Source organism: Etheostoma spectabile, unplaced genomic scaffold, assembly GCF_008692095.1.
Source record: "Etheostoma spectabile isolate EspeVRDwgs_2016 unplaced genomic scaffold, UIUC_Espe_1.0 scaffold00018482, whole genome shotgun sequence".
NCBI lineage: Eukaryota > Metazoa > Chordata > Actinopteri > Perciformes > Percidae > Etheostoma > Etheostoma spectabile.
In genome coordinates, this window is record NW_022604279.1 from 37,159 (window position 1) to 109,247 (window position 72,089).

Here is a 72,089-nt window from a genome sequence, read left to right on the forward strand (position 1 = left end):
TTTCTCTTCCAGGATCTTAGGGGGGCTCCGTAGAAAAAGTCGCTTATTTGGGCTTGTTTTCACAGGCCTGGTTGCGTATTTGTCTCGCAAGATCTGGCAACACTGGAGGAGAGTCGCCTTCAAGCAAAAATACTATTACTGGAAGACCAGTTGTTTCTGGCCACAGCAGTTTTTGATGGTAAGTGTTTGGGTGTAGTTGTGGTGTGCCTGTTGTTTCATTTAAAACTGTGGTCTTATGGTTGATAGTATTTGTTAAACTGAAGTAAAAGTTACCATCTTACACTTAAACTAATGTTACCAGTAGTAGTTCAGGAAGTTGAACATGAATAAATATTGTTATGATATTCATTATAAAATGTAATTGTCCTTCTGTGTAACACTGTTTACAATGTTGCATGTGTAGATTGTGATTTTGGACAGTAATATGGTATTTGTCATCATATAATGGTTTCTTGACTTATTAAAATAATTATTGTGAGGTGCATTTACAATGAATGTGTTTTTATCTTTGGTTGCAGATGACATGGAGGAAGATCCTGAGATTGCAGGATCGTCAACCGCTGTCCCACAGACGGGAGAGGGGAATGAGGAGTTAGACAGCAGTAAAATGGAAAGGAATGGAGCGGTCCACAATGATGAGGGGGATGAGGGAGATGAGGGAGATGAGGAAATTGAAGTAGAGTAATAAAAAATAGTTTATTTTATTTAGTTGTTTTTATTTTATTTAAAAATTATTTTGGTGTTATTCTCATTATTTAGACAAAAAGGTTGTGTGTATTGTTAATAATTGTTGTTTTATATTAGTAGTGTTTTATTATAGTAGTTTCATATTTATATTTATAATGTATGATAGATGTAAATATTTTACAGATTAACATGGTCATTGTTTATTATCGGTGGGGGTTCATTTTGTATATTTGTTGAGGAAGAACTATTTAAAATAAATGGTTTTGTTAAAAATGTTACTGTGTGTTAAGAACTCTGTACCACAGATGTTAATATGTGTTATATTATTTGACTATGAAAACTACATTGTGGTGTTTGGTATGGTAGGTGGATTAATGCATAATGCATATAGTGTAGTGGATTTATAACAATTGTGTTAATTATACAAATAGGTTTTAATGAATCAGTGGAGTTATGCTGATGATTGCTGTTCTAGAGCATTAGTTTGTTTCAGAGTTTAGATTATATATATATATATATATATATATATATATATATATATATATATATATATATATAATGGATCGTATCTATAAATATCAACAATTTCAGAGATTAAAGGCTATTAACTGATAAACATTAGGAAAAGTGGAATATATTATATGGTTCATCTTTAAGGTTTAGTGAGCTGGTGTTTTAGTTTTCCTAACCAGAAAGGGATTAGTATTTGGGATTCACTTTTATTTTTCAGGGGAATGGAACACAGACTGGCCTTCGTTCACATGCAATATGACCTTTTCATGACCTATTATAAAAAGACATTAATAGTAGGAAGTATGGTGGCATAGTGGTTTTTACGTGTCATTTAACACTTCACCATTAAAACAATACCGTATTTAAAATTTTAGCAAAACTCTGATATTTATATATATATATATATATATATATAATATATATATATATATATATATATATATATATATATGGTGCAAAGGCTCCTATAGTTAAACCACCAGTCATTTTAGCAGCGTATAACATACCTCAGTCAAAGTCGACAGAAACCATTTACAACTATGAAAAGCGGATTTGGTCTTCTCTACACCTTTCCAACCAACACAACTCTAGTCTCGGTGGAAATAAAGACATACTTTACTCATTTAATTGTGAAAATATGTTGGCTCTGTACACGCAAAAAATACAGTTTTTTAAATGGAGTCTGGTTGGTTAAGCGCTAGCTACGTTGTAGCTGTTCAGAAATGTTAACCTTGCCTAAAAACGTGAGCTTCATTCTATTATCAAGATAGGCCGATGTTGTGTTTGCTGCTTAGTCTTCAACAACTCAAAGATTAGTCTTTGTTTCCTTCTGAGTGCAATAATAGTGTTAGCCAACGTTAGCTAGTTACTTATATTCCATCACGTTTTAGTAGCTAAAGAAAGTAAAGCAAGATATCCATTTTGCGTGTACAGGTCGTGAAAATAACTTCAGGATTATTATAAAGATTGATATAACAATCTTGTTTTGCTTTAGCAGCCTATGATTTATCGGTCTACATGGCGATGTAAACAATAAACAAAGCGTTGCTTCCTAGACACTTTGACAACGTTGAGAATTATGGTTAGTGTAGTTTTTCTCTGTAAGATTGCGGTAAAGCTATGTTTTTGAAAAACTAATTTGATGTCATACAGAATTCTACAAAAGCAATTAATTTAATTTAGCAACGATGTAACCCATGGTTATTTTAATGATTTCAAAATTATGTTTGATGATTCAAATCATTATTTCATTTCCATTTTTCCCGGAAATGGAGTGACGTCATGACGGGGATGTTAAAAGGCCGAGCCTCAGCTGGATCCTTGCCAGTTGTTTTGAAGCACGATGGTGTATTCCGACGTGGCTTTGGCAATAAAGTAAAGAGTGTTTTATCAAATTAGTGGATTTGGAACAATTCTCATTTTCTATGAGTTGACTACTTGCAAGGTAAGTTTACTTTGAATGTATATTTCTGGTTATGGAAAATCACTTCACGTTACCTATGGCCAGCTAATGTGAGCTTCTATTGTTAACGTTCGCTATCTATAGAATGTTTTAATTCTGTCCCTTTGTATATATTAAGTCTTAATTATGCATAGAATATAATCATCGTGAAATTATCCTGCTGATGTTAGGACGGTAGTTGTTTTGATAAATGTTGCGATTTGTCTTTTGAGCTTAGTGTGTCGGTGCTATTAGCTACGGTGGCCGACGGGGGCAAACGCTCTGCAACTTCAGAAAACACAGACAAATAGACAGAACACAAGCAAATTAAGAATAACTTCATTAATTTGACAAAACGTATGCGCAGCATTTAGCAAATTCTCTGCAAATACACACAACCAACTACACAAATACGCTGCAAATACAGAAGTGATACAAAAAGAAAAGCGGCTGCAAGAAAAATGGAATGGAAGTTCTCCAGACCTCTGGGGGGTAAGTTTGACCCCACGGAGAGAGAGAGACAGAGAGAGAGAACTCTGGCAGAATATGCTGAATGCTGCACATGTGTTGTCAAATTATTGAAGTTGTTTTCTTACCAGAAAAGACAGCTACATATTGAAAATACGCATCATGTTTCTGTCTTGTGTTAAAAATAAGTGTCTTTGATGATTATTAATGTATAACCTTATTACTTTACCATATCATAAAAAGGCATAGAATATAAATATTTTCATCTGTTTTTGTCCGTCAAATCTCATTTCAGATATCGCACACTCTATAATAAGTCCAGAAAGTGGAGTTTGTATGCCATAAAAGAGGAAAAGGACTACCATTACATAAAGATATTCAGAGGGCGATTGTAAGGAAACGGGTGTCATCAGGACGTGGACTCCTTCGACTTACAACCATGAGACCAAATTCCCCGTCAGCATGGTGTGCCAGCTCCCACCACACAGGAGCTACTGGAGACCCAAGTCAGCAGGGGCCAAGGTGAGAAGTAAATGTTTTGTATCAAACCATCACTGCTACCCGTTACCTTCCAAACGAAAACTGGAAATTTAATTTAAAAAAGCCAGGCCACGTTTGGCAAGGTGGAATTCCATTTTTGATTTTTAAACATATGTTTTCTTCCCCCTCAGGCAAGGCAAGGCAAGGCAGCTTTATTTGTATAGCACATTTCAGCAACAAGGCAATTCAAAGTGCTTTACACAAAATCAGTTGAACAGATAAAACACAAGTAAAAACAGTTAAAAATCACAAGCATTAAAAACCGGTAAAACACATGAATAGACAGTTAAAAACAAAGAGAAACATAAAACACAAGAATAAAATTTACAGTGCAGCATAAGAAATTTAAAGAAATGATTAGTCATTTAAAGAAAGGCAGCATCAAATAGAAAGGTCTTCAGCCTTGATTTAAAAGAACTGAGAGTAGCAGCGGATCTACAGGTTTCTGGGAGTTTATTCCAGATATGAGGAGCATAGAAACTGAAAGCTGCTTCACCCTGTTTAGTTCTGACTCTGGGGACAGAAAGCAGACCTGTCCCAGATGACCTGAGAGGTCTGGGTGGTTCATAGTGTAGTAGCAGATCAGCAATATATTTTGGACCTAAACCGTTAAGTGATTTATAAACTAGCAAGAGTACTTTGAAATCAATTCTTTGAGACACAGGAAGCCAGTGTAAAGACTTCAGAACTGGAGTGATGTGATCCAGTCTCTTGGTCTTAGTGAGGACTCGAGCAGCAGCGTTCTGAATCAGCTGCAGCTGTCTGATTGATTTTTTAGGGAGACCTGTAAAGACCCCGTTACAGTAGTCAAGTCTACTGAAGATAAAGGCATGGACAAGTTTTTCCAAATCCTGTTGACACATAAGTCCTTTAACCCTTGATATATTCTTAAGGTGATAGTAGGCTGACTTTGTAATTGTCTTAATGTGGCTGTTAAAGTTCAGGTCTGAGTCCATGACTACACCAAGATTTCTGGCTTTGTCTGTTGTTTTTAACATTGTTGTTTGAAGCTGAGCGCAGACTTTTAATCGTTCCTCTCTTGCTCCAAAAACAACCACCTCAGTTTTTCCTTCATTTAATTTCAGAAAGTTCTGGCACATCCAGCCGTTAATTTGTTCGATGCACTTAGTCAGTTTTTGTATTGGACTATAGTCCCCTGGCGATAAGGTTATGTAAATTTGTGTGTCGTCCGCATAACTATGGTAACTTATTTTGTTTTTCTCCATAATCTGAGCCAGTGGAAGCATGTAGATGTTAAACAGAAGAGGCCCCAGAATGGAGCCTTGCGGAACTCCGCACGTCATATTTGTACGCTCAGATGCATAATTACCTATAGACACAAAGTAATCCCTATTCTTTAGGTAGGATTCAAACCAGTTTAGTACTGAGCCAGAAAGGCCAACGCAGTTTTCCAATCGGTCTAGTAGTATATCGTGGTCGACCGTGTCAAATGCAGCACTGAGATCAAGTAATACTAAGATTGAAATTTTGCCATTATCTGTGTTAAGGTGGATGTCATTAAAGACTTTGACAAGAGCCGTTTCAGTGCTGTGGTGTGGTCGGAAACCCGACTGAAAGGTATCAAAACTGTTGCTTAGTGACAAGAAATGGTTGAGTTGTTGAAAGACTACTTTTTCAATGATTTTACTTAAAAACGGAAGGTTTGATATTGGCCTATAGTTGCTCATTAGTGACTTGTCTAGGTTGTTCTTTTTTAAGAGTGGCTTGATTACTGCAGTTTTCAGGGCCTGTGGAAAGATACCTGAAAGAAGAGATGTGTTCACAATCTGTAGAAGATCAGAAGTCAAACAATTGGAAACATTTTTTCAGGATGTAATTTGTAAATCAAAATGTCTGACACAAATTCTTTATGCTCCTTCAACAGGTCAGACATGGCCCCAGGCATAAAGGCACGTGAAGGAATTCTCTTTCAGTCCAAATCTAAATGTTCACGTATTTCCTTGTGCAGGAGTACTTTGCAAAAAAAAAAAAAAAAAAAAAACTTATATTACCCATATGCAAAATAAAATATTTCTAAGATGTTGTTATTCCTTGGCTTAGTGAGCTCTCTCAACATTGCATGACTAGTATTACGCACAGCACACAGCAGCTATAAGTGGATGGGTTGCAGCTGGGAGCAGGTGAATCAGCTTGGCAGCAATCAGGAGTCGGGAGAGTGACGTGTATCTCACTTTTATTATGTGAGGGCTCTTCACCTGACCTCAATAAAATAGCATCTGTGAGAATAAACCTTCTGACTTTCACTCTGAATAATGAAGATCCACAGGTGAATATGGCCTGGTATTATCACAACAACATCAAATGCTATTTTACTGATTCACTAATTTCAAACATAACTGGTGTCTGCAGAGATTCGGTTAGTTGACATGTTTAGTCCTCCACAGGGAAATCATATGGCAGCTGCCTCACCCCTCAACAGGCCAGGAAAAAGTGTGCTAATTTAAAGAGAAAATAACATGTAAGATATTATTATTGTGAAGAGATCAGTTCACTTGTAAAGTATGTAAAGGGTCTGTTGTGTTAGGCCTTACCATGCATGACATGTCTAGTGGTTTCAGTGTGTCTACACGTTAACTATAAATCCCTACGTTTATATTTCCCAGGAGTTTAAGTCTACCCACTGGGACGGGGACAGGTGGGGGGGGGCACTACAGCAATCAAGTCACCACAGCTATTTCTAGCACCAAGGTCCCACAAACTACCACAGTGCATGGCCGTGCACATAAATTAATTACTGAAGATTTTAGCAAAACTGTATGAAGGTCTGGCAAAAAACAACAAAGAAGGGAAGAAGCCTGGGCCAACCCACAAATAGCCCATCAGACCCAGCACCCCCATAAAACTACACTGCCAGACCCCTGTCCTCTAAAGAAATAAAGCCACCAGAAAGAACAGTGCAAACACCCTGGAGCAAGGACTGCTTCAATCTGACTGTGAGAGATCTCTGGCTCCCAGCTTTCCTTATGTACAGGAGGCGGGGCCACCCACTAATGGCTCACTCAGGAACACCTGAGATAGGCAGAGAGGGAGGAGAAGAACAAGGGGAGAGCATAACACTGCACACTAGAAAATGCTAACAACGGTTTGATGTGGCAGAGCTGCTTTAATTGATAATACCATGTCTCACCTGTGGATCTTCATTATTCAGAGTGAATGTCTTAAGGTTTATTTTCACAGATGCCATTTTATTGAAGTCAGGTGAAGAGCCCTCACATAAAAGTGAGATCCAGCTTGAGGTAATAAATACAGCTGCAACCCATCCACTAATCAACTCTGCACCATAGCAACCACTCTCTGCTGGCCACATCCTCGGCTCAGCTTAGTCACTTGAACTATGCGTTCATGTTTATGTCTTGTGTATTTTGCTTCTAACCTGCTTTAAATATACCGCACAGGCCAAAAGTTTGGAACCACCTTCTCATTCAATCCCTTTTCTTTATATTCATAACTATTTACATTGTAGATTATCACTGAAGGCATCAAAACTATGAATGAACAAATGTGTGAAATAACTGAAAACATGTCTTATATTCTAGTTTCTTAGCCAATAGATCACAATTGCATCCTCATCAGCTAGCTCAAAAACCAAAGGAGTAGCCATTGATGTCAAATGGAATCTCACACTAAAAGGATTGTCCTCTTGGTCAGGTGATACAGGCAGGATTGGGATCTCTACAACAGAATATGGTGTCAGAAAAATTGCATTTGTGGCAGTTAACGCATCTACCAGGAACCAGGATCAGGCTACAAATGCTCTGAAATCTTATAGATAATTGGTGTACAGTTAATCTCACCTGTAAGGACTATTCCTTTTTCTCAGGTAAACATAAATCCTTTTCCAGGATCGATCTCCTTTGTCCTCTTGAAGCTGAGTTCCCCAGATTAGACTCACTGTTACAAACAAATTTACTGACCGGGTAGCTTTAGAACTCCTCATCCATAGAGCAAGACAGCGCTATTACTTTCAGAGTGCGAGACATAGTCCTCTTCTCGCTATGAGATTAAGATCTAGTGATTATTTTGCAGACATTCCTGCTATTAAATTTTCAGATGGTAATATTAAGACTAACCCTGTCAAAATAAATAAATGCTTTCAATAGGTTTGTAACGATACACCAAACTTTGATTTGATTCGGTTCACGATTTTTTACAAAATTCGATGCAAACCTTGATTCTTTTTTTTTTTTTTTTGAGGCATTGTTTTGTCACTAATTCATTGAAAGATTCTATTGTACTTTAAAATACTGTTTCCAAAATCATATCAGTTGTTAACTCTAACTAAATGAGACATAAGACCAAGAATATTGGTAACAATTCCCCTCCCACGCTGTATGGGGAATGAAGAGGAAAAGTTCTTTGGTGCCTACTGTAAAAGTGCTGGTTGACAAGTAGCTAATGCTAATGCTAATGTTATTGTTGGTGCGTAACGTAAGATTACGACACCGTCCAACACGCTCATTTATTTTTAGTATGATTGTTTTGACCGTGGTTAAAGACTCTGGGCTAGCTAAACCACAAATTCATCAGTAGGCTAACATTGACCGTATAGATAGATGACTAATCTACTGGTAATTTAGCTTGTTAGCAAACCTCTGTATTCTACCTCAGTCTCCTGGCGCTGCGAGGCTTCAGTCGGGATGAGAGCTGATAACAGCCGGTCCGCAGACACATCTATTCCACCGTCAGCCCCCGGCCAGCTAGCAACCATTCACTATCATTACAGCCCCGGCCGGGGGACACCTCCACAATCAAACCCCAGCCAGCTAGCGAGCAACCATCCTGGTTAGCACTTAACTACGGTGCTAAGGACGCTAACGGCAGTTTACAGAACCATCGGGAAACAGACCCAGACACCTGAGTCTAACAGCAGCCACCCGTAACGTTACACCTCCGTTAGCGTTACCGGTGCCCCCTCTTTTGCTTTTAGCCGTCTGTTCAGTTTGCTAGATTTACCAGACAAAAACAGGAACAAGGCACCAAAAGGACTTCTAGTTTACTACAATATTTGTGTTAAAATGTAAGGAGTGGAAGTAAAAAGTCGCCACAAAATTAAAAAGTAAAAATATCAGAAAAATCTACTTCAGTACAGTAACAAAGTATTTGTACTTTGTTACTTCCCATCTCTCTTCCCATTTATTTATTTATTTATTATTATTCTGTGCATTTTTCTGCTGATACTATGGATCACCTGGCAACTTAAAAGAAGAGAAAAAGAGAAGTTGATTCTTCACTGCGATCGGGAGAGAGCGCCCCCACAATCCCTTTTGTGGAGAAAAATTGAATTACTCCATACTTTCATTTGGATTGTGGAGCGAACAGAAGTAAGTAAGGTTGTCTAGGTATTACATTTTTAACAAATGTTATTTTTTTTCTTTGTGGTGTTAAACAAATGACTTAGCATTTGCTGGTGTAGTTGCAGACTTTCAGAAAGACCATTATAGACAGCCTAAAGGCCTATATACATATTTTTTATACATCAAGGTTGACTTAGCTAGCTTATCCAAAAAGCACATGGTAGGTTAGCATAATTGCTTTGAAAGTAGGCAATTTAGTGACTAACTTGGATGCCGTTCTGGTTCTAAGTGTGATGTGCCTTGATTAGGCTAAATATTAGTGTAAATGTTGCATGTTGAAATGTATGATTTTTCTTTTTTGCTCCGTTTGTTCAGATGGCTTCCCCAATGAGACTTCCAACTGTAGACAATCCAGAAATTGAGAGGGCCCGCCAGGCCCTGCAGCTGTGTGCGGTAGGTTGAATGGTTTTTGTGTGCTTTGATTCTTAATAATGTCTGCATGTCAGGAGCATGTCAGCTGCGTGGCGTGACCGTTTTATTTCGGCTCCCATGTTAAGAGCTTGTACACGTCCTGCGTGACACATGCTTTCTAGAAATAGCAACAATTCAACATTTTGCAGCACAGTGAAAAGGTTCACAAATAATTGCAATTGACATAATAGTGTCTTTCAGTCAATTTATTTAGTACTTTTTCAAGAAAAATAAAAGTTTGATTGTTGTTCATTTTGCTGTCATGTAACACAGATAATGTAATAACACAGGTACACATCAGCCTGACGTTAACCACGCCTCTTAATAATCATAACTCAATTATCTCAATTATCATAACATTTGAAATAACAATACAAATATTATCCCTTATATAAATGAATTTTTGCATATGTAAACAAGGGGCATATAGTTAGATTAGATTTAACTGTGCTGTCATTGTGCAGCGTACAAGTACAAAGACAACGAAATGCAGTTTGCATCCAACCAGATGTGCAACAAGAAAAAGCAGAAAAAATTGCAATATAATTCACATACGTTCAGACAGGTGGTGCATAGGCAGGACAATAAATATATTGTAGTGTTATAAGAGCAGAATAAATATGGCTATATATATATATATATATATATATATATATATATATATATATATATATATATATATATATATATACCTTGTATTAACAGAATATAAAGTAAGAAAAATAAAAATTCAATAAATATGGATAAACTGAGTACCATATAGACATATTTGCAGTGTGGAAACTTTATAAGAATAGTAAGAATAAGTATGTGTAGACTAAATAGTATGAAGAGCAGTAGAATATGGCTATGTATAGATGTATCTTACCAGTTAATTTACAATTAAAAAAATAGGACATAGAATAATTACAAGTAAACCTCAATATATCAAAAATATTTTAAGCTTAAAAAATAATAGGAAGGATGGAGTCCCTTATTTTTTTTAACATCAGTACTTTAATAATGAAATATAAAGATAACAAATCTGATTAAACCATAAAACAAACACATATAAACACATCCAACAATGAAAAATGTAATTAATTCAATAAATTGTTCCATGTGTCAATCTTAATTGTATAAAGTGCTTGACCATGCAGTTGTATGACAATCTTTTTTGTAATTGTAGTATGCTTCAAGGGACCCAGATGTTCCCCGGCACACCCTGTTCCCCCAGTTATGGATGCAACAACTGGGGTAATGACAGTGGTGTGCCGGGAACATCGGCTGAGAAGGGCTGCCGAGAGCCGGGAGCGGTGGCTCCAAAACAACTGGAGCGTTGTAAGAGGGAGAAGGAGGCGGCTGAGAGGAAGGTGCAACAACTCCAGCAGGAGTTGGAGTTGTTGCACCTTGCTGCAGCCTTCAATAGAGATGGTAAGTTTTTATTTGCGCTGCATATTGTCACAGCTATGACTGTGATAGTACGGCTGTGTAATACAGGATCTGGAGCTCACCGACCATTTAGCACATGTAGTGTGTGAAATACAATGTTTTGTTAATAGGGTTATTAGAAGATTATTTTGATACACAAAGCATACTTTTATATTTATCCTTTTTCTTGCAGATGCAGCAATGCAAGCAGAGAGAGGCAGAGGAGGAGGCAGAGCAGGGACAGGAAAGAGAACAGGATGGCAATTACATTTTTTTTTAAGTTTTCTTTTCTATTTTTTAAAAATCACTTTTTTTTGAATAAAGGTTTTATTGATGATGAGTTTCTCATGGTATTGTTTTGGTTGAAGTTGAGGTTGTTGTCTCAAACCTAGCATCATACTGTGTATCAAATTAACTACAAACCTTTTTCTTAGAGAAAATACAAACACTCAGCCTTTTTTATTATTAAAAAATAAAATTACAAACATTCAGATATCACAATTCAAAACATAAAGTTATAGTAAGCAAACTGCAACTTATATAACATAAGGTCAGGTATCTACGCTAACAAAAAAAACAATATAAACAAAACCATGAGGTAGACAGCGTAGTAATAATAAAAAGAAATATAAAGGAAATAAATGTGACAGATTTGCAACCACGTATATATATTGTGACAGCCGGTGTTATAAATTAAATATATTGGAGTATATATCAGATATGGTTATAGCTTTTTTATTTGTTACTAATTTAAGAGACTCAAAATATGTCAAATTCAATTTTGAATGATTTAAAGCAAGGTCTTGAATTGGAAAACTTAGATTTATGAATATGAAACTTACCTAATAAAATAAAAAGATTAACAATATTGCATATATTTCTATCTTTACATTCAAAATATGTAATAATATGTTTCCCTTCTAGTGTGATTCTATGTTGTTTTAGAAACCATATCATTTTCCAAACTTTTCCAGAATGCAATACATAATGAACAACCATAAAAGAGATAAGTTAACGACTCTTGCACGGTCTTTAAAGCATTTTCTGATGTGCTTATCAGTACAATTCCTGCTCGTAATATCCACACCATTTCTATAAAGAGTAAAATTAAAATCAGGAACTTCATTTTTATAACTTTTCATTTATTATAATATGCCATTAGAAACAGGCCTAAATTACATCACATCGAGGGCTTAATTAACCAAACACAGAGCGAGATGGAACCAAGGCAGTCGTCAGGAATGAATGGATGTTGGACGTTAGAGTGTCTGAGTGCTGCGTTGCAGTAATAATGGCCGTCTCTAGCAGCCTTTTTACTGGACACCTGCACACAAGAACAACTCATGAGGCCTCCTGACACACCTGTAAAAAAGACAAAAAGAAAACAAGAAAGCATCACAATATTACTTTGGGGAAATTTGCCAATCCATTTCACTACAGATGTATGATGTCGCACTTAGTCAAATTTCCTGACTTTTGCCTTGCCGCCTTTGTGTTTTGTGTTCAAAACGATGTGTAAGCCACGCTCCCTTTCACAGATAATGACCTGTATGACGTATAGGCTTGTGTGAGGTATCAATGAACTCAGCAGGGAGTTCACTTTTCATGGGAAACGATTTTCAGCGTACAAGTGACGCGCAAATGCGCGGTCGCAAGGAGAGGCGTCCGCCAGTAACCCCGACTGGCGCGGGTTAGCGAGGGCCCTCCATCGCTGCTTGCAGCTTTAATTTACAAATTGCATTTTGTGTTTACTTGTGTTGTCCTCGACTATTGTTTAAATTGGTTTGATGTTCCGAAACACTTAAGTGTGACAAACATGCAAAGGAACAGGAAATGAGGAAGGGGGCAAACACTTTTTCACACCACTGTATCCCAGTGCTATCTTTACTCACAGTGATTTCCCTTTCTTGTGTTTCTTGTCAGGAGGAGATGCAGGGTCCTGATGGTCACCCAGGATACCAGCATGTCCTGAGGCTGGCCCAGGCCCTGCTGGAAGCACGGAGCCTTCTGGGGCTTTCAGACAGGGGGGTAGACAGGCTCATAGTAAGAGCAGAGTCGTCTACCCTCCCAGATACCAGGAGAGGCAGCCTAAGGGGCGGTTCAAGGCTGCGTAGGGGAAAAATACCTCCTGTCCTGGAAAGGAGAGTCTCCAATGGTGAGATTCTTTGCAAACTATTGTATAATTACAACATGCTGTGTAATAACCCACTCTGTGCTCTCATTGACTCTTTCAGCAGCCTTCTCAGACCGAACTTGGGCCCTTTAAACTGGCCCAGCACCAGTCGCCTGGTGGAGGCCATTTGTAGCCAGCTCTGCCAGCTCCACCCAAAAGGCACGCGGTGGAGGGGGATCCGTCGGGACAGGTGGGCCCTGGTCCTCTCGGACTACGTGGCCATCAGAGCGGCAGTGCTGGCCAGCCCGATGCTGATGGCTCAGACGGACATCCAGCTCTTTGAGCTAAATCAGAGAACCCTGTCACAGTGGTAAGAGTTTAACATAAAGCAGTGTTGACATGTTGTAATCTGAACTGTCATTTATCTATTGATTAAAGCTCAAGAATGTTTTTTCCAGGTTCTCTCAGCGCCAGAAAGAGAAGGAGAAGGCAGTGCTGCTGCAGGCAACTGGCGTCATGCTTGTGGCTGCACTGGCTGGCGAGTCCCTCCGTCCAGCAAAAGGGCTGTCCTTTGTCCAGGTGGGACAAGGACAGCCCTTTCCCTTCAACGTCCCAGAGGAGCAGCCCGGACCCTCAACAACCAGACTGCCTTGTCTTCCTCCTCCTCCAGCCTCCAGGTGGGGAACATCCAGGCCCATCTGGAGGCGCATACCTCCTCTCCTCCAGGACCCTCACTCTCCTCCACTCCTCCAGTACTGCTCCCCGGCCTTCCTCTTCCTGCAATGTGCATTCCAAGGACCACAGACTTCAGGAAGAGGAAGGCGGCCAAAGCTGCCGCTGCAGGAAAGGGGCTGCCGCCCGGGAGCAAGTCCCGTCAGCAGGCGGTGCAGTACGTCTGCAGCAGGTGTGACCAGCCCAAAAGGCTGGAGACTGGCCACACTCGTGTGGGAGGTGTGGCGTACTGCACTACTGTCGGCGGGAAGTCTGTGGAGGGAGGAGATGAGGAGAAAAATGAACAGTGAACCAGGGGGGCTGGGGCCAATGTAAATGTTTTGATTTTATTTCCTTCAGTTTTCTCTTTTAATTGGTTCTGTTTTATTACTGTTATTCCTATTTATTATGTTTTATTGTGCTGGTGCCTCTGGTGGATTTCTGAGGAATATGGTTAACTGCTGCTCAGATCTCCACAGGGTAATCTGTCACATCAAAGTTCTGTGTTGCACTATGACCAATAAAAATCAGAAAATGCAATTTTTTAAGCTTTTTTATTTCTGATCATTTATAATGCACAACATATCTTCTAACCTTTACTTTAAAGTATTTGTATGCAGCATATCATACAGTACAGCAGCAGATAATCTTTACAGTTACCTGCCAGACACATCCTCTCTAAACAGGCTGCTCAGTGACGTCCTGCTCAGATCAACAGATGTTAGAGTCCAGCAGTTGCTCACTCTGTTTGTCATAAGACGCACACCAAGCAGATTAATGCGCTCACAGATCCAATCTTTTCAGATGTTACCGCTTGGTGTTTGGCTAGATCCAATACTTTATTCTAGGCATTAATTTGACATAATCAAATGTAAGACTTTTTCAATACTTTTAAGACCCCGCGTGTACCCTGAACAAAGGTGTGTGCAGTTCCCTTTAAATCTTCCACGGATTCATTAAGGTCAGTTTTGGAGGGACGTTGTAATGTTTCCCCCGCTTTTCTGCTTTCGTGCCCCGTTCTGTGTTTCTCCCTAGCAGGTACCTGTGGCAAACAAACATGTCACAATTGACATTCCAAAAATAAATAATACTACAAAATGAAAATATGGTCAAAACCTACTTCTGGATGAACTCCAGAGCCAGGGCTGCTCCCTTTGGATACTTTATATTCAGCACATAATACAGGCTGAACCTTTAGTTTACAGCAACTAGTGGACAGCCGATGATGTTATCTGGGACTTCATCCACTGACATCTTGTATCTTCCGTCATCTGCAAAACAGAAATAACGACATACATCTTTCAATTAAATAAACAAATACACAACACCTCCCAACATTTTTAGAGTAGATGTTACAGGTCCCAGGCAAGAAGACCGGGTAACATATTTAAATTCCCTGAAAGACAGGTGAAATAATGAGAGTTTGACACAGCAGCTTTCTTGTCTTCTCCCAAACGCATCTGAGTTTATTAATTCAGAATAAATCATTAAACATGGCCATATTTCCATTTTTACACAATAACACATATCACATCCTATAAATTCCCATTCTAACTTACATTAGTTATACAGGACCACAATGGCTGCGTAGAGCACTTGACACGGCTACGCTGTCATAAACTTTGTCGCTACACATAGCTGCCTACAAATACTGGTCAAATTAACCAAATTCCCCTCACAGACACAGAATTACAGGATCAAACATTTACCTATTCTTAAAAGCTATATACATAAAACCACAATTTATCAAATATATTGGTATAGTTTCATACCTTTTTTACATTCAATACACAGTAGGAGAAGATCATTCACTCTTATCACTTTACTCATTTAACATGACCAGCAGTTACATCAACACTCATGCCTGCTTGTTAAAGTTGGCAAAATAATAATTTCTAAAACCCGTGTGTATTTACTAAATCATACTCATTAAACTTGTCAACCTAACCGTTTCTAACAATCAGTGTCGTAGCTCGAATAGCTATGTTATAAGTATTCTTGGGATTACAATGACCCAGTTCGCTGCGAGACGGCAACTAGCCGTCTGCCGTAACGTTATTCTAGTTGGCTGCCCCAGCTTGTTCGCGAGGCAGTAGCTAACCGTTAGCTAGTTTGCGAGATAGTAGCTATTTACAGCCTACTGTTAGCCGGTTAGCCTACTCAGCTAGCTGCCTCAATTGATGGTAAACTTTCTATTTACACTTGAATTCTTTTATTACAAACGCTTGTCAAACAGGCGTTAAGAAAAAGGTTGAGACCCCAACAAGTAAAGATGGGCCATTTACCCATTACTGACCTGAAAGACAGGTGAAACAATGAGAGAGTTTGACACAGCAGCTTTCTTGTCTTCTCCCAAACGCGACTGAGAGCGAGTGCTTGTACTGTGTTACTCCTTAAAGTGACAGTAAATATATATAAAATGTTTTGTGGACACCTACTTGGGTGTGCCACAATGACATGCATGTACTTACCCATAACTATGATTCACGGGGTGCTAAGGCATCCGTGAGAAAGGTGACAGGGTAGGCAGAGGGGAAGTAACCATACGTACACACCGCCACCGATTTAGATTAGATTAGATTATACTTTATTCATCCCACGACGGGGAAATTTTGTCGTTACAGTAGCAGCATTTTTCAATAACAGCAAAAAACAAAAACACACAAACAAGTAAGCACGAAAGAAATACAAGGCAAGAAATACAGGCAAGCAATAGACAATGAAAATATGGTAGACTGAGTAAGTAAAATGGCGTCAAACAAAAGGAATTTTAAAGTGCGGTTGCCATGATAAGAGAAACAATATTGCGGTGTAAGTGACGTTAAAAATTAAGTTGAATGTGTAATTAGAGCAAAGAAGCAAGAGTCGGTAGCATAATTTAAATTATATTAACCTGAGACCATAAATATTGAAAAGTAAGTACTTGTAATAAAATAATATAAATATCAATATTAAAGATGAACAGAGAGTGTAGATGGGAGAAAAACAGGAACAGAAACTACAACACTATCAAGTAGTGCAGGCGTTGTAGAGTCTGACAGCGGCCGGGATGAACGACCTGCCCCCCTTGCAGCAGACCACAGCATAGAGGATGGCAGAGGCCACCACAGAGTCATAGAAGGTCCTAAGGAGAGTCCTGCACACTCCAAAGGACCTGAGTCTCCTCAGCAGATGGAGGCGACTCTGGCCCTTCTTGTAGAGTGCATGGGTGTTATCAGTCCAGTTCAGTTTATTGTTCAGGTGAACACCCAGGAATTTGTAGCTCTCCACTACATCAATGTCCGATCCCTGGATGCTCACCGGTGAGAAAGGGGATGTTTTCCTCCTGAAGTCGACTATCATCTCCTTTGTCTTGCTGGTGTTAAGCTGAAGCTGGTTGAGCTTACACCAGCTGACAAAGTCCTTGATAACCGACCTGTATTCCAGATCGTTCCCCTCAGAGACACAACCAACAACGGCTGTGTCATCTGAGAACTTCTAGATGTGGCAGTGGGTGGTGTTGTGTGTGAAGTCCGAGGTGTGACTTGAGCTGCAAAAAAGCTCTAGCCGCCCCGCCAAAGACGCTTGTCAAAAAGTACGGGGAAGCTTTGTGACGCTTTGGCCGCTCTGACGTGGCGGCGTTTTCTATTCGACCGGGAGAAGCGCACGCAGCCACGGCCAATACACTGACACTAGAAACCTTTATAAATTACATATATAATGACAGAAGTTGTATTAGTTGGTTGCAACGGGGTCTGTTAGCAGTTAGCTCGCTTGTTAGCCGCTGGCATGCCGCTATGGCTCGCTCGTTAGCCGCTGAGCCATAGCGGCATGCAGGCAGAGCGAGCAGCCGCCGGACTAATCTAGTGACCCGTGCCGGACTTCACTGTGAGCGGATGTGACCGGCAGGTAGCGTTAACTTGTTCCTATGTACAAACAACGTTATATTATAAACAATAGGTAACCCAGCAACGGCGATTATGAACTTGTCCTCAGAATTAATGTTTTGGTAGGAACGAAAGATTACATCGTATGTTTCACCAGGATCAGCCAGCGTGAAGGACGTCTATATTCCGATTGGCGGCTGGCGTTAGCCGCTGCTTGCCGCTGAACCGCGTCATAGCTCATTACCATGATTTTCAACTTTCTGATTGACGCTCAACACGCTCAAAACGCGACGCCGACAGATTTGCCGCTCCTTGCAGCTGAGAGAAGCCGGCTTCCATTGAAAATGAATGACTTCCGGTAACTTTAGACGCTCAAGTCGGTGGCGGTGTGAACGTACGGTAAGTGAGGGGACATATTTGTTGGGCTAAATCATAATTTACTTAAGGAATTGATGTTTTGCAGCAGGACTTACTTCTTCATTTGTTAAAAGCACCTTTTGTTCCTCTGGGAGGTACTTCACAAGAACACTTCAACTGCAGATATGTTACGATTAAAAGACAGCGTCCTCCCTTCACGGTGAAATTTGGACAAGTGCACATTAAAGGTTAAAATAGCCTTGTTAATGTTTCTATAGGTTCTACGATGTTTTACATAGTCAGAAAACTGAGGTATATCTAAACTCACAGATAACACAATACAATATCATAGTGAGAGCAAGCAAAAAAATAGCATGACTTTAATGAAGCCAGCTGACGGTTTAAAAAATAAATAAATATTCCGACAGCAGAGACGCAACGCAAGTCACATTCTACCAAGCAGCATGTCTGAAACCCCACGTTTACCAGAAATCTACTGGTTACTAAGAAAGTACTACAAACCAAGGTAAAAAACAAACCGGAAGCTGAAGAAACCCTAAACTGAATGCTGAAGGAGAGGGAGAGAGCTGTTCTCTTCTCAGTGTTCTGTGTGAGAGAGCAGAGCGGGACACACACAGCAACACGAGGAATCTGTCTGTGTGTAGGGGAGGGGCGCTGTGACTAGCCTATCACAGAATAGTGTAGAGGAGGGGCGCTGTGACTAGCCAATCACAGAATAGTGTAGAGGAGGGGTGCTGTGACTAGCGCTGTGACTAGCCTATTACAGAACGCAGACACGTAGTGTGTTCCAAATCGCGCACTTCTGTACTAAATACTAACTTTTTGAGTACACTTTGTTCACATTGTTCGAAGTGCGGTCAAATGCAGTACACTTTAATACCCGGATGATGTACTCAAAACGGCCAAAAAATTAAGTGCAGACCGATGCACACTTTCCACACTCAACGGCCGCCATCTTGGCTACGTAGCGGAAGGGGCGGAGCTAAAAACAGTCAAAAAACTTTTCACTAATGGCGGCCGTAGACGCGACAGCGGGGACGGCAGAGATATACAAATGTAAGTTGAACATGAGTCTTTTTGCTATACCTATAACATTTTATGTACCTGTATTTGTATATTTAGTTAATCTTACAGTTTTTAATGATATTTTTATCGCGAATTATAACGTTTGGTACCGTAATTTGACATGCTAGCAAGTTAACCTTAGCTAGCTAACAGCGGCAGTTTAACCATACACGGCGAATCATTTATAAGCTAACGTTACATGTGTTGTAGTACGTTGTTTATTGTGTTAAACTATCTGCCCACTGTAGAAGATGTCAGCGTTAGATGTATGATCTTGTAAATATAGCTACTCAAAGCTGCAAGCGTTAGCAGTCATGTTAAAGTACGTTAATGTGTAAACAGTGCTGTTTCTGCCCTGATCTGATTTATGTCATCGTTAGGGACAGACGAGGACACGAGGTCCCTCATTTTGTGGAGGACGGTGAACGCCTCCAGCTTCACAGGGAAGCGCAATGCAGCCCTGAATGGATACGAGTAAGTAAATGTATATCTCATCTTACTATTGTTATATCTGTGGACCTATATTTTACATTGCTAGCTACATCAAAATTGTATTTTCGTTAGGGCGTACATTGAAAGTCGAGGGCTGCAGGCTAGGGTTACCCCCGTTTTTCTCAAGAAAAAGTGGGAAAACCTCAAACAGAAATACAAGGTTGGTTAACTGTGAAAATCATTATGAGTTAATCAGCCCCATGTCTGGGAACATTCCATTTTAGTTGAGAAAAAATGTAGTTGACGTTTGAAATTAAACTGTAGTGTTTTCCGTTGTCTGTAGGATCTGAAGTGCCCCAGAACTGGGGTCAGCACTGAGGGGGGTGAGGCAACCGCTGCGTCCTGGAAGTGGTATCCTCTGATGGATGAGGCAATTGGGGGCAGGCCGTCAGTTACACCGCCTGTCCTCATTGCCTCATCTTGCCAGGACGTGGCGGTTGTCGAGCCCCCCTCATTGGTGACCCCAGAGAGGGACCTAGCCACGGCCTGTGCCACATCCACTCCAAAACGGAGGAGGGTGGATGTCGCACAGGCCCTCAAAGACCTCCAAGACAAGGAGGACAGTTTTGAGAGGGACATTGCGAATATGGAGGAAAAGGCAAGAGAGAGAGAGGAGAGGCGGCACCGGGAGGCAGTGGAGAGAGAGGAAGCAAGAGATGAGAGAGAGGAGAGGCGGCATCGGGAGGCAGTGGAGAGAGAGAAAGCAAGAGATGAGAGAGAGGAGAGGCGGCATCGGGAGGTAGTGGAGAGAGAGAAAGCAAGAGATGAGAGAGAGGAGAGGCGGCATCGGGAGGCAGTGGAGAGAGAGGAACGGCATTTAAAAGAAATAAGGAGAGGGATGACAGGAGAGAGAGGGAGGTGAGGGAGAGAGAGGAGAGGAGAGACAGGGAGGTAGTAATGAGGGAGGAGCGTTTTTTGTCTGTGCTCGAAAGACTTGTAAATAAATAAATAATAACTATCTGATCTGTCTGTTATCACTGTTGCTAATAACTAATCTGTTATGGTGTATTACAGTTGGTAGGCAGCTGAATAGTATTGATGTCAGCCATGGTCCACAACCTACTTCCTCATTGCTCACATGGGGAAATGTGTATATACAGTACAGCAAATCCTTTATATCATTACATTTAAATGAAAACACATGCATTTGGATTGCTTAAATGTTTTTTTAAACAGATTATAATACACAAATGAACACGAACAGCAGAACAACAATATAATAACAATAATCAACAACAAGAACAGCAGAATAACAATATAATTACAATAATCAACAACAAGAACAGCAGAACAACAATATAATTACAATAATCAACAACAAGAACAGCAGAACAACAATATAATTACAATAATCAACAACAAGAACAGCAGAACAACAATATAATTACAATAATCAACAACAAGAACAGCAGAAAAACAATATAATTACAATAATCAACGACAAGAACAGCAGAATAACAATATAATTACAATAATCACATTTAGGCATAATTATGGTCAGGCACCAGGCACATCATGGCCATCCTTAGCCTGTCCTCTGCTCCACAGATGGCCCCTTGAGGAGCTGGTTGAGGATGGTCTTCTGCGTCTCCCTCCACATCAGCTACAGGGGGCTGTTCTTTAAAACCCTCGCATCATGAGCTGACCCAGGGAAACCAATAAAAACATCAATGAATTTTTCTGTGTGGTCACACACAGCCTGAAACTGAACAGAATAAAAAATCTTCCTGTTCAAGTAACAGGCTGCGTCCTCTGCTGGGGGGTCACACGGACGTGGCAGCCGTCGATGCTGCCCACAACCCTGTGGAAGGCTGCCGACCCAGCCAGCCGCGCAAATCCTGCTCCAATATGAGGAAAGTCCTCCTCTGTCGGAAGACGGACAACCTGGGGGAGGAGAGAGAGGACCTTCCTGCTGGTCTTGTGGACAGCGCGATGCACAGTGGTCCGTGGCATGGCAAAGGCCCTGGATACCACGCGGTAGGATGTACCGCTGGCCAGCCAAAAGAGGAAGACCAGGGCCTCAATGACGGGTCCCCAGCCATGGTCAGACCCCGTGCCGAGGATGGCCATAAGGGCGTGGAAGGATCCCCGAGAGAGTCTGAAGTCCACCCTCATGTTGCTCTCCCCGTCAAAATACAGCGCCAGCAATGGCATCGTATGGTTGACCTGGCAGTACTGCCGGGGGTCTGGAGCCTGGAGAAGTAACGCAGGACCGGCTTTTAAAATAAAACTGGACTGAATGTGTTTCATGTTATCTGTTTTTACTCTTGTATTGTCACTGTAATTAATAGATTCATAATTAAGTAATTTATCAAGTCACTAGTTCCAGCTTCTAAAATGTGAAATCCACACAGGGAAAATATCTGTACTACAGCAGCTTAAAGCAAATACATCATTGGGGTCTCGCTGACCTATTGGAAAATTGGTAAGACAGCCGCCAGCAAATTCACCCACAAGCTGTCTGGGGAACTTAAAGAGTGCCTACACGGAGTGGTTGAGGGGATGAAGGTTTTACATCTAAGGGCTAACCAGTCCGGTGAACTGTCTCGTAACATCTCAGACCGGACCGTGGAAGCGCAGAAGGGGATTGATAACATCAGGGCCCAGTCGGTGGAGTTGCTTCGTGTAACCACCGGACTGGCAGAGAAGGTAGATGGACTGCAAAAATCACTACGTGATATGGATGCTCGTTAGGGTGCATCAAAAAACACAATTCTTGAATTCTGACATGGCTGGGTGCTAAAAGTGTTCCAATATATGTAGAAACAACACATACAAAATATTTTTCCAATACATGATGATTTAGGGGTGCCACCACACATCTGTTTTTTTTGATAAAGTGGTAAACAGTGCTCAATGGTCGCCATGGAGATCTGAGGTAAACAACACTGCAGCTCAAGAAAACTAAGGTGATCTTTCTGTTAAATTGTGTTGGGTATGTATTATTACATATTACTAACATATCTGTAGTTGTGTCTTTGTATACTTAAGTCATATTTATAGGTATTTGGTGTTCATTACATCTAGATAACGTTAGCTAGCAACAGTTTGCTAACCACAGTTAGCTATCTACGTTAGCTAAGCTATTAAGCTTAACATCAACAGTATTCTAGAGTGGTCAATGTCATATTCAGAGTATTGATGTCTCATGTTTATTGAGAGTAGCATTTTAGTTGTTACAGTAAATTAACATTTTAAATATAAGTATATTTGCGAGCACAGCTAGCTACTCTGGTAGTGATGTAACGGTAAGTTATGATGAAGTTAGACTATGTAAAGCTAAAATTTGAGGCTTATGCAAGCATGGTTTATCACAATTGAGTCATATTAAGTATGCTAAGATATGGTTTTAAACACTATCCTTGAGCTTGTATCCTTTTCATTCTCAGGCACTGCACAACACAACCCACCCCAGGATCCAGCTCTAAGATGCTGCCCTCACCAACTGGTCCCTGCCAGACTAGCAGTCGCATCCTGGTTTTTGGTCTGGGCCCCAGCATCACCAGTGAAGATGGCATCATCACCGGTGCCAAACTGCCAACTGGTCGCTAGATCTTACGTTGCATGCTTGCCAAGAAACCTGGTGCAAATGGAGCGTTGTCGCGGTTCGAAGCAGCCAAGGTTGTCCTGGAGCAGGTGCGGCCATTTTACAAGAAAGCCAACATCCCAATGGTGAGCAACAAGCGTGCGTGCCACAAGATGGTAGACTTAGTCAATGCTAACAACAAGCTGCGGAAAATCTCCCAGGCCAAGCGCTCCAGTGAGACTACAGCAAAACAATTGGAGAAAATGGAGTGCAGACTTGATGCCACATTTCCGCTGTGGCCTCCAAATGTGGAAAAGCTAATTGATAATGCAGAAGACCTAGCTTTCTTGGCCAGCATGAAGACCGACAGAGTGGCCACATTTGGTGTATTGGACAAAAAGCTGCAGCTCAAGGTGAAGTGGCGAGAGGAGCGTCAAGCTGCCGCAGCAGCCAGGCTGTTCCGCTGTGAAAAGGAGCTGGAGGAGATGACTGCAATGTCCAGCTTGGTGTCGGAGAGTGATGAGGAGCCAGAGGAGGATACTAATACAGTCTGTCCACCATCTGAGGGCGAACCATCCCACAAGTGTAAGAAGACTGGAGCAAGTGTCAAGCGTAAGAAGACTGGAACAAACGTCTTCATTCCACATGATATCCTTAGCAACAAAGTGTCGTCAGCTCTTACCATTAGGCCCTGTTAGTTGCCAGTGAATTAGCCACTAGAGAGGGTTTGTTCTTTTAAGTGTGTCAGTATCGCTCCTTGTGTTTAACAATAAAGTCAAATAAACTTTATATGTGTGTCCGACATCCATCACTGCTGCACAAAACTCTGGGTAAGGCCACGTGAGGCCACCTCCATTCATTTTGTCTATAGGACAAATTAATGGAGAATCTTGAAAGTTGAATTCTGAGAAATGCCCAAGTTGCCCAAAGGGCAAACATACAACTTTTAATTTGATAACCCTATAGAACATGTTACTGTATAAAAGTTCACTGTACTCAACATTTCCAGGTCAACCTTTTGGCAATGACTAAAAATTGCCCATTTTTCGAAATTTCACAAAAGTTCATGTGTTAGGTGGCACCCCTAAATCTCAATGGAATTCCTCAAAACTTTGCAAAAGTCATTTTTATGTTAATTGGAACAAAATGCAACGCCAGCCAAATTGATATTTTGAAATTAAAATTTCCCATTCAAATTTGATGCACCCTAATGCTCGTATGACGCTGAGGTCGGTGACAACTGATTGATGGACATGATTCGTACAAATTCCACCGAGTCACCCTAAATTTGGATTGAAATTGATCAACTGTTTCCCCCCCGCCCCCCCTTCTCTGCCCGAAGCGGGAAAACAACTTGCAGCTGACATTCTATCCTTTCCCTTGCACTGGCTTATCTCTCCAAGGTCACGCAGATGGACTGAACTTTTACCAACACAGACAGTCTGATGCGCTACATTTACACACACAACTCATTCTCACACACACAACATACACCACCCCCCCGAACCAGCCCCCGATCCGTCTGACTGCCTCGTTTCTTTCTTTCTTGTGTTTCCACCTCACGTCCATGGTCAAGGCCGGGCTGAACTGGGCTGTTTTGCACAGTGCAGTCAGTCTGTCTCACATTTCACATACATACGCACACACACTCATAGTCAAGGCCGGACTGAACTGAGCTGTTTTTCAACAACCCACACAGTTTGTGTCTCCTACGCACTCACATCCACAGACACCATACACCATTATTCCTTCATGTATGTAGTCTCGTGCATTATATTATGTCTTGTATTATCCTGCTGTCTGCATATATCCTTTTCAGAGTGCATGTGGCGGCGCTTTCACTAGCTGCGGCTCAGAGGCTCTCTAAACTCTCTAAACTGTATTTCGTTGCATTGTACCTGTACATGTGTGATGACAATAAAGTTGAATCTAATCTAATCTAATCTAATCAGTATAACAAGTAGAAAAAATTGAATTATTATTATAATAATGATGGTAATAAAACATTTATTCTTTAAGTTAACACGTCAGTTAGACATAATTTTAAGCACTCCACTTTTGCTGAAATAACTCATAATGGCTAGTTTTTGGTGTTTTTTATTATTTATTTAAGAGCAAAAGTATGAAAATCAATATACCTGTATATTTTCTGTTAAAAGGAGGCGGATGATACGACGGCGGCGTCGCAATCCTCTCATTCTCGCAAAAAACAGAGGGCAGATACAAGCAACAATAACCACAATCACATTCATCTTGATGAACAAAGCAGAAGTGTATTTTTCGCGGGCGACAGTAGGTGGCGGGAATGCTCTCTTTCTGGGTGCAATTCACAATTTCACAGAAGAAGAAGGAGGAGGAATGAGCTGTTGTGATCGTCATTTCCGGTAAGTACATCAAGAAATGCGCGACACTCTCAGTAAAATTTTACGCACTATGCAAGTAAGTACGTAGTGTACGAAGTGCACTTCCGTTAGTGCACTAAGGGAAGTGCGCGATTTGGAACACACTAACGGTCCGCTACCCAATGAGGAGTTGTATTCAATCCAAGCAGAGATATTGACGAGTATAATATGTAAATGTAAAACAAAAACGTTTGTAGCTGTCATTGTAGTCATGTAAACATCAATGTACACATTTTTTTTAATTATTTTTTAGAAAATAGGTGTGTAATTTCTGTGAGTAAAAATTTCAGGTATGGCAAATTACAAGCTCCCATTTTACCAGCTCAAATGTGTATGCATATTGAATACAAGTGAAAGTGTGTCAATGTTTTTATACAAGTTCTCAAGGGTACAAGCTCTCGGATTTTGCAACATACTTTCTTCATATGTGGACAACATACTTAATGATTTAAGGCGATTATTACACACCAATATTTTATCAAGCTGTGCCTGCCTGCCAGAAACGTAACGTGACGAGTAAGGATTTCTGATAAGTAGACAGCTGGGACTGTGGCTAGCTAACGTTAGCTTCTGTAACGTCACAGACGTCACTCCCGAAGAAATAACTAGCCAACAGCAATGTTAAAATATACATGTAAGCATGTAGCCTGTTCAGTCAACATATCTCCAAAAATTTTTCTTTTTTACTTACTCTCAAAATGTTGCTGAATATGTTTATCCTCAATCTAGTTGACTATCAAAACATTGCACTGGCGAACATTTATAACGGAAAACCTTCAAAATAAAAGCACAAGATGTGGTCACTGAATTGCACCGGCTATCTTACGTTGAGTCTCAGCTTTTTATTTCAAAAGCAACAATGTTAAGCCGTAAATGGGGCACTGACAAGTAAATTTGCTTGGTAATATAAAAATACTGTTAGTATAGGTGCTATATATTTGTTCTGATTTCACTCGAAAAACTTAAATTTTTTATAATACTATCAATGACAACATCGGGGGCTCATGAGACCAAAGATTACCTTTACAATCAGTTACCTATTATATGATAATGTGATCTGTGTACTGTACGTTAACAGCCTCGCTCTGCCTCGCCTCTTCATCGCGTTAACGTCATTGCCAAACACAGACAGGCCCACGGAAAAACAACGTTAACGAGATGAACGTTGGATGAGTCGCAATCTCAACATTAACGCCAAATTAACGGACCCTTCTGACCACAACCACACGAAACCAACTCACAATAACGAAAAAATCAACATTATCACATTCTTCTAAATTTCTATGAAATAATTACCTTTTAAACAAATGTAACTGGAGGAGATCAACCTTAAACTTTTGCCTGTTCAGACAGTGGTTGACAGACACACGGGGGGGGGGGGCGTTATTGTTTCATGTGCTGTGAAAGTCCGCTTGGATTAAAAATACGGACAATTTACTGTAAATAATTACTAGATAAAGTCCGTTTTTCAATCTCCAAATCCCAAAGAGCTCTTAAACAGCACACACTGTAGTGCCGTTGAACAGCAGCTTGCTAACGTTAATATTAGCTAACGTTATTAGCATTAACCATTGAAAATTAACAATTGAATGCTACCAAAAAACAACAAAGTATTTCAAAACTAATACTGCTAAGAAAACAGTCACCTTGTTTATATTTTACAAAAAAATGACTTACCGCTGAAATGCAGGTCATATTTGTACCACTTTGTCCTTCTCCCGCTTTGTACGTGGATGGAATATGGCCGCCAGAATGATGTGCGCCGAAATCTCCAACAATGGTGCACTCCTGCATAAATGTGAGATTGGCCCCTACAACACCGATCGCCTTCTTCTGTTTTTAATAGACCTGCCAGAGGAAGAAAGGGGGCAGGTGGGAGACCACTTGCCAACATATGTGATCACATGGTACTATGTGGCATTCCACCATTCCCGTATAATCCCAGCCTGGTTTGACGCCCATCCAAGGATGATTTCCCATTTCCTTCCCCCTTACTCTCCTTTCCTCAACCCCATTGAGGAGTTTTTCTCAGCCTGGAGATGGAAGGTTTTTGACCATCGTCCCTATGAACACCGCCAGGGGTGGATAAGGCATGCAAAAAGATTCGTCCCACGATGCCTTGCCAGAGAAGATATCAGGTGGGATGTGGATGAGAACATGTGGCCAAATGCAGTAGACCGAGCAGATTAAAAGATTACTTTTTTATTATTATTATTCCGGTGTTCTGTCTGTTTGTATATCTCAGTAATGTCCTTTTGCAAATAAAGTTTTTACTGCAGCAATTCTGTCTCTGTCTTTATTTTCATGAATTGTACATTCTATTAAGCTACTCTGAGATGGTTATTCATTTTTTGTATTGAATTTCTGCAGCAAAAGAAACAAAATGCATGTGCAAAACACAATCTATGATCAATACAGTATACTGTCTATTGTGTAAAGGCATACAAGTTTCTGTAATTTCAGCTGATGAAAGTGTTTTTTTGTCTTGTGTTATGATTGACTAAATGTTCCTGTTGGAAGAGAACATGTGTCAGTGTTTTGAATAATTATTGTATTTTGAAACAAGTTTGCAGTGTTTTGTTAGATGTGTGTTGTGCTAGTGCAGTGGTTCTCAACAGGTGGGGCGCGCCCCGAGTAGACTACATGATGGGAGGGGAAAAAAACTGTGCTCAACCACGGGAGCTGCCGTGAGCCCCTCTCCAGTCCAAAAGCACTCCCAGTCAGCAGTAGCCTCGCGCAGCAGGCACAGCCTGCAGTCAGAGCAGAGAGAAGACACACACCCCTCCGCGCATGCGCACTTCGATCCTGTATTCTTTAACATGTACGTCAAAAGGCACGACTCTGCCGTGCCTTTGTACGTAAATGTGTTATGCCAGTAATCGTCTCCGTTACATATCAAACATGAACCAATTAAAATCGAGATATTACTGTCCCTTTGCGTAGCTGACGTCATTACACCAGCTACGTTGTAAGCGCAATCCCCGCGAAACTCAAAGTCAAAATAACAGCAGCGGTGTCCGCCGATATCACAGCGGTGAGGAACTTCTCTAAACTCGATTTTAATTAAAAAAAAGAACTAATAGCAAGATGGAGGTCTACGTCAGCCTTAGATGAACTACTGCAGCAAAAGGGACAAATACTTGTCGCATTGTTTCAAACTGACTGGTCTGGAAGAAGAGATGTGGCTATGTGGCCGTGCTAACAGTGAGCGGCGGGACCTCTACGGGGTCCTGGATCTGAACAACCTGCCCGCAGCTTTAACCAAGCAGGAAAAACCGTCAGCTCATATAATACCGGCAACTACAGCTTCGCACATTTTCCACCCTGAAACAAAACATCCAGTCGGAACCGGACCGGGCCAGCACGTCTTTCAGCCCTCGCCGAGTCAGAGACGATGCAAACTAAAGCGCCGTAAAGACGAGTTTTACAACGCTGTGATCGACGCCTTCACGAGAAAGCGTCGGATGGATTTTATGTACAAATCTACCGATTGGTGAGTCAGAAACTATTTTGGGCTTAGTGTGATTGAACTAATGCTGCTAGCCATCTGCCTTCATATTCAGTTGAGCAGTGTGTGTTTTCATTGTTGCTGGCTGGGACTGACAAACATAATTGGCCGCTGTGCAATAATTAGAACAAAGATGGTTTCATAACTTGCATTCTGATGCTGGACATTAACGTGTGTGTGTGTGTGTGTGTGTGTGTGTGTGAGAGAGAGAGAGAGAAAAAATATGTCACCCAGAGTATTTGTCTGAAATCTTAACTTTGCGGGAACACACTGTCATTGTGGTCTTCAAATCAGCTGGTTTTTGACAGAAATCAAATCAAATCTGGCGAAGCATCTGGATGACACTATATGGCTTGCATCTCTGTCCTATTTGGTCGATATATTTGACCGCTTGAATGGCCTCAACCTGTCTTTGCAAGGCCGCGAAACTCACATTTTGCTCCTTGTGGACAAAGTGCACGCCTTCACACAAAAACTAGACCTCTGGCATGCCTTGCAGACTTTATCACCGATGCAGGCGCGTCACATGATTTCTCCTCCCTATTTCAGTCAGCGTCTGAGCACCTGTCAGCAATGAGAAAACAATTTGCGACGTACTTTAAGGAGGATTATCGATCTTTTGCGTGGGTTCGAGATCCGTTTGTGTGCACAGCAAACGAGCTATCAATTGATATGCAGGAACAGCTTATTGAGCTGAAGAGTGACAGTCGACTGAAGGAACTCTTTAGCTCCTGCCCTCTTTCGTCCTTCTGGGCATCATTGATGCAGGAATACGCTGAACTCTGTGACGTCGCCTTGAAGATTCTCCTTCCTTTCGCGTCAACATATTTGTGTGAGGCAGGATTCTCAAAAATGACTGCACTCAAAACTAAATACCGTAATCGTGCACAAATCGAGGATGATTTGAGGCTATGTTTATCAAACATTGAGCCAAGAATTGAGGATCTTTGCAAGGCAAAGCAGGCTCAGGTCTCACATTAATATCACCAACCTGCAAGCTTCTTTAAAAAATGCAGATGATGCCTACTATTAGACCTAGTGATAATAACAATAATAAAGCATAAATTAATATCAGAGGTCTGGTGCCAATTCCCAATTATAGCAATAACCTAGTAATGATAATAGGCCTACTGATGAGGATGATGATAATAATAATAATAATAATAACAATAATACCAATAAAGCATGTAACCTCATATAAATATATAGCAATAGCCTAGTAATGATGATAGGCCTAATACTACTCATAATAATACTAATAATACTACTACTAATAATAATAATAATAATAATAATAATATCTGCAAGCTCACATTAGAAGTCTGGTACTACTGCCAATTATAAAAATAGCCTAGTAATGATAATAGGCATGCCTATCGCTACTGATGATGATAATATTAATAATAATAATGCCGGCCTAAAAATAATAGCCTATCTATCTATCTATCTATGAACCAGCTTTGGGGGGGCCCAGCTTGCAAAAGGTTGAGAACCCCTGTGCTAGTGTATAATTGTATTTTGAAAATTAGTTTTGGAGTTAAGTTTACAATGTGTGAATTTGAGCATGAAATTAAACGTTAAATGTATTGAAAAATCTGTCATGGCGATTCTAAAAAACTTCGTCCCAACGTCTGAACCAACGTCTGAGGGAACTTTCCGCTTAAGGCCAGACAACGGACTTACCGTGTTTTAATTCTCTCTTTTAGGAGAGTAAATGTCAGCGGGGCACCGGTACATTACATGTGTTTTGTCATTTAGTTTGTCTGTGTTTTGTGTGTAATATACTACTGTGTTTTGGTAAATTAGTAACGTTTTGTAACTGTAAATAACCGCGGTGATGTAAAGTTAGCTTGCAGAAAATGGTTGCCATTTGTGACGCTACCGTAGAAGGATTTATCTAGGTTCTTATTTTTCTAATCTGTTAAGAAAAAGTTGTAAAGTGACATCCGCTAAGGTCCTAAGACTGTTTACAGTAAGTAGGGATGAGCAGAATACTCGGCTGAAACGAGTATCCGGTACGGATAAAGCACTTTTGCCAAGTACAAGTAGTATACGAGTAATGCGAGTCAATATCTGTACTCGGATTGAATAAATCTCCACTGACTGTGTCTCCGTTCTGTGATAGGCTAGTCACAGTGCTAGTCACAGCGCCTCTCCAATACACTATTCTGTGATAGGCTAATACCAGCGCCCCTCCCCTACCCTATTCTGTGATAGGCTAGTCCCAGCGCCCCTCCTTACACACACAGATTCGGTCTGTTGTGTCCCACCGGCTGTTCTCACACACGCTCAGGACACAGAGAAGTGAACATCTCTCTTCTCAGGTCCGCGGGGCTTTTCCGTTAACATTTAGGGTTTCTTCAGCTTCAGGTGTGTTTTATACTTCGGCTCAAACTAGTACTTAGTAACCAGGAGACTTCTGGTAACCGTGGTTTTTTTTCAGACATGCTGCTTGGTAGAATGCGACTCGGGTTGCAACTCTGCCGTCAAGAGTTTTTTTTTTTTTTTTAAACTGCCTGCTGGCTCTAACCAGTTTTTTTGAGTGTCTGAAACTTTCTTGCTGTGTTTTATAAAAAAAAACAAAAGGCAATTGTGGTATAAATAAATAATATTACAAAGGACCCAAAAATAATCTTGAAGCGGGACATAATGGATGCTTATTTGACCCAATGCTACAAAAATACCTCATACAAAGCTGCTCAGTTTGTAAAAAGTCAGTTTTTGAATCTCCAAATCCCAAAGAGCTCATTAACAGCACACACTGTAGTGCCGTTGAACAGCAGCTTGCTAACGTTAATATTAGCTAACGTTATTAGCATTAACCATTGAAAATTAACAATTGAATGCTACCAAAAAACAACATAGTATTTCAAAACTAATACTGCTAAGAAAACAGTCACCTTGTTAATATTTTACTAAAAAATGACTTACCGCTGAAATGCAGGTCATATTTGTACCACTTTGTCCTTCTCCCGCTTTGTACGTGGATGGAATATGGCCGCCCGAATGATGTGCGGCGAAATCTCCAACAATGGTGCACTCCTGCATAAATGTGAGATTGGCCCCTATAACACCGATCGCCTTCTTCTGTTTTTAATAGACCTGCCAGAGGAAGAAAGGGGGCAGGTGGGAGACCACTTGCCAACATATGTGATCACATGGTACTATGTGGCATTCCACCATTCCCGTATAATCCCAGCCTGGTTTGACGCCCATCCAAGGATGATGTCCCATTTCCTTTCCTCTTTCTCTCCTTTCCTCAACCCCATTGAGGAGTTTTTCTTAGCCTGGAGATTGAAGGTTTTTGACCATCGTCCCTATGAACACCGCCAGGGGTGGATAAGGCATGCAAAAAGATTCTTCCCACGATGCCTTGCCAGAGAAGATATCAGGTGGGATGTGGATGAGAGCATGTGGCCAAATGCAGAAGACCGAGCAGATTAAAAGATTACTTTTTTTATTATTATTATTCCGGTGTTCTTTCTGTTTGTATATCTTGCAGTAATGTCCTTTTGCAAATAAAGTTTTTACTGCAGCAATTCTGTCTCTGTCTTTTTTTTCATAAATTGTGCATTCTATTAAGCTACTCTGAGATGGTCATTCATTTTTTGTATTAAATTTTTTCAACAAAAGAAATAAAATGCATGTGCAAAACACAATCTCTGATCAATACAGTATACTGTCTATTGTGTAAAGGCATACCTGACACATCTAAAATGATGAAGTTTCTGTAATTTCAGCTGATGATAGTATTTTTTTTTTATCATTGTGTTATGATTGACTAAATGTTCCTGTTGGAAGAGAACATGTGTTAGTGTTTTGAATAATTATTGGATTTTGAAACATGTTTGCAGTGTTTTGTTGGATGTGTGTTGTGCTAGTGTATTATTGTATTTTGAAAATTAGTTTTGGCGTTAAGTTTACAATGTGTGAATTTGAGCATGAAATTAACCGTTTTACCAATTGTGTGTTTTAGGTGTGTTGGTGCGTTATTGAAAAATCTGTCATAGCAATTCTAAAAAAACTGTAATAGCTAAAGAAAGTGCATATTCACGTGTGCGTGCGCGTGTGTGTGTCTATAGCTGTGTGTGTGTGTGCGTGTGTCTTTGTGCGTGAGTGTGTGTGCGTGCATGTGTGTATGTATGTGTGTGTCTCTTTGCCTGAGTGTATGTGTGTATGTGTGTCTTTGTGTGTGAGTGTGTGTCTGAGTATGTGTGTGTTATGTGAGTATTAAGCATAGAATGTATATTAACGATTAGTTTTGGCCCAACGTCTGAACCAACGTCTGAGGGAATTTTCCGCTGAAGGTCAGACAACGGACTTAGCGTGTTTTAATTCTCTCTTTTAGGAGAGTAAATGTCAGCGGGGCATCAGTATATTACATGTGTTTTGTCATTTAGTTTGTCTGTGTTTTGTGTGTAATATACTACTGTGTTTTGGTAAATTAGTAACGTTTTGTAACTGTAAATAACCGCGGTGATGTAAAGTTAGCTTACAGAAAATGGCTGCCATTCATAATAATGTGATTACATGTAGTTCAGTTTTCCTCAACCCCAAGCTGTTTATTCAAGTTTTGAGAACCTTCAGGTCTTCACATCTAGAAATAGCTGGATTTCGCCCTGTATGGTTGCTTACGGCCACACCACCCTGAAAGCGCCCGCTCCCTTCTGATCTCGGAAGCCAGATTGGGCCGGCTTAGTACTTGGATGGGAGACTGCCTGTGAATACCTGGTGCTGTAAGCTTTTTAGTTAGCATAAGGCGCTGTGACTTCTTTGCTGGATGCAGAGCTGACAAGGAAACTGTATAGAGGATGTAACTTTTTTTTTGAAGCACCATTCTTCTTTAGAATAAAAATAAACGATCTCAGTGTTCAACAATTCAAGTAGGAGTTCAAAATGCTTGCAGTTTGACCACAGCATAAATAAATAATATGTTCTGGAAGACGACAAGTCAACCAAGTCTAAGTAAAGACAGAGGTAAGAAAATTGAGAATTAATTACAGTAATGAAAAATAGAAACTTGGAAATACATAAAAGTATAAGTGTAGCAACAGGAGAAATACATGAATCAATGTGGAACAAAACAAATCAAAGAACTCTTGAAAATTCAGAAGTGTTAATTATAGTGGAGCAAGTCAACTCCTTGATTCCAAGGTGAAGGTAGTTAAACCACTAGCAAGCTACGTAAAAATCTATACGTGAACTATTAGTTTTCCCTGGGCCTGTTTCGGACTCGTCACTTTTGGATTTTTGTGTTCCTTGGATTTTTCCAGTTCCTGTTGCTACCTGTGATTTTTCATTGGACTGTAAATAAAGCCTTATTGCCTGCTATCTCTGCTCTTTGGTCCTCCTTCCTGCCTGAACACAACACTCCGGCTACATTGAGTCTTACAGTGACCTGTGTTGTATGCATCATTCTCCAGGCTTCCATTTGTCATTAGAATCAACCGGATACCTCACACCGTGTTTGAAATATGAGACTTTGAAATAATTCCAGATTTTCATTTTCAGCACTTTGGAAGCACTCACAACTTCGTAATTCACCAGTAAATGTACGTAAAATATTACAGCAACTTGTTTTGGATGCACTAATCTCCAGGCTTCCATTTCCAACTGGAATCAGCCAGATACCTCTTACAATCTTTGAAATATGAACCTTTGATTACTTGCAGATTTCCCTCATTGGCCATCCCCAGTAGTTAGATCTCTTTTTTCTTTGCCATGTTCTCAACTTCTCCTCGGACAGAGAGGAGTCAGACTCTGTTTGGTCATCGTCCTGTGGTTCTTCACCACTTGAAGATGTTTCAATATCATCGTCATCATTCAAGGCATTTTCCAGGGCTTTTAACCGTAACCTGCGAGTTTTATATCCTGGGATCTTGTCTGGCAGAGCAACATAAAACCGCTCTGCCGTGCTGGGTTCGTGGCACATTTCCTTTGCCACCTGTTTTCTCTCTGTCTCAGACAGGTGTTTGCTGGCCTGGAAACCGAAACAAAGACGTTTTTACAAATGATGATATGATAAGAGTACATTGCGCAACTGTGTGTCAACAATCTTAAACAACACTCCCAATAAACCTAAAACACCCAGTTGCTAAATTGTGTTTATGTCAAATTTACTTCAACTTAAATTCAAACATTAACATCATCTTAATTCTTATTCTAGCCCCCAATTTGAGTACCCCCACTTCCAAACTCTGATCAAGGGCCAGAATCAAACTTATAATAAGTTCTTACTTGAGTGGAGACGCTGCTCCGGATCTGGGTGAATGTTACGTTCCCCTTCATTCCGGCATCCACCCAAGCTGCATGGAGGAAGCCTAAAGGCTTCTGTATCTGCTTCCCGTTTGCTGTGTGGAACACAAATTCACACTCCTGGCCTGGTGTGCAACACATCCCCTTTGTCAAAAAGTCTAGCCAATTAAACTCCTCACTTTTGACCGAGAAAGCAGCTTGACCAAACGATTTGGTTGTTTTGTGGTCATCCACCTTAGGATAAAAAAAATGGAGAAAATTAGTGCATATCTGTGGATAGGTACGGAGGTCTTTTCCGGGTCTTTTTAGCCTTTACAGGTGATTTTCTATCCAGCCTTGAACTTGTGCCCTTTATCAGGGTCGCTGAGCATTAAATACAAACTGTTTCATCCAAGATTTGCCCACTTGACGTTTATAATTCATCACTTTTTTGCTAATATCTGCTGCTAGCTCCGTGTCTCCTCTCTGTCTGTGTCCAAAGTGAAGGCAAGCAGCATGCCCATATGTTGGAGACAACGACTCACAGAGTATGGAGTGGGAACAGTGAGCAATCCTCTCAGTCAAACTAGTCTAGTATGCAATCAAAGATGTTGAAGTGGACAAGATAGATATCTACTGTGTTACAGAGGAGAACGGCGTCACTGGTTTAAGATTTGGCATATAGTTATATATTAGATATTATTTTATATATTTATATTATATTTTATATATTTTGGCCCTTTTTGAAGAAAGGTAAATAGGATGTGCTTAATATGAGTTACAATGTTTATTATATTCATTTTTGCAAATAGGAGAACTGTTTTAGACAACACAAATGCTTGTGTAGCATTTCTGTGGGTGTAATATTAATAAATATGACATAATTATGTTGATTATTGGTATACTTAAATATCATAAGGGCAAATGCGTCTGGACTGTCTTTGAAAAATGTATTTTGTCAACTGTATAAGTTGTAATGATTATTTCTTCACAGTGTGACTCCCAAGACATATGAGAAGTGTTTTAGAGGAAAATGGCTTAGGTATTATTGCTCTGTCTGTGATATCAATACATAGCTGTGAGATTCATGTTCCGTTTAATTTATTTATTTGTCTTTAAGGTCCTACAAACATTTTAAATATTCAAGTGACTTCACTGCAGCCCAAATATTCTAATAACCCAGTTTGTCCTGAAAAGAATTATGTTCATATCTTGACTGTAGACAACAGGGTTGATGTTTTACAAGCTTTTTTATTAAAAGAATCCAGACGGCCAATGACACACAATTAACAAAAACACTCATTTTAATTTTACCAATGACATGTTCATTGCTTTGATCTGCCAACCTAATTAAATACTCACCAGAACCTGGAATCGCCTTCCTTGATTCCACTTTGCAGAGTTCCTGACATGCTCCTTCTTCATGTTCGTCAGAACCACAGATCGGTGTCCGGTCAACATGGACATGTATCCCATTATGTAGCCGAGGAATTTGACATGTTCCTCTACTTGTTCCCCATTGCAGGATACTGTTTCTACAAAACATGGTAAGATACAGTATGTCCCATTAAGTACATTTTAAAATCTACTAACGAAGAAAAAATATAATGTTAATTACTAAGTCTACTTACTCATCAGTTCAGCAATTTTTATCTGGGCAACGGCCATGAAGTCCTTTTCGTTCAAGGCAGTCAGCTGATTGTCTGTGAAAACAGTTTGACATGCATGCATTTAGATGGCAACACATATATAGTGTCAAGGTTAGGGTTATATTATATATAGGACATACAGTTTTGAAGGAAAGAAATTAAAAACATTTACCTGACTTGTGGCGTATCACCTTCTGCCGGTGGATCACAAGTTGTTTGTGCTCATCTGCAACAATTCTTTTTAACTCGTATTACAGTGTCAGGAAATCTTTTTTTTTGAGTTTGCTCTCCTTTGCAAACGATGTCTCTTCATGCTTAAAAAACAGTATCATGTTGTTTAGCATGTTTTTAATTGTTGTCGGTGCATATCCCTTTTTTTGAAGGTATGTTGTCCAGCTGTGGGAAGAGGTAATGAGTTACAAGTCATTAAATCTGACTCCCAGTTCCACCAGAGTCCATGTTCCAACTTCTCAATTCTCACCTATTATAAAACACCGTGGATTAAAATCAAATCCAAAAATTGGAATCAATAGATAAGAGAATAATTTCAATTTGTTTTGTAGTTGTAAGTATTTTGTGCATGGTAATAGTATGGCAACAAAACATGACATGAAAAATACTTACGCCCGCAATTTGTCAATTTGGCTCAAAAACCTCAGGTCTTCAGCGATGGCATTAGCTGGCATGCCAGCAGCCATGTACAGGCAAAATCTATGCCCGTGGCTTGCTGACTGTCTCGCATTTTTTGCATTTTTCCTCCCAGTCCGGGACCCAAGGCGGAATTTTTGGAAATCTTTTAGTATCTTTTCTGCAGTTAAAAAAAACATTAGTTGGACAACCAGGAGAAATTAAAGGTGAAAAGGGAAATAATTAACAAAATGTAAATTGTAATTGTGCCCTCGCTCACCAAAATTGTAACTGGAAAGCAAAGAAAAACTTACCAAATAACGAATCACCACTTGTCCCCTTTTAATGTGTTCCCCTTTTTGTGCCGATAGAGGCGGTTTGAAGGGGATGCCATTGGTTGTCTGCCCTGCCAACAAATACTCCACGGTTTTCTCCAGCTGCAGCAACCGGGAAGCAAAGAGCTTGCAGTTGTTGCAATTCACCGTTGGTTGGCTGCCCGTCAGCTCTCTGGAAGTAGAGGCGTTTTGGGGACCAGGGAGAGGCATGGAAGGTTGTGTGCTGGTCTGCTCAGAGGAAGAGTCAGTGTTGGGGGGACCAGGGACAGGTGTGGAAGGAAGTGTGAGGGTCTGCTCTGAGGAAGAGTCAGTGTTGGGGGGCCCAAGGACAGGGTCCAAAGGAAAGTTCATTTGCTCCTCAAATTCTTCCTCAACACAATCCTCTTCCAGGTTTAGGTTCACGTCAGGAAACTCATCCTCTGTAATGAAATTTAACTGATTTAAAATGGAAATTAAAACTCTGTTTCAAAATTTCTGTATGTCACAAGATTTTGGTTGGTACAGAAACACCATAGAAAATTACACAGTAGAAAGCTAAAGTTTAATTTGAGTAAAATAAATATTAACACAACAAAAGTACCATCTTGACGGGTTATCCCCATGTCCAAAGCCGACACCATGAGCTTGTCAGGCCCGGACCTCCGCTTCTCAGAAAGCTCTTTTATGATGGCTGCTCTCTTTGCCTGCTTCACGATCGGTTCTCGTTCCTATTAAAAAACAAATTATATCAAAGATGCAAGCAGCGTTGGGGTTAAAAATTATAATTCCTTCAGTTTCAAAGGGCCTTTGGCTCTTTCGTTGCTTGGGCCCTAAAAATTACAAAACTTGAGAGGAATAAAACATAAGATTTGCCACAGATGTTGCACATGTGTTTTTTAGCAAATTAAAACAATACACTCACTGTATTTAAAATCATGCTGTGTGTTTCTTGCAAGTGTTTGTCCAGGCGCACTAATTTTTTCTTCCCACACAGGCTGCAATCCAGGCTGACTGTAGTTCTGCGATCGAAAAAAAAAAAATAAGTCAGTTTAGAAATACAAGCCGATAACATATGTCTAAATATGAGAAACAATTTGACTTAATCTTACCGGGCAGTCCCATACTTCATAAGAAGTTGGAACTCCGTTTCATTCGGGATTGTGTGCGACACTTTGAGGTGTTGCTTCAGATTGTTAAAGCTTGCATGGCAGAGTCCACATACTTTAGTGTTCTGCGGATAAAACACAAAATTAAGACTCTGCCTCCTCAACAAACTATCACAAAGTAAATTCCCTATTAATTTTAACTTACCATCTTGCCTGAAAGGTGTTTCCCAATACTGCAACCTGTTGCATGTAGAGGAGTTTAAGAAAGACAAGTGTTCACAATGTTAATGACAAAAATTGGAAAAACAATTTAAACAATCAAACAGTTTTTCTGTTGCACGGCTAAAATAAGTTATGCGCCAGCACACTTAATGTTTCTTTTTCAGCTTCTGTTCTTTTACCAGTCTTTTTCATTTTGGGAGGCTGAGACACAGGTTCTGTGTTGGCTGTGGTAGTGCTCTTTACAGGATCCTGTTTGAAGTAACCGTCTCCATTCTTCTCACAGGTTTAGCATTCACAGATTTCCTTTCCTTCCCCCAAAAAGTTTGGACCATAATAAAATGTGATCTCCTCACCAGGTGAAATGGGCCTAATCACGTCAACATATGCACAGGACTTGCAAGCAACTAACTTTGCATTTGGATTGCAGTCATGGTTAATGTAACTTGCAGGACCAAGCCAGAGCTGATCGCACTTTTTGCGTAAGGAATACATCACGCTAAAGTCATTGACTCCAGCGTTCAGCACAGCACTGTTGGCTGGTCTAAAGTCTGCTAGGCAGCCCAGCAGGACTTTGACACGCTGTCCTGCAAACCAGTGCCTCGTTGAGGTTACCCTTGCTCCATTGGTCTCACAAGAGTATCTATCAGTGGACTCTATCGCAACACCACTGTCCAACAGGAAAGCACTGCAGTAGCGATAGATGTGTTCCCTCAGGAGATGCTGATGATGGCTTCCAATAGATTTAAAATAGGCACCAGAGGTCAGTGTATTGAATGTTGTCTTAAAATCCTGTGATTGCTAAAAGCTGAGCAGGGTTTCTTTTAGAAACCCCCAACAGTGGGTCTCAGGTAAGGGAGCAATGTTCATTTTATGGGTGCTGAAACCCAGCATGGGGTCCAACACCAAACCAGTGGCCAGGTCATCAATCTCACACAGCTCCGTAACACTCATTCTGGTCCCTCTGTCCATTGTTTCCAACCGTGAGCATGCTGGGATTTTTTGGAATCAATGAAAAGTATTGTCAGACGGTTTGTACCCAGATAGCAATAAATATTCAGCCCAAATTTGGCCCATATTTGCATCTTTTTTATGGGCCACATTTGGCCTTGACTGACGGCGTTGACTCAGGGTGAGTGTGGCTGCCTTAACTCAGCCACAAATCCACCTTATATGGGCCACATCTGAAATTCTGTTATGGCCCACATTTGGCCTTGACTTACGGCGTTGACTCAGGGTGAGTGTGGCTGCCTAACCTCAGCCACAGGTTCACCCTATGTGGGCCAGATGTCAGGTGTGATGTGGACCAAATCTGGGCCAAATAAATGTACCATAGTGTTCACCTTACATGGGCCAAAGGAATTAATCACTTCACCTTCAATGTGCCAGATCAGAGCCATACCATACTCTCACCTATGTTGCCGGCCAGATGCGGGCCAGGTATGGGCCAAAGGAATTAATCACAGCGTCCCCTTAAATGTGCCAGATGTCAGGCATCTAATGGGCCAGATGTGTGCCAGATCAGAGCCATACCATACTCTCACCTATGTTGCCGGCCAGGTATGGGCCAAAGGAATTAATCACAGCGTCCCCTTAAATGTGCCAGATGTCAGGCATCTAATGGGCCAGATGTGTGCCAGATCAGAGCCATACCATACTCTCACCTATGTTGCCGGCCAGATGTGGGTCAGGTATGGGCCAAAATACTTAATCACAGCTTCCCCTTAAATGTGCCAGATGTCAGCCATATAATGGGCCAGATGTGTGCCAGGCTTCCCCTTAAATGTGCCAGATGTCAGGCCTCTAAAGGGCCAGATGTGTGCCAGATCAGGGCCATGCCATCCCGTCACCTATGTTGCGGGCCAGGTATGGGCCAGAGGAATTAATCACACCCTTAACTTATGAGCCGTATGTCAGTTATGTACCAGCCGTGTGCCAGGGGAATCATGCTGGGTGTCAGCTCAGAACCTAGAAAATAGACATCAATTATGTATGGACCAGGACAAGTTACCACAGGTCCACAATCAGATAAGGACCAAAAACTATTTTGCATTACCATCTCACAACATTCAAAACCTCTTCCTGATCCTCAATCCACCTTGTAATAGAGCAGTTCTAGTAACAAACAATGACTGCTTTTGTTATTCATTTCCATTTATTAAAATTAAAGGACAGTGAGCTTAATAGAAAATGTTAGATTTTCTGAAGGTTTCTTCACGACAATGTCATCCACTCTAACTCGCGCAAAAAAACACCCATTATAATGGCTGAAAACAGAATAAAACTAAGCCACATTGAACAAAGTTAACAAAACAAATTAAACTTTAAATTTGTCACAACAATTAAAGTATGTAGCTGAAAGTATGCTGAACTATAGCATTGTTCCTAACAAGTAGACTGTCTCAGTTACATCAGTTAACAGTTCGCTGCCAAGCACGGCGTCCTCCATCTCTGTCTCCAGCAAGATGGAGCCACCTTTTAATCCACAGTTCAGTTTCTTGATCTGTTGATGTTGCTGTAAGTCGGTTTCTTCGTACAGCCTCTAAAATGAGATAGTTGGTTGTGTAAGTTATAGTAAAATATTATCAGTAAGACAAGAATTTATAACTTTTGACATCAGTTGAAACAAGTAATATTGTATATATAGTCAGTGATTCTAGTACGTAATTTTAAAGCAATGTGACACTAAAAGTCAATGTAACATACATACAATGTACATGATGCCACTGTCAAGCTCAGATATGTCATATGCATTTACCAGTCAACGTTCAGGACAGGCATGCAAAGTGGTTAGGGTTGATAAGGTGAGAATGTGTGAGCTGAAAAAAAACACAGGCTTGCAATAGGGCTCTGAAAAATAATACTCTGACTTTTAGGATTACTCTGGTGCTGGTCTCAGGCAAACTAAATTACAGGATTGAGCAAAATAAAGTAAAGTAAGAGTAAAGTATTTATTTAGTGAGTGCAAATGTACATGACACAGGGACACTGGATTGGGTCTGGGGAGTTAATAGAAGGCCAATTTATATAATAAAGTCATGCTAAATGTTGAGCAATATTTATGTTTTTGAACACATTTTATGGCCAGGATAACCTATATCCAACAACAGTCTGAGAAAGCTTTATTATTAGAGTAGTTTTTGATTGTTATCCCTCCAGTTTGATGTAAAAACTGAATATGGTTGAAATATTGTCAGTTGTTGACTAAAAACATATGTTAATACAACTATACGTTAGGGTACTGAATGATAGCGCAAGTTAGTCGTTTTGATGTTCCGGACCTTTTGGGAAATTTTCTCTAACTGGACCTTTGAATTCTAATTGAATACCCCTGCTGTAAAGTGATGCAGCTGAATTACGTCACTTCTGACAAACTTCCCCACTTTCCCTTACACACGTCACGTTCTGCAATCTACAGGATAACAATGCGGGCTCAGAGTTAAGAACTTGCTTTCTGAAACAGGGCCAAAGGTGTAGGTGTATGCATGTTTGTGGGTGAGGTAAGCAGCAAATTCCAACAAATGCACAAATGTCAGTGAAAGCTGTGGCAACAACACCTACACCACTGCGACTCACCATTGATTATCCCTCTTAGAATAAGGTTCTTGAAGGCTGCCTTGCCATTGGCTCCTTTCCAATTCATCTGTCTGGCAAGTTCATTGGTCAAGAGGTATCCCATCATTCTCCAAACAGTGTCCTTAACGGCTGTACCTCCTCTTTGTGCTAAGGTAATCGTCTGTTAAACAAGGGGAAAAGACAGCAAGCATTAATTGTCACATGTAGCTAATTTGACTTAGATGACAGAGGGGATTGACGTTCAAGTAGAATCAAACTCTGTCAGAGACAAAATATGTTCCACCTGGAGTGGAAGCATCCAAACCAAACATCTGACCACATTTCAGTGCATAAAAAAACCCATTGATTCTTGATATCGTATCATAGTCATTTTAGATTGAGCCACTTTGTTGCCTATTTTGTTTTTCTAATTGTACAAATAACCCCTCACCACAGTAATACTGTTATTCTGTGGGAAACACTGAGCACTGTTAATCTGCAGTTAATTTAATTTAGTGTATTTAATAGTCAGTGTTTTATAATGTACAGTTGAATGGAACCACAGTCAGAGAAGCCAGTGCTAATGGGGATTCTAGTAAAGAGATTTTTCCAATGAAGGATAGTTAAAAAAAACATGTCTGCTGCCATTTATGGTTCTTTGTGAGAGAGATAATCGTATTGGATTGAATTACCTTATACATAATCTCTTATAATGGTATTGTACCAATATACATTACCAGAGTTTTCTTGAATTCTTGATCAAGCAGCTGTCCCTCCAAAACCAGAAGCTCTTGAAGGGTTGCAACCGGAAGTGTTTCCAGTGGTAGAGATGGGCTCTCTTCTGCAGTACCCTTTAACTGATGAACTAGCTTCACCAAAATGCCCATCTGATTTTTGATGACTTCTTGATTGGTCAGGATAGTTCGTATCACAGCTAAAACAGTGATCAGAAGATACAGTCTATTTAGTTAAAGTATATGCATTAAAAAAACTATAACTTTATGTTTCTAGCCTGCCAATTTCATTTCACTTGTGGAATAATGATGTGGAAAAATACAACTCCTAAGTCTTTTAATAGAAGATTCATCGATTGCATTTTTCCTGGCTTATAATTTTTTAAAGGTCTGACCTACTGATTCCAATTTTCTTTCTTTTTAAGAATTATAATTGACAGCATACACAAATATATTTTTTACTTTCCTTTAATGGAAAGTTATTTCTAAAAAACATGGCGTTGTAATTGCATTAGTCCAACTCTGCAAAGGCTCTGTACATTTTCATTGGATGCTTTAAAGACTAATAGCAAACACTACGCTCACAAAATTTAGTGCAAGGGTAGTTTCTCTCACATTCACTGAAGTCTGCATTTTGGGCACGAGTTGGTGTAGCTGTGGTTCTTCTATTAATCACTGCAAACAAGAGACCAAAACATCAAAGTTCACATTTCAAAATGTACAACACTTTCAAAAGGCAAAGGCTCGTTTCTGTCTGTAGACAACTACAATGAAAACATGAATAAATGCATATTTTATTTTTAAGAACAAATTCGTCTTGGAGATTTATCCATGCAAGTCTACTTCATTTTGAACCATGCGTTCAAACGCCACCAGCTATTCAAGACAGCATACATGTTGTTCAGTAGAAACTTTGATTTAATTTATTAGTCTGAATTGACAAGTAGAACCCAGTTTTTTCAGGTCTTTTATTTGTGATATATTGTTCTCTGACATTGTTTGATTGTCATATGACACCAAAACTACTTCAGGTATGCTTTTTACAGGGGAAATGTAAGAATAAGTATTATTATTTTTTTGCAAATATTTGGAGATAGATTTTGTAAAGATGACTAGGCATTTCTGAGATGATTTCTTCATTTCTATCCTAAACATTTCTGGCTATAAGTGAAAGGGACCAAACAAAATCTCAAATTGAGTTGTTAATTTCTTCAAGTCGCATCTACTGTAATAAAGTATATATCTGAAGTAGTAACTAAGTTTAGACACAAACAGTTAATCCGTTAATTCAGTCTTTCACATGTGAATGGTAAACAAAATTTACTCTGCAGGGTTTTACCTGAAAACATAACTTTCAGGTAGGTTCCAGGTAAAGCTGTAGAAGGCTCTTCACATACATTTAATTGTCAACTTAGTGTTTTTGATGCAAATAGCTTTTGAATGTTCATATTGTCAACTTCAACTGAATGCAACATATACTCACATATGCCAGAATGGTCAGTTCTGGTCTGGGATGGTGTGGTGTTTCCTCCACTGAGAGCTAGTAACAGAAAGAGGAGTAAGCTGCCAGAAGTAAGGAACGTAAGAGAAAGATACAATCAATTCTGTATGTCTACTCACAATCAACATCCTCTCTCATTCTTGACAGTGGGGTAGGTGTTATGTTGCACCTTCTTTCGGAGCACACTACAGAGAAAAATAACAGGAATTTGTTGAAATGACACTGAGGAAGCACATGTTTGGAAGTGGTTTCAATTTTACAGAGCAGTGCAGTGCCTGAGTTTCTGTCTGTTCTTACAAAACTTGATTTGCACAAAGACAATATCTCTCAAAATGTATTGGCCTGATTGCCCACACTTTTTGGCCCACACAATAGTTGCCATAACACAAGTTAGGTCATGTAATTTGGGCCACATTTGGCCCACACAACACTTGCCAGTGCCGTAAGTGCCGTAAGTGCCAAAAGTGGCCCAGATTAGGTCCAAATCTGTCTGCTATCTGGGTACAGTAGTCAGTGTTTTATGTTCTCTACAAATACAAACTAAATCCCCTGATTAATGCAACATAATCACAACGTCTCCCGGCCATTTCCCACCGCAGAAAGCTGCTATCAGCCAAGCTAAAGCTAATATAGTTAGCTTAAAGAAACCAGCAGAAAGCTGCTACCAGCCAGGCTAAAGCTAATATAGTTAGCCCAAAGAAACAAGCAGAAAGTTGCTACCAGCCAGGCTCAAGCTAATACAGTTAGCCCAAAGAAAAAAGCAGAAAGTTGCTACCAAACAGGCTAAAGCTAATACAGTTAGCCCAAAGAAACAAGCAGAAAGCTGCTACCAGCCAGGCTAAAGCTAATACAGTTAGCCCAAACAAAAAAGCAGAAAGTTGCTACCAAACAGGCTAAAGCTAATACAGTTAGCCCAAAGAAACAAGCAGAAAGTTGCTACCAAACAGGCTAAAGCTAATACAGTTAGCCCAAAGAAACAAGCAGAAGGCTGCTACCAGCCAGGCTAAAGCTAATACAGTTAGCCCCAAAAAACAAGCAGAAAGCTGCTACTAGCCAGGCTAAAGCTAATATAGTTAGCTTAAAGAAACCAGCAGAAAGCTGCTACCAGCCGGTCTAAAGCTAATATAGTTAGCTTCAAGAAACAAGCAGAAAGCTGCTACCAGCCAGGCTAAAGCTAATATAGTTAGCCTAAAGAACCAAGCACAAAGCTGCTACCAGCCGGTCTAAAGCTAATATAGTTATCCTAAAGAAACAAGCGGTCCGTCTGTTCCAACTAACGTTTTGGTTCGGAGCTGGAAACGTAACACTAATCTCAGGGCTGCCAACTTTTCCCAAAACCTTGGAGTGAGATTTGGGGGGGCCAACCCATATTTTGCCACGTACAAAGCAATTTCTTTGGCTCTTTCAGCATCATTATACTTCAGGGTTTAAATTGGGATTTGTTATATGTGGGGGATGGGGCTCTCCCTAGGGGGGTCTGGGGGTATGCCCCCCAGGAAAAATTTTGAAAAATAAACCATTAAATGGCACTTTCTGGAGAGTTTGTGCAAAAAAATTGAGAAATCAAGTCTTGCATGATATGTGCAAAACTGTAGGGTCAAGAGCCTTTGTGTTGTTGTAGTATCAACAGGTATTAGGGCTTTTAGCATTTACTAACTTCTCATGATATAAGAACTGACCCAGACAATGTGCCACACATAATGAACCACATGAAGAGACAGTAGCATATGTCAGCAACAGCTGAGAAGATTTGGGTCTGTGGGGAACAGGTCCAGGGGTCCCTGGTGTAGGGACCAGGGACCCAAAGTTAAATTAATGTTGAGGGATCAACTAAGACCATTGAAATTCTAAAGAATGAGAACCTGTTTTGCATAAATTCTAATCCTTTAACCTTTGTGCCAAGGCTCAGTAATGTTTGGCCCTCATCCTCTGTGCCCCCCTTGCTGGATTTACTTTTTTGGGAAAATAAAGACTATTTGTTCATTTTATAAAACATTAAATGAATTATTTACAGTTACATTTAGAGATGCAGAGGTTAGAGAAGCACAATAGTGGCCCAACGTTGCAGTATCGTATAGTATAGTATATATAGTAGGCTATAGCTCAGATGTGTTTCATCAGATTTCTGCTCATGTTTACAACTTTATGCACATTCAAAATATAACTCCTCCCATCTCTGTTGTCCGAGATTTGGAGAGTTGTAATATAGTCTGCTGTGCATGTTATTGCTCCGCTGATATGGTGGATCTCATTCAGACCGTCTGACAGACACAGAGGACCATCTGGGTCTCTGGTCTCTGACAGAGTTTAGAGGAGGCTGTACGTTGCGCGTTATCGGAGGACTACACGGATGCAACGCGTCACTGCTCCCCACAGCAGAGCGGGTCCACCAGCCGCGCTGCTCACCTCTATTGTCACAGAGAGAGTGGACACGAAGCGACGGACGGGTCTGTAATACTCAGAGCTCATACCTGAAGCCGGGAAATGCACCTGGGATGGCTCGTGAAAAAATGTTTTCAGTTTGCGACAATTCGAAACTTCCACAGACAGGGAGCGCTCTTGAACCCCCCCCCCCCACACACACACACAGTCTCTGAAAGCACAACTAGTCGATCACGAGTGGCTCAACAGGTAGATCTATAGATAAACTCATCTTTTAGAAATTTGACCGACCAGGTTGACACTTCAGCGTGAGAAATCGGGGGTGTGGCGTGTGAGCGTGTGAAACCAGTCAAATGCGTGTGTCTCACGGCCAATGCGTGAGAGTTGGCAGCCCTGCTAATCTACTATAGATGGCTGTGTCTGATCGAACGTCATTTCCACTGACTGAACTGTTCTTGGATACACGGTTTGTTTCTAGTGCGCATGACGTGCAGGTCTGATCAATTTGTCAAACTATCGAGCTGACCCCGCTAGTCAACCACAACCTTAAATTTAGAGGAAGCAACATGCAGTCACTGTCATTCACGTTAGCCTGGATTGATTATTATATGAATACAATGGTGTCATGCTAGTCAACCAGAGTATTTCTACCTGATGTCCCTCTCCAAAATCACTTCAGAAGAGTAATGTTAGTCACAGCGCTTACTTGCTTTGGTGTTTGTAAAGCAATAAAGTCCAACAAAGAATATGAAGGTAAATATGGTGCAAATGTGAGATCGCGTATATGTGATGTGAGCACTTAGAGAATATGATTTCAGAGCTTGTAGAAAAAAATTCTGTAGTTGTACTTTATTTCATTTTTTTTCACTTCAGTCACTTTTCCACAGCGGCGAGTCTGCACCCTCGACTTTTGCAACACTTCTTGCGATACATTTGGTGCAAAACTAAGTTGTACCTGTGGACTTAGTCTGTGGAGCTCTGAGCCAACAGGATGGGGGGGAGGGGCAGCAGGGTTTTTTATCCCCAGATGAGGGACAACTCTGTCCTGCTTATTTATGTAGCATGAAAGCTAGCATAAGCTTACTAGCAGCCCGCTTCTAAATACCGTAAATACCTTTTAATTAGCTCAACACTTTTTAACAGTTAAACTGAAACACTGGCGCTGAGCTCCAGGTCCTGCAGACGCAGACTGCATCGCTAGAACGCTCCGCTGCCTACCTCGACTTGATCTGATCTCCAGCGGGACACGGAAAGCTCCAGACCCGGTAGCAGCGGCGCAACCCCCCGGGAGCCCACCGCCAGTGTTGGTGGAATAGCAAGCTAGCGTTAGCGAACTAACCAACCAGCCCGCTAACAAAAAAAAAAAGTAATTTAAAAGGCACGCATTATACCTACTGATGGTGGTCCGTCCGTGGCTGCAAGACCTGGAGCTCACCCCATTGTTTGAGTTTGACTGTTAAAAGTGTTGAGATAATTAAAAGGTATTTATTTATAAGCGGGGTTAGTTTTCTAACGCTAGCTTGCTAATCCACCAACACTAGTGGTGAGCGGGTCTGAAGCTATCCATGTCCGTCTGCAGCTGCAGGACCTGGAGCTCACCGCCAGTGTTTCAGTTTGACTGTTAAAAAGTGTTGAGATAATTAAAAAGTATTTGTTTAGAAGCAGGCTGGCTGCTAGTTAGCCAATGCTAGCTTCCATGCTACATAAATAAGCCTGACAGAGCTGTCCCTCACAGAAAAAAAACACAGGTAAAATTAAAAAAACACTACATAAACTTTGCTACAGTGTGTTTATTTAAACATAGGTACACCTACATGTAGGGTGACGAGATTGCAATATAAGCCTTTATATTAATATTAGCAGCGGAAGCGTGCTGGGCCCATAACCCAGAGGTTGATGGATCGAAACCATCTTCTACTATTTCCTGTGCTTTGTATCTTCAGTAAGTATATATCCAGTCTGTTGATGTTTAACACAGCAACTGATGTTGCAAGTGTCTGAAGTGAAATGTCTCCACCTGCTGAAGAGTAAACTTAATGGCATGTTGAGATTATTTCACCCATAAAAAAAGAAACTACAGTGCTCATACCTTTTATTCCCGCTGTAACACACATAAAAACTGGAGTGTAATACAGTAAATATACTACACTACAAGTAATAAATACTGTAAATAGAAACTGTAAAACATGTACGTTCAAAGTGCTTGTTGTGTTGTTTACCAGTCAGATTACCACAGGAGGTAATATCTGTTGCAGCTCTTTTAAAGACTCTACCATAACACCTGCTGGAGATGCCAGGTCCTCATACATGTAAAGAATGAGCTCTACCACTGAGCTACATCCCCTGAAGATTTTGAAATTCTTTTGACTTTTTTCTGAGATAGACTTAGACTTATCTTTATTAATCCCTTTGGGATGACTCCCGCAAGGAAATTGAAATATGCGGTGGCTTGAAATCAAACCTGGGCTGCTATGCTATGGTATAAATCTTAGTCGAAAAGTAACACACCTGTTGCCTTTCTGCTGGACAACACAACGTTCACTGCAAATCTTGTAAGACAGATTGATAAGAAATACCTTGGTGGAGACTGGTTGCTTCCAGTACCTTTGAGATAAGACAATATTGTTTATGAAGGCACATCTGCGATTTGGTATACTGTGATGTGTCATTGGTTGGCTACCACTCTTAAAATACAGCGCTCGTTGTTGGCAGGATTTGAACCTGCGCGGGGAGACCCCAATGGATTTCTAGCCCATCGCCTTAACCACTCGGCCACAACAACGTGAGAAGTAGCTGAATACCTGTTTGCACAAATGTTCATAAACGTTTCTATTGGTTAAGACTGTAACTTAAGATGTCATTGTAATCACATTCAGATCACCTCAAATAAAGACACTGATGATCATTGTGTTCATAAGTGCTTCTCTTTAGGGTTGTCTTGGTTGTGAGTTCATCATCAGACACTAACACATGCAGAGCAAGTACATTTCAGCAGTTGTCCACCGCTGGCTAAATAAATAAAAGAATGGGAGTTTTGGAATAGATATTCAGCACTAACTGGTACTTTCTATGGCTGAATGAGCTCTATCTGGAGGAAAAAGGAGTTGCCCCAAAGAAAGTTATTGGACTCTAATTGACCACTCATAGACTGTTAATGGTATACATTGGGATGATGGTTGTCTATTCATGAAGCCATTCATTACTTACAATAGTCAGTTTTTTTGTTTCTTGTTATGTCTCGGCAAGAAGTATTATACTTTTGGGTTGTCTGTCCATCTCTACATCAGAATCAGAAATTCTTTATTGATCCCTGAAGGGAAACTCTGGAAAAGACTGCTCCTTCGAGCCAGATTTGAACCAGTCTCAATGCCCAAATGTATTATAAGATTTAAGTGAACATCACATTGTCCAGCGATGGTGGTATATTGGTGAGCATAGCTGCCTTCCAAGCAGTTGACCTGGGTTCGATTCCCAGTCATCGCAGTAACTGTTTTTGGGTTGTGGTACTTTCTTTTTTTACAACAGGGGTCTCAAACTCAATTTACTTGGGGGCCGCTGCAAGTAGAGTCTGGGTTTGGCTGGGCCGCATCAAGTATTCCAAAAAAAACCTCTATTTCCTCAAAAAAAGGCGCGGAACTGCCGGTGCTTTAAACCCCTAGATCTGATATGGTTGGTGCATTTCACAACAACAGACCTCACATTGTCAAACCTCAGGCATTTGCCGCAAAGGGTACTTAGCTAGCTTGACAACCGTTACGCCGCTGTCAGGAGACTGCTACGGTAGCCCATAAGTGACAAGCGCAATGACAAAAAGTTTCAGAACGCGCGGGCCGCACTAACACTTAACTTTGATGTCAAGAAGGGGGCCACAAAATATCATCCCGCGGGCCGCAATTGGCCCCCGGGCCGCGAGTTTGAGACCCATGTTTTACAAGAAGTCAGCAGAAACGTTACTTGCCCAACCTGGTTTGATAAAATCTCTTTGAGCTGCATGATTATGGCCGAAATGATAACGACAATTACTTTGATCAATATGGAGATCACAATTAATTATCACAATTATTTGTTGATTTTCTAGTCCAAAGTGCTGGAAAGGAAGGTTTCACCAATCGTTGAACCTCAGGTTAACAAGGAACAATCTCAGCAAAGTTATTGATGGATGATTCTAGTTGCATCACCAAGTTCAGGCCAAATGCCACAGCTGTAAGACATCACATTGGTTGCCTTCCAGCTATGTAATATATACAAATGGCAGTGGTGGGATTTGAACCCACGCCTCCAGAGAGACTGGAGCCTAAATCCAGCACCTTAGACCACTCGGCCACACTACCTGCAATTATCAGCTTTCCACATCATGACAAACACAGGCACCGTAATCAACGTTATGCTTGTTAATGTTATTGGAAAACTTGATGTAATACAAGCAAATACATAAGGCACCACCCAACAGTTTTGTGATATGTGGCGGGCAAATGTATGTCAATGATCAAGCTTGTTGCTGTGACCAAGAAACCACCAGCAAAATGACTGATACATCATCAGTTTCAAAATTTTCTTGGATGCCAATTATTTGAATTCAAAGTCAGAATCCAATTGAGATGTAAGAACAATACAATGCACGTCCAACTTCTACATTTCCGCATGAGAAATTCCCCAATTTCTCAGTAACAGGAAAATAGCCCGATAAGCATACATGTGCATCTGGGATTTATTCTTCTGCGGGACAATGTAGAGCAGTCCCAAGATAACCCAAGTGTTCATACCTCTATCAGAAGGTACAGTTCTGCAAACCATGTACTGTACATATTAATCTTTACGGTCATTGGTATGCCGGTCCCTTGATGTAATACAAGCAAATACATAAGGCCAGACAGAGACAAAAAGTGAGAGAAAAGAAAAAGAGACTAGCTGTCTAAAGGATAACCAGTTGAGATTGTGTGCGTCTTTGAGAAATGTAAGTCATATAACTGATGTTGTCAGTTCATTTAAACTAATGAGGAAGAATTTGACAAATCAAAGTCAAGTCCAGGAACTTATTCTTTCAAATATCACACCTGAGTCTGTCAAGTCCTGACCATTCCCTGACCAGGAATTGAACCCGGGCCGCAGAGACAGGCACTATTACTACTACCACTTCTAATAATCAACAATGCCAGAGAAAAATGACAAAGAGTGATAACAGTTAACAAGCATTACCTTAGTTAAGGTCCCTGTGTGTGTTACGATGTGGAGAATAGTTATGTGCAGGTAGTGTGGCCGAGTGGTCTGAGGCGCTGGATTAAGGGTTTACTGGCTAGGATGGCGGCAGGTTGGCAGACTCGAACATTGCACATTTTCAAAGGTGATTAGTTTATTTCCATGGTCTGCTCACTGTTTTGTTTTGCTGCGCTGCGCTGCGCTGCGCTGCCTCACCTCCCTCTCTCCTACCAGGAGCACAAATCCCCCCCCCCCATTTATATAGGGTTGTCAATTCCCACCCCACTGCTTCAGTCCATCCCATACTAAAGCAGGTTGATCTACTCCAAACCTTAATACCTTGCCATCTCTTAACCTATGGAACTTGGTCACCAGTTCCCTCCTATCCCGCTGACTACACAACAAGTCAGGATTTTGCATACCTTTTTTATACAATGACCAAAAACAACCAAAATAAACATTCCTATACAAAAGAAAACCCTCTACTTGGTTTGACCCGGTGATGTCATCCATGACCACCCTATTCCTATAAAACAGGAAATACTTAGGCCGGCCCCTCCCCAACCAATTGTCTTGCATGGTGGAACTGAACAAAGGAACAAACAATTGTAAGTATCAATACAGGGAAAACCATGTTTCAACTTGCAACCTATTAAAATGGAACTGAAACTAACGTGACTGTGTGTTTACTTTACTAATGACCTGTATGGGACAAGTGGTGAGAAAACCCACTTCGTCACACACCCTCCCTCTTAAAACCGTTACTCATCAGAGTCAGCAATGACATTCTTCTTTCCATGTCTGTACCGGACCTGAAAACGATACGGCTTGTAATGGGAAAATTACATTTAACCAATGATATTCATATTAATTATTCATAATAAGATCTCCAATGCCTCTCAGAGTATATGACTTATGTATCTGCCATCTCTGTGTTTCCTTGATGGAAGACAACTGGGTTTGTTATGACTCCACACCATTTCCTTGAAGAACAGATGACGTGGAGCCTGACAGAAACAGTTGTCTAAAGCTGTGTTTATCATAGCAGGTCCCAGGTCGAGACCATAGCCCATCCTAGAGACAAGATGTCCTTTTTCAGCTGAGATAGAATGACCGGTCAAGAAACTTGACACACAAGGGGCAGGTTCAGAAATACATAAGAGCTCCAACTGTCTGCCTAAGGTCCACTAATTGTTGTGTTTGAGATTAAACTGTTTTCCAAACAAGGTTTATTTTCCTCTGGGGGCACTGGATATAAGGAAGTGTATTACTGATTGTATTCACCCGAACTGTTGTCACTCTGTAACTTGCATTGTGAGAGATGTTCTTGTCATTTTTCCAGGCATGATTTCAACATCTTTGATGCTGCTGGAATAAAAATGAATAAATAAATTATTTGATATTAGTTAACTATAATGGGATATGTAACTGAAGGAAGAATCACCGGGTCGTCATGGATCTAAGAAGAGGGAGCCAACTCGTGAGGATCTGCACCGCCAGTAAACTGTAATTTTTCGAAATATCATCCTTCCCTAAATGCCTTTGCATCTTGGATGCTTTTCTGTTGTTTAGACATGGCTACATTCACATAAAGTATCCAAAGTGCACAATACTGCACTGTAATCCGTTCAGGTGTTTACACCGAGTTCCTCCAACATGGCCGGGCATCTGGGTTGACACCCAGCGGTGCTGTGGCTTAGTTGGTTAAAGTGCCTGTCTAGTAAACAGGTGATCCTGGGTTCAATTCCCAACAGCACGTTGTTGTTGCAGAGATTACCTCTGTTTGCATCATTGCTACCCATTAAACCCTGGTTGCAAATGAAAAAGGCATGTTACGTTAACACAGACTAAAAATGATAAATTAAATTCGAGTTTAAGTCACAATATACACAAAGTTCATTCATCAGCCATTTCTGTTCATTTGGCCTAATTATGTTGTTTGTACACTGTGTACACTGTACACTGCAGCCTCTGCTACCTCTTGAGTAAGCCAGAGATCAAGGTTGTCTGATCTGGCCTCTTTTGGCAGGTGATTAACTACGCTGGAAACATTACTGGCCCAGTGGCGCAGCTCCAACCCTCCGGAGGCTCGGAGGACCTGTAGCTTGCTCATTAGCTGTGTGGCATTCCTTGATGTTGGCAGGCTCAGGAGGCAGTTATCCACGGCTCTCGTCAAAGTTTTTAATGACATCCACCTTAACACAGATAGTGGCAAAATTTCAATCTTAGTATTACTTGATCTCAGTGCGGCATTGACACGGTAGACCATGACATATTACTAAACCGATTGGAAAACTGGGTAGGACTTTCTGGCTCAGTACTAAACTGGTTTGAATCCTACTTACAGAATAGGGATTACTTTGTGACAATAGGTAATTATACATCTGAGCATACAAATATGACGTGTGGAGTTCCCCAAGGCTCTATTCTGGGGCCTCTTCTGTTTAACATCTACATGCTCCCACTGGCCCAGATTATGGAGAACAACAAAATAAGTTACCATAGTTATGCGGACGACACACAAATTTACATAACCTTATCACCAGGGAACTATAGTCCAATACAAAAACTGACTAAGTGCATCGAACAAATTAACGGCTGGATGTGCCAGAACTTTCTGAAATTAAATGAAGGAAAAACTGAGGTGGTTGTTTTTGGAGCAAAAGAGGAACAATTGAAAGTCTGCTCTCAGCTTCAAACAACAATGTTAAAAACAACAGACAAAGCCAGAAATCTTGGTGTAGTCATGGACTCAGACCTGAACTTTAACAGCCACATTAAGACAATTACAAAGTCAGCCTACTATCACCTTAAGAATATATCAAGGGTTAAAGGACTTATGTGTCAACAGGACTTGGAAAAACTGGTCCATGCTTTCATCTTCCGTAGACTTGACTACTGTAACGGTGTCTTTACAGGTCTCCCTAAAAAATCAATCAGACAGCTACAGCTGATTCAGAACGCTGCTACTCGGGTCCTCACTAAGACCAAGAGACTGGATCACATCACTCCAGTTCTGAAGTCTTTACACTGGCTTCCTGTGCCTCAAAGAATTGATTTCAAAGTACTCTTGCTAGTTTATAAATCACTTAACGGTTTAGGTCCAAAATACATTTCTGATCTGCTACTACACTATGAACCACCCAGACCTCTCAGGTCATCTGGGACAGGTCTACTTTCTGTCCCCAGAGTCAGAACTAAACAGGGTGAAGCAGCTTTCAGTTTCTATGCTCCTCATATCTGGAATAAACTCCCAGAAACCTGTAGATCCGCTGCTACTCTGTTCTTTTAAATCAAGGCTGAAGACCTTTCTATTTGATGCTGCCTTTCTTTAAATGACTGCTCATTTCTTTAAATTCTTATGCTGCACTGTAACTTTTATTCTTGTGTTTTATGTGTCTATTTTTTAACTGTCTATTCATGTGTTTTATCAGTTTTTAATGCTCATGATTTTTAACTGTTTTACTTGTGTTTTATCTGTTTAACTGATTTTGTGTAAAACACTTAGAATTGCCCTGTTGCTGAAATGTGCTATACAAATAAAGCTGCCTTGCCTTGCCTTCCAACAAGACAATGATCCCAAACATACAGCAAAATCTACAAAGGAATGGTTCACAAATAAACGTATCCAGGTGTTAGAATGGCCAAGTCAAAGTCCAGACCTGAATCCAATCGAGAATCTGTGGAAAGAACTGAAAACTGCTGTTCACAAACGCTCTCCATCCAACCTCACTGAGCTCGAGCTGTTTTTCATGGAAGAATGGGCAAGAATTTCAGTCTCTCGATGTGCAAAACTGATAGAGACATACCCCAAGCGACTTGTAGCTGTAATCGCAGCAAAAGGTGGCTCTACAAAGTATTAACGCAAGGGGGCCGAATAATTTTTTCAGTTTTTTATTTGCTAAAAAAGTTTAAAATATCCAATAGATTTCGTTCCACTTCACAATTGTGTCCCACTTGTTGGTGATTCTTCACAAAAAATAAAAATTGTATATCTTTATTTTTGAAGCCTGAAATGTGTCAAAAGGTTGAAAAGTTCAAGGGGGCCGAATACTTTCGCAAGGCACTGTATGTTTAAAAAAAAAAAAAGATAAATTGTATCTGTGACTGTAAGTATTGTTGTGCATATTTACAATAAAAATATTACAAAAAAAAAGTTATGTAATGTAAGTAATGTAGTTAGTAAAATTAAATTAATTATACCTGGGATCCTGTGTGCATTCCATGCCTCTGTGACTTTTGTGATGCCAATCCTAGCCAGCTGGCATGTCTTTGGTTTGACACATAATATTTTGATGTTTTGTCCATGTTGACTTCCTCTTGGTCCCCCAGCTCTACCAAAGCTGTCTTCAAAGGGTAGTTGACTCTGGGATTCACCTACCACCACATTCTCTCATTCACATGGATCTGTGCAGGTTTTTAAGGATAGTGTAAGTCTGCCAGCCTTCATTAGAAATACAATTGCAAGAAACCTGGATTAATTTTTAACAAAACATTCATCTCACCCTTGTAGGAGTCTGACGGTAAGGCTGCCTTTTAGTATTGTGTCTGTATTCTGCCAGCTTTTCCTGTATGAATAATGCCAGATAACTCTTTCCCACAGTCAACTCTGACCTGATCCATAGTCCATAGGAAAGTACAGCAGGTCTGAGGACAAATCACAGACAAACATAAAATATTACCTAAACATTACATAAACAGCATTGGTCTAAGCCATAAATCCCTAAAGTGCCAATTAAAAGTCCAAAGCATTTCATTTTTTATCTAGTTACACACACACACACACACACACACACACACACACACACACCACACACACACACACACACACACCACACCACACAAGGCAAGGCCAGGCAGCTTTATTTGTAGAGCACATTTCAACAACAGGGCAATTCAAAGTGCTTTACATAAAATCTGTTAAACAGATAAAACACAAGTACAAACAGTTAAAAATCATAAGCCTTAAAAACTGATAAAACACATGAATAGACAGTTAAAAACAAAATAGAAACATTAGGACACATAAAACACAAGAATAAAAGTTACAGTGCAGCATAAGAAATTTAAAGAAATGAGCAGTCATGTAAGGCAGCATCAAAAAGGAAGGTCTTCAGCCTTGATTTAAAAGAACTGAGAGTAGCAGCGGATCTACAGGTTTCTGGGAGTTTATTCCAGATATGAGGAGCATAGAAACTGAAAGCTGCTTCACCCTGTTTAGTTCTGACTCTGGGGACAGAAAGTAGACCTGTCCCAGATGACCTGAGAGGTCACACACACACAAGGTGGTGTGACACTATGGGCTTTTTTTTTCAGACTTGTTTTTAGTTTTGCTGAAGCACATTCATGATCCCTAATACCTTTCTAAACCACTTACCCTGGTCCCTGACCCCTGCCCTCAGAGCTGGTAGCTCTGTTCCTCAGCGGAGCAGGTCGGGCCCTCTGCTCTGGCTGACTGGAGGTCGGCGGATTCAGACGAGGAGGCCTCAAAGACCAACTGCTTTAGCAGCATCTGGTCCTAGTCTTCTGGCAGCGAGGCCTCCAAAGACCAACTGCTTTCGCAGCACCTAGTCTCTGCCGAAGCCGCTGGCCTCCAGCTGCCCGGAGCAGGACCCTGAACTTAAAGACTCAACATGGCTTGTACTTATAAGGTCCTCTATGGACGTTTTGTGACCTCACTGATGAGGTCATCGTGAACTCACAGCTGATTGGCCAGTAGTTCTTTTGCTGTGTTAGAGAATGCTGTGATGTCATACACCGTAGACAATTCCAGTCTATAAGACTTTATCATTTTATTTTTATTATTTTTGAGGGATGAAAACAAAATATATGTAATACATTATGAGAATATACACATCACACAATAAATGTGTAAATTAATTTAACGTGTTAGAGCAGAGATATTTTCACCTGTAGGTTGGTAACTAGGAGTTTATTAAACCAAAACTAGAGTTGTGATGGTTGGAGAAGTGAAAAGACGACCCAAACGGCTTCTAGTTTTATTTAGTTTCTTTGACTTTGAATGAAGTGCGTGTTTTACGATGCTAAAATTACTGTTTATTTACATGGAGTCTGGTAGATTTAGCAATTTTAATTACGTGGATTTTTTAATGTTTAAAAAAGAATCTTACTCTTCAACAGAAAGGTCGACCTCCTTAAAATCCTTTCCATAAAGTTGTCAACAATTTAGAATAATAATCAGAGCCTCTCAGTGGCAAAACAAGCACTTTTGTGAAGGTATATACTAGGGATGATCCGAGTACTCGGCTGAAACGAGTATCTGGTACTGATAAAGCACTTTTGCCGAGTACAAGTATTATCCGAGTAATATGAGTCAATATCCGTGCTCGGATTGAATAAAACTCCTCAACTGGCCGCGCAGCGTTCTGTGATAATCACAGCGCCCCCCCCCCCCCCGCCTACAAAACAAGCTCAGATCAATCACACACACACAGAACATGGAGAAATGCGCTCTCTCTCTCTCCCTCTCTCTATCTCTCTCTCTGCTCTCTCTCTCGCTCTCTCCTGCTCCGTCAGTCAATTCGGTCTGCGGATCTGTTCGTTAACGTTTAGGGTTTCTTCAGCTTCAGGTTGTTTTAACTTTGGTTTGTAGTCCTTACATAGTAACCAGTAGATTCTGGTGAACGTGGGGTTTGTAGTCCTTACATAGTAACAGTAGATTTTGGTGAACTTGGGGTTTGTAGTCTTACATAGTAACGGTAGATTTCTGGTGAACGTGGGGTTTGTAGTCCTTACATAGTAACCAGTAGATTCTGGTGAACGTGGGGTTTGTAGTCCTTACATATAACCAGTAGATTTCTGGTGAACGGGGGTTGTATAGTCCTTACATAGTAACCAGTAGATTTGTTGAACGTGGGGGTTTGTAGTCCTTACATAGTAACCAGTAGATTTCTGGTGAACGTGGGTTTCAGACATGCTGCTCGGTTTAAATGCAACTCCAGTTGCGTCTCTGCCATCAGAATTTTTTTTTTTAACTGTTAGCTGACTCACACACACACACACACACCACACACACACACACACACACAACACACACACACCACACACAACACACACACATTTCACACATACCTGGTGTGGAAATAAAAAAAATAAAAAAGAACCAAAAACAAAAAAAAATCACACTGATCGTAAAAAAAATTTAAAGTTAAAAAACTAAAGTTATATGGAGTATGAAAAACTCTTTTTCATTACATTTATCATAATTGCAACCGCATGTGTTGATTCATTGTTGCAAAACATTCTGTATATAGGTTGTTTGTTACCATGACAACCACCATGATCTGAAGTCATGTAACTAGTTTTCTAATCAGCAAAATATAACAATTGCATGCGTAAAATAACATACCGGTTAAGCCCCGCCCATTTCAAGACAAACCGACCCACTTCCGGTTAAAATCTAACCACTCGAGTTAGGCCCCGCCAGTCCGAGTATGGATACGGATACAGATAATTCATGTGGTAAACAGTACCAGATACAGATAACGCTGTACTCGCTCATCCCTAGTATATACAAGCTGGACATTTTCCTCTTTAACTCCATGGTAACTTGTTTCGCGCTGCCGACTGCAGCGATCTCGCTTAATATACACCAGTGTCAAAGATTGCATCTATCAGTCACTTAGACACAACAAAGTAAGAAAATAGGGTTCAGGTTTTGAAAAATGGAAGACATCCCTTGAAAGTCCTATATTGTAAAAATGGAGATGTCTGTGTCTTTCTTTGATTCAAAACCAGGCTGATGCAGGGCTACCAACTCTCACGCATTGGCCGTGAGACACACGCATTTGACTGGTTTCACACGCGCACACGCCACACCCCGATTTCTCACGCTGAGCGTCAACCCGGTCGGTCAAATTTCTGAAAGATGAGTTTATCTATAGATCTAGCTGTTGAGCCGCTCGTGATCGACTAGTTTAGCTTTCAGAGACTGTGAGGGGTTCAAGAGCGCTCCCTGTCTGTGGACGTTTCAAATTGTCGCATACTGAGAACATTTTTTTTCACGAGCCATCCCAGGTGCATTTCCCCGGCTTCAGGTATGAGCTCTGAGTATCACAGACCCGTCCGTCGCTTCGTGTCCACTCTCTCTGTAACAGAGGTGAGCAGCGCGGCTGGTGGACCCGCTCTGTGGGGGGGCAGTGACGCGTTGCATCCGTGCGTAGACCTCCGATGAAGAGCAGCGTACAGCCTCCTCTAAACTCTGTCAGAGACCAGAGACCCAAATGGGCCTCTGTGTCTGTCAGACGGTCTGAATGAGATCCACCATATCAGCGGAGCAATAACATGCACAGCTGACTGTATTAATACAACTCTCCAAATCTCGTACAACAGAGATGGGAGGAGTTATGTTTTGAATGTGCATAAAGTTGTAAACATGAGCAAAAATCTGATGAAACACATCTGAGCTATACACTATACTATATATGAAAACTATATATACTATACTATATATACAATACTGCAACGTTGGGCAACTATTGTGCATCTCTACCCTCGGTGCATCTCTAAATGTAACTGTAAATAATTAATTTGATGTTTTTTAAAATGAACAAATAGTCTTTATTTTCCCAAAAAGTAAATACAGTAAGGGGGGCACAGAGGACGAGGGCCAGACATTACTGAACCTTGGCACAAAGGTTAAAGGATTAGAATTTATGTAACTCAGTGGTTCTCATTCTTTAGAATTTCAGTGGTCTTAGTTGATCCCTCAACATTAATTTAACTTTGGGTCCCTGGTCCCTACACCAGGGACCCCTGGACCTGTTCACCACAGACCCAAATCTTCTCAGCTGTTGCTGACCTATGCTACTGTCTCTTCATGTGGTTCATTATGTTTGGCACATTGTCTGGGTCAGTTCTTATATCATAAGAAGTTAATAATGTAAATAATGTAAATGCTAAATGCCGTAAAACCTGTTGATACTACAACAACACAAAGGCTCCTAACCTACAGTTTTGCACATATCATGTAAGACTGATTTCTCCATTTTTTTGCAAAAAAACTCTCCAGAAAGTGCCATTTAATGGTTATTTTTCAATTTTTTTTCCTGGGGGGGCATACCCCAGACCCCCCTAGGGAGAGCCCATCCCCCCAGAAATATAACAAATCGCAATTTTAAACCCTGAAGAATAAAGACCCAAAGAAATTGCTTTGTACGCGGCAAAATATGGGTTGGCCCCCCAAATCTCACTCCAGGTTTTGGAAAAGTTGGCAGCTCTGCTGATGTGCAATATAAATACTGTGAAAGTAACAAAACGCTTAATTCACACAGCCAGTTTCTAGAAACTGTGCCTTAAAAGAGACGTCATGACTACACTTAATGTCAGGGCATGATCTGGAAAAGCTGATACTATTGTTATGTCTAGGGGGCTTCCAGAGTGATGATGTGTATATGCATTAATCTCAAAGAAAGTTAATGTTACATACATTAATCGGTAGACCTCGTGCGCAATGGTAGCGCGTCTGACTCCAGATCAGAAGGTTGCGTGTTCAAATCACGTCGGGGTCAGATGTTTAGGGGAGGCAGTAGCTCAGTCAGTAGGGAACGAGAATGTCTGGGCACTACCAGGTGTTCTTAAGCAAGTCATTGTACCCCCTCCCCAACCTCTCAGGGTGCTGGCCAGCTCTGACATTTCTACATTTAGGCATGACTAGGTCCTGAGCATGTGTGTGGTTTTCAGACCTGTGTGTGATTACTAACAAAGAGTGTAAATTGTGTCAAAAAGTAGTATACATATTACATTAATTTTTTCAAAAAGAAAGATGATGTACATAATCTAAAAGAAAGTTGATGTGTATGTGCGTTAATCAAAAGAAAGTTGATGTGTGTCTGCATTAACGCTCTGGGCCCTGAGGCCATTTTTACAGTTTAATTTCCGTCTGGATTTATTTATATAAAAGCTTGTAAACATCAACCCTGTTGTCTACAGTCAAGAAATGAACATCATTTTTTTTAGGACAAACTGGGCTATTGGAATATTTGGGTTGCAGTGAGGTCACTTGCATGTTAAAAATGGTTGTAGGGCCTTTAAGATAATAAATACATAAATAAATAAAATAATATAAATGAATCTTCCAGATATGTATCGATATCACAGACATATAAGTACAACCTAAGCCATTTTCCATTCTAAAACACTTCTCATATGTCTTGGGAGTCACACTGTGAAGAATAATCATTATACTTATACAGTTGACAAAATACATGCATTTTTTCCAAAAAGTCAGACGTTTTGCTCTCATGACATTTAGTAGTAGCCAATAATAACATATAATGTCATATATATTGATATTACACCCACAGCAATGTATACAAGCAAATATGTGTCTAAATATTGCATTATTTGGCCTTCAATAGAGTCTATAGGCATTTTTGTCCCCTCTGGCCTTCCATACAAGATGGGTACCTTATTCCCATATAGGGCATGTACTTCCTGAAACATAGACGGGACAGACAGGGCAGACGTGGAGTAGCGATCCAGCGGCGGAAAATGAGCCAAAACGCGATGAATATGGATAAAAAGTGGATCAATTTTGGATATAACAGTATGGATTTAAAGCCCAAAGAGGCTGAAGTTCCAGGCTGGATAGAAAATCCCTGTAGAGGCTAGAAGACCCGGAAAAGACCTCCGTAAAGCCGAAAGTGAGTAAATCCCTTGTATGGTTCAAAAGTTTTAAACTATGAATCAGAGGTACTTTTTCACTCGTGGGCGAGTGTCCTGCGGGGCTCAGAGGGTTAACCCTTGTGTTGTCCTTGGGTCAAATGTGACCCGTTTCTAAGTGTTTATACCAGAAATATGGATTTCTTTCAACCGAATTGCCCAAAACTAACATGGATGATTCCATACAACATTACTGTCATTGAATTTTGGTTTTTTTTATGTAGTCTTTTAGCATTTTAATTATTTGTTTAATGGTTTCAAACAGTATCCGGACTAACTTGACGTCTACCCATCTACGATCCACTCAACATCCTCTGATCTAACTAATAGTCAAAATAATTCATAATTCTGCTTTTTAAACTCAAAAACGGACGAATAATTTTGATCTGAATGAGATTTGTTGACCATGAATTCAAAGAATAAACATAAAAAACTATTATTAAACCAAACTCAGGTTTTTTTTTAAAACCCAAGAGCTGGAAAAAGTGACAAATAATCAGAAAAAGCAACAAAAACACGGAAAAGTCCCAAAAAAATATTCATTTTCATTTTGACCGGGAAGGACAAGTTCATGGTAACGGGAAGACACACAAGGGTTACTAACTTTTATTAGCAGTATTAGCCTGTGTCTGTTAATGTTAACTAGCATGTTAGTTAGCAGTAAGTAGCCTGTGCCTATGTTAATGTTAACTACATGTTAGTTAGCAGTAATTAGCCTGTGTCTGTTAATGTTAAGTTGCATGTTAGTTAGCAGTAATTAGCCTGTGCCTATGTTAATGTTAACTAGCATGTTAGTTAGCAGTAATTACTTACGGTTACAACTTTCAGACAGGTTGCTCATGTCACATTTACGTCGTCAGTTGGAGGCTGTAACACTCAGCATCACCGGAAAAGCGCTTCTAATAGACTTCACCTGGTCTCCATGGAAACAACGGGACCTGTTGTCCACTTCTTTAACTGTCTATGGTTTCACTCACTCACTTAAACAACTACTAACTGGCTCTATTAGCCTACAAGTTAGTGCTAGCTTGTAGGCTAATAGAGCCAGTTAGGCGTTGGGTCAGTGTTTTCTTTCTTTCATCCAGTTTCAGGTCTGTCAGTCACAGGAAAACCACAAAATACATACATACAATATACATGAAATAATAAATAATAATACTGACAAAATATAAGAATATAAGAACAAATATTAAAATATGTACAAGATGGGAAAAACACATCTGCAACTGTTTAAGTATGCTAAATGTAAATGAACCAATCGTGCCGGTTGCCCTTATTGCAATATTGTTGTTCTCAGAGTCTCATCTACCCCCCAGGGATGACGCGTTGAAGAGTTTTATTGCCTGTGGTAGGAATGATTTCCTGTAGCGGTCCGTGCTGCATTTAAACTGTCGGAGCCTCTTTGAGAAGAGCTCCTCCTGTTGGACCGGTTGGGGGTGGAGAGGGTGGTCAGGTTATCCATGATAGATAACAGTTTGATCATGACCTCCTCTCCACCACAGCTTCAAAAGTGTCTTTTTGCAGCCGATCACGGAGCCAGCCTTCCTGATCAGTTTGTTCAGTCTGTTTGTGTCGCTGGCTCCGATGCTGCTGCCCCCCCCGCAGATGCGGAGGACAACAGAGCGCTGGCCAGACCAGACTGGTAGAAGATCTCAACCTCCTGCTGCACACGTTGAAGGATCTCAGCTTCCTCAGAGATAGAGTCTGCTCATCCCTTCTTGTAACAGCAGTACTGTTGACCTTCCAGTTCAGCCTGCTGTCAATGTTGACACCCAGGTATCTGTACTCCTCCACCATCTCCACGTCACTTCCCAGGATGCAAAGGGCTGCGCGAGCCGTTCCCTTCCTCCTGAAGTCGATCACCATCTCTCTGGTCTTAGCCACGTTCAGAAGCGGTGATTCTTACCAGACCACTCCACAAAGTCACCCACCAGTGCCCTGTACTCTCCTCCTGTCCATCCCTTATACACCCAACAACTGCAGAGTCATCAGAAAACTTCTGTAGGTGACATGACTCTGAGTTGTACTGGAGTCTGTGGTGTACAAGGCGAACAGAAAGGAGACACACAGTCCCCTGTGGTGGCCCCCGTGCCCCTCACCATCACTCACATCAGACGGAACACGTCCAGACCGACAAACTGTGGTCTGTCTGTCGGTTGTCAGGATCCAGAGAACTGTGGACGCACCGACAACCCTCACACCGCAGCTTCTCACCTAGTAGCAGAGGCTGGATGGTTTGAATGCACTGGAAATCAAAAATGTGATTCTCACCATCCCTGTGCAAATGAGCTCGCTGCAGAAGATAGATGACAGCGTCGTCCACTCCCATACAAGGATGGTAGGCCAACTGTAGAGGGTCCAGAGAAGAACTCACCTGCGGCCTCAGGTAGGCCAAGACCAGCCTCTCCCGCACGCACCTTCATCACATGGAATGTGAGAGCCACTGGCGGTAGTCCTTAAGGCCAGATGGAGTTGACTTCTTGGGACCGGGACAAGGCAGGACGTCTTCCACCCTCTTCAGGCTCAGGCTCAGGTGGAAGAGGTGATGGAGAACACCAGACAGCTGACTGGCGCGGTCTTCAGGACCCTGGGGCTGATGCCGTCCGGCCAGCAGCCTGCACTGGTGAAGCCTTTCCCCAGCTGTCTCTTCACCTGGCCAGGTGTGAAGAGAAATGGGAGGAGGGCTGACTACAGGGGAGTGATAAGGGAGGTGTGGGAACCAAAGAGAGGGGGGGGAGGAGGCAATGGGGGGGGTAGGGGGTTGGTGGAGTGGTAGAGGAGCAGTTCTACTGGGGATTGAAAACCAGGCCTTCTGCTGTGTAAGCCCGTGATAACTACTACACTATGAAACCTCTGTAAAGGCACGACCTGTCTCACTCCTTTGACATATATGCACTAGACAAACAACAAAGACAGTCCATAATACAGTAAATTTTTTCATTCATGGGTACACTGGCCAAGAATGAGAGACAAAACATATTTGAAGAACCTTTAAGAAGTCCATTTTCCATTCATTTTTACAATTCTATGTATAACTATGCCCTAATGGCTGAGAAAAGAAGGCATCGCTGTGGGTTTTTATTCAATTGTTGTTCAACCCTTTTCAAACGGTAACAGACAAATGACAATTGCCAGGTGGTACCAAACACATAGTTCTCACTTCAAACCATAAGCCTGAATTCCACTAGGGATTGAACCCAGTCCTTCTGCATGTAAAGCAACGTGACAACTACTACGCTATAGAACCTCGACTACTGTCATCTTTAACATAATCGGAACAATACAGTAAAAATATGGCTGGAGGTGAGGTTCTGAAAAGACATGGGTTATATTTATTATTTGCATTGAATTCTTTCTAAAGACTTTTTAAACATTACCAGTTGTACCAAATACATAGTTCTTACTTTAAAAGCATAAGTCTGTTCCACTGGGGATTGAACCCAGGACCTCTGTGTGTAAGCAGACGTGAGAACTACTACTCTATGGAACCTCTGACGTACTGTCATCTTTAACATAATCAGAACCATACGTGTAAATACAATGGATGGAGGTCAGGTTCTAAGAAGTGAAACCAATGCAAGAGCACTGAAGAAGTCTTTCAGATAGACATATGTCTTTGGAGCATGTTATTTTTGATTGTCGAGTATAGTTCACTCCAATTTTTAAGACTTTTCAAGGACGCCTGCCAGGTGATAACAGGCCTAGTTCTTACTTTAAACCTTAAATTTGGTTCCACTGGGATCGAACCCGGACCTTCTGCGTGTAAAGCAGATGTGATAACTACTACACTACGGACTCTGTGATCTGGCTTTTCTTTACATACCTGCATTAAATGTGACCTGACCATAGACTGTAGAATTAGCGTACTGTAGCTCCGGTTCTGAAAAGTGAAAAACAATGCAACGGTGAACGAAGTGAAGTGAGGATTCTTTTCAGCACTGTAGCCAGGCTGACAGATGGTCAGACAGCTCTATGAGCCAAGTATTCCCATAGCTCTTAGTAGTAACGACTTTATGAGATTCGTCAATGATAAATTACAACTATAGGAGCAAAATTCCCAAGACCTGCCTTAAACTGGCACTGACTTATCTCTAAACTCAGGAACCTTAGAAACAGCTGTAAACCAGGTAAATGTTAGAACTGCTTTGCTTCACTTGATCTTTATCATTTAATTCAATTATTTCTTCATCTAAACCATCAACCTGCCTCTTAGATCCCATCCCGACTAGGCTACTTCAAAGAAGTTTTACCAGTGTCAACACTTCACTACTAGATATACCAATTTGTCTTTATTAACAGCTATGTACCAACAGCACTTTAAAGTTCTGTAATTAAACCTCTTCTGAAAAAGCCCAACTTGATCCAGATGTTTAGCCAACTATAGACCTATATCCAACCTTCCATTCTTTTTAAGATTCTTGAGAAAGCAGGTCGCCAAAACAGCTGTGCGACTTTCTGCATAGCAACAGCTTATTTGAGGATTTTTCAGTCAGGATTTAGAGTTAATCATAGCACAGAGACAGCACTTGTGAAATTACTAATGACCTCCTAATTGCATCAGACCACAGGACTTATCTCCGTATTGGTGTAATTAGATCTTAGTGCTGCATTTGATACCATCGACCATCTTATCTATTATAGAGATTGGAACATTTAATTGGCATTAAAGGAACTGCTCTAAGCTGGTTTAAGTCTTATTTATCAAATCGATCTCAATTTGTGGTCCAGATTGTTGAGCTCAACGGCTCACACCTTATGATTGCAGCCTTCACAGGAAGAAACAATTAGTCAGAAAGAAATAGCAACATTATAATATAGCCTGCCCTGCAGGGAAAGCACACCAGCTTACAAATTACCACATTGTCTACTAGCAACCGGTATTTACAACTGTTTTCAAAGAGCACTTTTGCGGTTTGTTTTACTTCTTTGCTAAGCAACCCAGCGGCGGTATCATGCAGTAAATACCTTTAACTGTCTATGACAAATACAGATTTTTCATAAAAACAGTAAAAACATGCAGGGCTATAACATAACCTTATGTCTGCACTAATAACCAAAACAGTGGCATTAAGATGGAAATAGACTAGATATCAACTTGATGTCCCTTAAATTCACAGTTTATTTTTGTAACATATTGTGTGTATATTGGAGATTTTTTTAAGATGTGTGAAGTCCTGGACCATTCCCTGACCGGGAATTGAACCCTGGCCACGGCGGTGAGAGTGCCTATCCTAGCCACTAGACCACCAGGGAGTCACATTTATCAAATTTATTTTTGTAGATGTGAGTTTCCTTTGTGGGTAATTTAGCATCTTTTCTCATCTTTTCTCTCATTTCCTCTTTTTTCCTCCTTTTTCCTCCTTTTCCTTCTTCCCTACCTCTCCCTTTTTCCCTCTTCTTCCCCCCCCCCCTTACAGATTATTGCTCCCCAGCTTTGACGCAATGGATAGCGTCTGATTAGGAATCAAAGATTCTAGGTTCAACTCCTGCTAGCTCGTAGTGCTCTTTAGCAACTAAATCCCTTGTTTGTCATTTCCAACTTTACCCCCCAGGATAAACTCTACACAAATGTACTCTATAAATACCAAATGATGAGTATTATTGTTTCAACATGTGTGTAAGTTCATCTATAGTCATCATAGTGTCAGTCAACTACAGCAATAATCAAGCTCTTTTGTTGGTTTTCTGTTTTTGCTTGCTAATCATTTTTCCTTGAACATAAAAATTGTCCCTGAAGGACAGAATCAGCAGTGCTAGATAAACCATCCATAAAATGTTCTTTGTTAGTCATTAATCAGGGAAAGCGGGAAATATTAGTAGAGTTGATATTCAGAGTTCCCACTATGCTTTCACAACAACAAGCCCTACTGCTACCAAGTGGCCGTGATCGTATAGTGGTTAGTAATCTGCGTTTGTGGCCGCAGCAACCCCCGTTCGAATCCGGGTCACAGCAGCTTTGTAAAGCTAGTTCTCTGTTATGACTCCAAATTGTTCATCCTCCGCTTCATTTCACATTGATAGAAACTGCAAAGCAGGGGGGGCAACTAGTCAAGAACAGCAAGAGACTTGGTATTTAAGACTACAAACTGACTATGTGACAGATGGTAATCTGTCATGTCCTGCCTTCTGAAGCTCTAGCCAGGCGCCATTCCTCGCCTAAAACAATATGAGTCATCCAGGAAGTGAAAAGAAAACTCACATCTACAAAGATAAATTCGTAGACGAGACTCCCTGATTGTCTAGTGGCTAGGATTCGGCGCTCTCACTGCCACAGCCCGGGTTCATTCCTGGTCAGGGAATGGTCAGGACTTGAAGGATTCAGGTGTAGATTTGAAAGAATAAGTTTGTGGACTGTGTTTTGGTTGATTTAGATTTGTCAAATTCTTCTCATTAATTTTAACGCTAACACTTTAAAGAGGACCATTTCCTTCAAAGCAGACCCGACCAGCGGATGTATCTTTTTGTCATCATTGTGGGTCATAAACATCATCTGCTCTATGTCAATAACAATTCTTTCAGTTTTTCAAACAGTAACTGTAATGAAAAATTACATTTAACCAATGATTTCATATTGATTATTCATAATAAGATCTTAAATGCCTCTCAGAAGATATGACTTCTGAATCTTTCCTCAATGTCTTCTCCTTGTAGGACAACATGAATTTGTTATGACTTTGCATTCTCCACCAAGGAGGGCCTCGCTGATTCCACTCGGAAATCAAAACGACAAGGAAGCAATTTCAAACAGGGGGGTAAGTTAAAGTTTCAATTATGTTGGATAAATGATTTGAATGGACATTAGACGGTTTTGTGAGACAATATTGGACTGTGATTTAACTGAGGGATTCGGTGTGAAAGTTAAATTGTTTTGTAAAACTTTGGTTGTGTACAAAACAGGAGAAAAAGAGAAGAAGCTAGTTTTTTTCCAATTCTTCTGGTCACACTTGGCACTATTTCACATCTTTGTCTGTAGTCTCTATTTGTCAGGGCTTAATTCTATCTACACCACCTCTTCTTTATTTCTTGTTCTGTCTTGGCAAGAAGTAGTATGCTTTTGAGTTGTCTGTCCATCTATAGATCAGAATCAGAAACACTTTATTGATCCTAAAGGGAAACTCTTGAAAAGACTGCTCCTTTGAGCCAGATTTGAACCAGCGACCTAAGGATTTCAGATTTATGCTTCTACAGTCCTCAGCTCTACCAACTGAGCTATCGAAGGGCAATAATGTATATAAACACACTTCCATTCATGTGATGTGATAACACAGGACCCCCTGGAGGGAATTCTGACTGGGCCTCAAGCTCAGTGATAGAGCACACTTCACAATCTCAATGCCCAGATGTATTACAAGATTTGAAGTGAACTTTGCATCGTACAGCGATGGTGGTATAGTGGTGAGCATAGCTGCCTTCCAAGCAGTTGACCTGGTTTCCATTCCCAGCCGTCGCAGTAGCTTTTTTGGAGTGTTGTTGCTTGCTTTATTTTACAAGAAGTCAGCAGAAAAAAGGTTACTTGCCCAACCTGGTTTGATAAAACATTAGATCTCTTTGGGCTGCACGATTATGGCCAAAGTGATAATCACAATTAGTTTGATCAATATGGAGATCACGATTAATTATCACAATTATTTGTTGATTTTTTAATCCCAAGTGCTGGAAAGGAAGGTTTCACCATTGTTGAACCTCAGGTTAAGTAGGAACAATCTCAGCAAGGTGATGGGATTCTAGTTACTTCACCAAGTTCAGGCCAAATGACACAGCTGTGACATCACTTGGTTGGCTTCCAGCAATGAGATATATGAAAATGGCAGTGGTGGGATTGAAACCACGCCTCCAGAGAGACTGGAGCCTTATCCAGCGCCTTCGACCACTCGGCCACACTACCTGCAAACATCAGCTCTCCACATTGTGACAAACACAGGCATCGTAACTAAAGGTATGCTTGGTAATGGTATTGGAAAAAAAACTTTTGCAAGGAAATAGCCAATACTGTATCACACTTTGTCATTTTTCTCTGGCATTGTTGATTTTAGAACATTGTAACCCGCATTAAGTGAGTAGGTTTAGGTCTGTGTAAATATGGGTGAGCATTACCTGGGCTAAATTTGTGAAATCTTCTTTTGATATTCACTGTAAAGAGCATTACTCCTCCCAACTGCCAATATTGTTCTAGAGACAATAGGATATACAGTTTTAGATTGCAAGGTAACTGTCCAAGACAAAGACTACACGGAAATACTTCAAGTGATCAAAACAATTTGCCAAAATTCGCAGCATATAAAACCCACTCTTTAAAAATATGTTCATGTACCATTCAAAACAAAAGTACAATCATAAAACACATACTACTTAGATACTGCAGCCATCCTGATCACAGCCACGGGGGGGGATCTGCATGTGCTTCTTACCAGCAAGTTTCTGGAGGTTTCAAATGGCATCTTTAGATGGCGGCCAGGGTGAAACACTGATTTGCAAAGTGTATAGCTGTAAATCTGCTTCCTAAAAACAATAAACAGATCCGGCACTCCTCTCCCTATTTCTCTTTTCATCACTCTTTTTTTCCTTACCTCTATTAGCAAGTACAGTTCGGCAAAAATTAATCTTTGCGGTCATGGTATGCAGGTCACTTGATGTAATACAAGCAAATACATAAGGCCCCCCCCAACAGTTTTGTGATATGTGACGGGCAACTGTATGTCAATGATCAAGCTTGTTGCTGTGACCAAGAAACCACCCAAAAAAATGACTGATACATCATCAGTTCCAAAATTTTCTTGGATGAGAAATATTTGAATTCAAAGTCAGAATCCAATTGACATGTAAGAACAAGACAATGCACGTCCAGCTTCTATCACCCAGCAGCCATTGCACCCACACTGCTGTTGTATGTGGACTGGGGCTTCTGCGTCAGTGAGGGGTCCAGCAAGCTGCAGACAAAGTTTGGGGAGTGGCCAGACCAAAGGAGGCCACCATCAGCCTCATT

At 40.7% G+C, this 72,089-nt stretch overlaps 1 protein-coding gene, 2 non-coding genes and 1 pseudogene across 3 annotated transcripts; 1 reads left to right on the forward strand and 3 right to left on the reverse strand.

The window, feature by feature from the left end:
• Positions 1-33,535: 33,535 nt before the first annotated feature.
• LOC116680539 (uncharacterized) lies at positions 33,536-33,649 on the forward strand (annotated as a pseudogene).
• A 5,529-nt stretch (positions 33,650-39,178) lies between these two features.
• On the reverse strand, positions 39,179-40,027 carry LOC116680538 (histone-lysine N-methyltransferase KMT5C-like). Its single transcript, XM_032509510.1, is given in 1 exon segment — positions 39,179-40,027. A coding segment is annotated over 1 exon segment (849 nt).
• Positions 40,028-49,927: 9,900 nt separating this feature from the next.
• Positions 49,928-50,009, reverse strand: trnas-aga (transfer RNA serine (anticodon AGA)). The gene has a single exon. It is a non-coding gene; the product is annotated as a tRNA-Ser (tRNA).
• Positions 50,010-51,476: 1,467 nt separating this feature from the next.
• Positions 51,477-51,558, reverse strand: trnal-uag (transfer RNA leucine (anticodon UAG)). Its single transcript has one exon. It is a non-coding gene; the product is annotated as a tRNA-Leu (tRNA).
• Between the last annotated feature and the right edge of the window lie 20,531 nt (positions 51,559-72,089).